Source organism: Cariama cristata, unplaced genomic scaffold, assembly GCF_000690535.1.
Source record: "Cariama cristata isolate BGI_N322 unplaced genomic scaffold, ASM69053v1 scaffold29165, whole genome shotgun sequence".
NCBI classification, from domain to species: domain Eukaryota; kingdom Metazoa; phylum Chordata; class Aves; order Cariamiformes; family Cariamidae; genus Cariama; species Cariama cristata.
In genome coordinates this window covers 1-52,193 of record NW_009619685.1, presented here as the reverse complement: position 1 = coordinate 52,193, position 52,193 = coordinate 1, and the positions used below count along the sequence as shown (strand labels likewise).

Here is a 52,193-nt window from a genome sequence, read left to right as displayed (position 1 = left end):
ACTGAAAGCAGAAATAGCTCTGTTTCAGCTAAACCAGGACAGATTTTTTAATGGTGGTGGTGCTGTAACTGTGATGGCACAAGGACGTAAGTGAGGCAAGATGATCTAGCTGGCAAAAGCAGACGCTTGTTTGTGCCCATTGTCCTCTTCTTCAGTCTGGAAAGAGAAGCAAATCTGAAAGTCTTGTGTGCTTAAAAGCTTGTCTTCTTTTTCTCCAGCTATATCATTTGGTTTGAAAAAAAGTTAAGCCTTCCTTACAAATCTTGCCTTGCCATGTCAGTCATATAAAAGGAGTTACAAGATAATTTGGCCGACAGAAGAATTCTGGGATGGCTGCGTGGCACGGTGGTGCACAGATGTGCAACCGTGCTGTGATCCCTGCCTCACTTACCTATAACTGCAGGTAGCAGAGGAACATAGTAAATAGTAGAGATATTATAGTGGAATTGGGGCCCTTACTTCCAAGAAATGAAAATATGCAGACTGTTCCTTGCCTCCTGTTCTTGCTTCTCTTCCTGTTTTCTGTACAGTTGCTCTTCCGTCACAAAATAGTGATGAATAGGCATGTAAGGACTGTTTCACATCCTCAGACGTCCTCTTTGGAAGCACTTTGAGCAAAGTTATTCTAGAAATATATTGGAAAAGTAAGCTTTTGATATTTTTCTTGGCTGATACTCAAATGCAGGAAAAATAAGTTTGATTGTTAACTCCATTAACATGTATGAAATCAGCAAAGGATTCAGGTTAGTTATATTTGGCCCTGGACCTGTTCTGCAGTTGTAATTTTCCTCTTACTTTTTCTTGGTGTCCTTTAATGAAAATTGCACAACTTAATGATATACTTCAGTGCAACACAAATTATGGGCTTGAAACAGAAATGTCTGAGGCCTGGATTTAAGCATCAGGTCTTGTCATCTCAAAATAATTGATATAGAATAATAAAGACTTGTTGCAAGCCAAATTTTCAGCCTTTGTTCTGCCATCCCTCAAAACAATTTTCACATGTGACAAAGCCCAAGCTACCAAGTTCCTGCCCTGCACTGGCGGACTTCTGCTCACATCTTGGTTCTTTCACAGGGGCAGCCAAATTCTGTGCTGCAGTCACTGGCAGCTTCCCCTTTTCTAATGCATGCCTCACCACATCCTTGAAAATAATATTTTTACATGCTGAAACTTATTAATATAATTTCACAATTTCTGAGTCTGCATGACCGTTTATAGATATGTGTCGCTACACACTAAAGATGTTAACGTATCGGTAATGAAGCTACTCTTTATTACAGCGTGAGGCGTGTTTATGATGTTATTTTGGTGTGAGCTAGAAGCAGGGGCTGCTTTAAAAAAAACTAAGCATAATTTTGAAAAGATTGTATGAACAAATCTTTAAAGAACCTGAAAAGGAAGTACCTAAGAGTCAGACCCAGCCAATTTTATTATGTGGCTTTTATGGTTGAAGAAGTTAAAGGTAATAATTGAGGATTTCACAAGTTTCCAAGGTGTTTTTTCCCCTTCTGTACGTGGAAGCAGTGTTATGCCATTCACAGAGAGGCTGCTCTTCCTTCTCCCAGTGCACAGTAAGTGATTCTGGCATGTTATCTTCCAGGAGTCCCATGCCAAATGCTAAATATCCCAGATAACGAAGATCATATGTGTAATCTAGTAATACATTCCACTTGGCACTAGTCAAATACAGAGTGTTCCCAAAGTCTTGGACTTTGTGTTTTCAGGGTTTTAGTCAGAAGATATGTGGATGATACAAGGTATGTGACTAGACGAAGACAAAAATAGAGACTTTTAATAAATGTAAATTGCCAGTAGGACTTAACTGTCTCTTTTTCACAGGGAAGATGAGTATTTGGTGTTTTGGGCAAATCCGATTGCAGAGAGGAAGGGAATAAAACTTCATTGCAAATAACTAACTTGTTAAGGAGGTATTTTGTTTGTAATCATTTTGCTCCTTCTTCACTCGTTTCCATGGTAGCAAATAATTTCGCCTAGCAAAACAATCTCCATGAGGCACGTTTGGTTGGTGAGACTCAGTACCTTGGTACAGTAGGGGGGCATCAAGAGGGAGCATCTGCCACCCTGTCATGCCCCACAGCCATTTTATTTCCCATCTGTTGCAGGACGAGGCCTTTATGGGCAGGTACGGCCCAAGCAGCTGCTGTCCCCTCGGCCATCATGGCGGAGGTGGGTGTTGCTCTCACGCAGCCCCCTGGGCACCGTGACAGCATTTGTTGGAGTGTGGAGCAGGGACAGCACCCACCTAGCTGAGGCTGCCCCGCTGCTGGGGCGCCTGTCCCCATCAGTCACCACAGCAAAACCTGTCAGGCAGAGGAGTGGGACCCTTGGCCAGGGCTGCCATAGCCTGGCCAATCGATGGTGCCATTGCTGGTGGCATGTGGGGCATAGCCTAGGGCCACCCCGCTGCAGGGCACAGCCCCGGGATGGTGTGAGACAGAGGACGCCTCGCGGCTAAATCTGAGGGGCTTTGAGAGACAAAGACTGCCCTATTGTGTGTGTGCCCATTTCTGCATGTGCCTTACATGTATGATCAGTGTGGGGTTTTGCCTCCAAAGCAGTGACACACCGCCAGCGGTGGTGGTGTGAGGAGAGACGGGGTCAAAACCAGGACGTGAGGTGGCATGGCCAGATACTGTCCCAGCCTCCTTCCATTTTGAAGGCAGGTGTCGTGGTTTGAGTGGGAGGGGGGTCCGTAGAAGGCTGCAGGAGGGAGGTGAGGGGGGAGGATAATGGGGTAACGAGTCACGTACTTTGAAACTAGCGCCGTGGGCAGTAGGGGAAGATTTAGAGTGTTTGAGGCAGAAGTGGCTGTCAGGCAAGCCAAGTCCCTGCCTGGGCGTTGCTCCCTGGTGTGGCCCTCACCCGCTGCCCCATGGCTTGTGACAGGGCAACTCAGTGCCGGGGGCCAGGTAGCTAACGCTAGGCATGCACGTGCACAACTGAAACAGCATCTCGAAAGCCTCCCCCCGTGACCTCAGCCACCCAAATGGCGTGGTCACAATAGAGGAGGGCTCTTAAACGCCTTTGTTCACCCTTAGGAAGAGGCCTGCCGTGGAAGGGAGCCCTTGCAAGGCAGTCTTTCTGAAGCCGCAAGTCTCGTGGTGTTTTGGGAAGCACAAGGCTGTCACTATTGTGAGAGTGGTTCCTCCAGGTGAAAATCAAAGTGACAGCACCCCAAGGGCAGCCCTATGTCCTCCACCCTCCATCTTACAGTCCTTTGAGAGACTCCAATACACTCAAAAATACAGAAGAGCCATTTTATGAAAGCAAGGAAAAAAAAGGGCAAAATCCCACAAAATAGAGTTTCCCAATGTGAGAGATTAAGTACAGGTACTGCTCATTTTATCTTGACTTGTGATATTTCATAGCTTTTTCCATAAAGCTCCAGCTCCAGGACTCATGTGGTTATAAAAAGCACAGTTTCATTAGAAATCAAGTTTCCAGTCATCAAGATGGAGGAAAAATCCTGTTCCTAAAGACTCAGTCAACAAAGCAAATTAAAAGTTCTTTGCTTCTGGGTTTAATTTTTAGATTTAATTCAGCCTTGAAACTTCTGATCAGGATCTTTTCTGAGATTTTCCATTTCATGAAAAGTTTTGATGTTTTAGCATTTTATGCTGAATCTGAATGGGCAGAAGTCCCTGTATGAGAGCTTCCCCAGATTTCTCCCCTCAGTATGTCATGTTTCCCCATGTAAGGCAAGGATACATGAATATGTAGAAAAATAGTGATTATATTAAAAAAACCCCCACATTATTTTGTGTCAAATTGCTCTTCCTTTTTAATGGAATTGCACATAATTAAAATAACTTGTGATGATATTGTACAAATTGTCATTTTTATAGTACTTCTAATTCATGCTTGATTTAAGCTAATTATGACACTGGAGTATTGTTTCCTTAAACCATGTGGTTGAATGCAGAAGTTATTTTTACATAGTAGTAACTGGGGATAAAATTTTATTAACTGTTAACAAGGAACAAAGTGAACTTTCTGAGGCCTCAAATGGCCTTTTAACTCATAGATTGGCATTCCTGTCCCCCGCTGTGTTTTTTCTGTTTTGTTTTGTGTGTGAGCATGTGTGTGTATGTGTGCATATGTTTGTTTTTGATAAAACCCGTCAATTCTCCATTTACGATGACATACAAATTGGCTTATAGCAATGTTTGTACATCTGGAGATCAAGATGAGCCCCAACTCTCAGAGATATGCTGCCTTTTTATTAAAAGAAAAGAACTAGAGGTAACAAGAAGGAAGGCTTGGAAGCAGGGTTTTGGAGGGATTGGAGTTTAAATGATGGATTAATTTTACAATAAATGACTAATAGTTTTACACTCGCGCCTTAAGCTGATTCCCCTTTGGATAGAGTTGTGACAGTTTTGAGATGAAGAGAGTCATGGGGATGAGTGCAGAGCTCTGCTTGTCCAGATGTCTCACTGTCCACATGTGCTTATGTCTGCAGCCCGTTTTGGGGGCTTTTTGGATTAGGGATTGAGGTCTGGCAGAATGCAGCTGTTGTCCAGCCATTGTGTATCCCTGATTTTAGAGAATAAAGTCTCTGCCAAATGACAGTCTGGCCAAGCAGTTCAGGCAGTGGTGTACCTGAGGAAATCACAGACTGACTGGCTCAGACTGCTTTGCGATCGTTTATCTTGTGTAAACAACCAAAAAGCCTCTAATGATGTGCAGGCTGATGTGCAGCCTCTGGTGCTCTCACCTCTGACAGGGGCCAGCATTAAATACACATTGAACTCTCCTCCTAGCTGAGACAGCATTGCTTCTCCTGGTCCAGTTGCTTCCTCGTCGTGCACAAAACTGCTGGTGAGGAGTTTTTAATTACATCACAGGAGTAACAATCTGACTTTAGATTTCTTCTGTGCCCGTGTCTTAAGTGTTTGAGTACCGGGGGCTAAATCCAATAAAGGATAATAAGCCTCAAGGGCAAGACATGGGAATAATTTCGGTACCTGAATCTAAAACCATGACTTAAAAACCTCATCTCAGTGGCTTCCTGACGTCCCAAGTGCCTCTGTTCTTTAGGTACTCCCCTACTGACCAGAGAGCTCCCCAAACATCTAGAGCTGTGCTTTTGCACATCCCAGTACAGCACTGGACAGGTCTATGTCAAAGAACTACATGCTGCTCCGTGACAGGCTCCAGAGAAGCTCCCTCCACTAGCCCACAGGCCCTATTTAACCTACCTGGGCAAGAACAAGGCCCTCACAAAACCCGTTGCAAATGTAGCTCTCTTTTAAACCGCTGGCTGAGTCCACTTTTCTGGAGTGTTTTTTTAATAATTGTTTAGGGCAGTCGTTTCCAAACTGCAGTATCAGGGCTGAAGCGGGAAGGAGTCTGGCTCGCTGGGTATTTTGGCAGGGAGAGGCCACAGTCTGTGTTGCATCCAAGGTTTGTGCCATCTAGCAAGCTCAGGGTAAGCTACAGTGGGTATTTCTACGCTGTTCCTTAGGCAGGTCTCCACAGACCTCTTTGCAAAACTGCCGGCCTCGAGATCAGTGTGCTTTCAATGGAAATTAATCACCCAGGTTCAGCTCTCTGCCTCCTTAGGCAATTCATCTTCTGCTTCCCAGCAGAGCGATGTAACTACTGAAGCAGAGGGTGTTTGGAGTGAGCGGAGACTTTCCTTCTCCCTCCTGCAGCTGAAGCTGGGCTGCTGTGCAGAAGGACACGCGATGTTCCTGGGACCAAAACCCTTATGTTCACAGGAGCGAGCTTGGCTCCATAGATGAATGGTAAAAGCACTTACCTGGGAGGGGAAAGGCCTACGTCTGTTTGGAGGATTATTTTTGCGTGTCACCCACTGACACATCCGTGTTCAGCCTCTCCCATCCCCTAGCTGAAAGTGGTTGTGAGCACTGAGACGAGTGTGCTGGTTTGGATCCTTGTGCGCTCTCTAGGGAGCCTACGCACTGAGCACTTACTGCATTCAGTGGGAGCAGGTATCTCAGTACACCTAGGTGTGTCCTAGGTCTTGAAGGCAGGATTGTTCAGAAAATGCAGAAAAGAATGGTAAAGACCTTCACCAGAATGAATAAGCAGAACTGAGGTGTTTTCTTCCACCTTTCTTCCATCTCTTCCATCTGCATCTTCTGGTAGTAAAACAGTATCCGGTATTTTGCAAGGCATCTCATTTTGTCAGAGCTCCTCTGGAAACACGTTTGGTTGCTGAGCCCCTCGGACTAAGCAACCTCATGCTCTTCCCCTCAGTTTTGCTGCACAAGGGCAGGCCAGGTTTCCCAGGGGGTGGTGTGTCAAGCGTGACATGCCTCTCTACAAGGAGGTCACTAATCGGACGTGAGCAAGCTCTTCTGGTATGTCAAAGGCTGAAACAAACACGGGGAAAAATGTCACCGTGTGAAAGGCTCTTGTGCTCCCCCCTCCTCCAGGCTGCCCTTCTTTGCAGGTGCCTGGCCTGTGCCTGCTTCTCCCTTACGTAAAGCAATTACCGTCAAGTGCAGGGATGGGGGAATCCTCTAACAGCTTTGTTTCCCCAGCTCAGATTGCTGGTGGAATAGAAACCTCTGACTAACCTGCCTGAGTAACTAGGTGAAAAACTCCTTGCATATGTAGGCAGTTAGTTATAGGAGAGCAAACAGGTGTGTGTGGCTGCAACTAATGTGTCTGGTGGCTGTTCGTAAGGAATCTGGGTCATTACAGTTGCGATAGCTGGCAGCAGCAGGCATATCAAGTAATCTCTTCACTGTAATAGGATCATTCCTGTGCTGTAGTAGTAGTATCAAAGTATGGTTTAAAGCCCTTGAGGCAAACCGCAGCCAGATTTGTTCCTGTTACAGCCAGGACAGGTGCAGTGAAGTGACAATCCCATCTCCCATATTGGTCGTCCCTCACAGGAGGACGATCCTTAAAAACTGCAGTGGGTACAAGGGCTGGGCAGGGCCTCCCACCACAGCTGCGCCGGAGCGTTGTGGAGTTCACCCCACGGTGTCCCACAATTGTGGGGATACAGGCAAGGCCAGGCAGCAGTCGCTTCAATGACAGCTGCTGCTTGCTGCAGAACAAAGCGTGGTGAAGGGGCTTATCTTTTAAAGGCAGTACTTGCAGCTATTTATAGGTCACTTTGTATGTGATTGTTTTGTTTATCATCAGCAAGTTTTCTCCTGAAAAAGGGCAAACAGGGAACAGCAGCTGATGGATTCCGGGTTTGCTTTACCTGGCCACATATTTGAAGTCTTGCACTGTTTTGAATGCATTTGTTTTTCTTAAAACTCGTTGTTGCTTAACGGCAGACTACTCAGGTCGCACGAGCCGAGAAGGGGAAGAGCCTAGCTGAATTACTTCTTGAAGAATGGGAAAATTGGAGGCTAAAGGGGAATGACTGTTGAGCAATGAGACTTTGAGAGACTGTGAGCAGCCCTGTGGTATTACCGGATAATTGGGTGAGGTGACTGACAGGCAATAAACCTAGGCAGTCACCTAGAAAATGCCGTTTCCCTGTTAAAACGACATGGTCACATGTGTGCCTTATTCTTGCCTGTCTACAGCCTGTGTAACGTGTAGCTGCAGACTATAGGGTAGGCAGATACATGCGGGCTCACTAACAGCCATACATGATGGTCCCAAAGGGATTTCTAAAGATGCCCACACCAATCTTTTCACCTCATGTGCACCTTGACTTGAAATGAGCTGTTTCTGCAGAGATCTGCAGCATGTCCTGACTATTTTTGGTAGCCAAGAATTCCTGGCTATTATATGACCTGCACTGAAGTCTTGCAATACAGTTTGCAAGAAGATATTTGAAAACCCCTTTTGAAGGAAAGGTTAGTTTCGCCCATGAGGTAACTCAAAATCAATGGAGTTGAGCTAGGCTTTTAAATGTCCCAGTTGTGATTAAGTGGGATTAAATGTCCCAATTGTGATTGCTGCTTCCCCAAAAAATTAAGGTAGGACAGAAACCTTATCCCTTCAGGCGACTAAAATAATACTGCATCTTCCTAGGGGGACATGGGTGAAACTGAGATCCCAGAGTGCTCCCCTGTACACCTCCTGCGAATGGGTAGGAAGGACCTGGGGGGGAAGTGGCAAAGGTACCCAGTGCCTCCGGACTTCTTGTAGGCCATGAGAAGTGCCAAAAAGTCTAGACAACCGTGGTGCAGAACAGCAGTGCTGGGGTGGTAAGCTCTGGCCTTTTCTTTGCCCTCTGTTCATCCTACTTGTCCCCCATACCCCCTGTCACTTTTTTCTGGCTTTTTTTTTCATCGGAACAACAAAATCTTTGTTTGGGTAGTCAGTGTCTGGAATGGCATTTCCCTGGTGCAAACTGAAATGGGAGAGTAACTCAAGGTGGTGCTGCTATGTCACTTAGTAAAAACGAGTGGGGACTGCAGTGGGGAACAGAGGATCTTCCAAAGGCCAAAAAAGGTTTTATTGACTTCTACAGGTGAATACGTCCTCCCCCAAATCTCTCCCCTGCTCAGGGGGACTTGGACCAAAACCCCTTGAACTTGTTGATTGCTAGCAGAGCCGTATAGCAGGACTGGGGGACACCCACACTGCAAGAGCTTTTCAATAGGAATTAAGTAACTTGCACTAAATTATTTTCTGGTGGAAATAAGCAAAATAGGACCAAAACATGTGGTGTTAATTTATACCAATAGAGAATTTTGCCCCTGTGCTAAATTTTCAGAGTAAACACCTTGCAGCTGTTTGTTAAAATAAAACAAAACCCCTTGGAAGCACACCAAACCACAAGCATGTTTCCCGTCTCCAGCCACCACACTGTAGTACATATTTGCTCTGCAGAGAATATTGTCCTTTTGGCTATGTAGAAATTACTTAAGTGCAGCTTGTTTTCAGTTAAGCTGCCAAGCTTCCATCCTGAAATGTGTGAGGATTTTTTTTTAATGACGCATTTTACCCTACAGCTATGTGATATATTACTGCAAGTCTTAATAGTTTGCTGATTTTTGGAAGACTAAAGAAAAATAATACAGTTATGTGCCTCGGCACCTGGAACATTTAGTGTGAACCACATTATTCATCATAATAATTTTTATTGCTTTTAATAAGATTTTGACATTGTGCAAAGATGATTTCAGATACTTACGAAACAATTTTCTGAGTCCTAGAATAATTTAATTTGGAATATTTTCTCAATGTATTTAAGAAATACATACATAAAAAGAAATTTCATTTATGTAATTAAAACGTATACACTGAGTTTTAGAAGCAGAGGAGTGGTACTTGATTTCCTAAATATAAGTGGTAGCCCTGATTTCTGCCCTAAAATGTAAATTTATTTGTTTACCTGAGCAAAGCTTGCTCCCAATCTCTATTAATACTCATCTTCCTTCCATTGTCCAGGCTTGTGCTTGCCCTGCCTGTGCTGGAGAGGTGATAGCAGTGCATTTCGGTCCGAAGGCTCTGTGACCCTGTTGGGACTCACCGTTCTGTCTCGGGTGCAGGGTCTTCTGCTGCAGCTTGCTGAGGTCCAACCACTGGCACGGGCGGAGTGAGGACAGCCCTGTGCTAGAGGCTGTGGGCTGGGGCAGAGGGCTTTCCGTGAGATCCACAGGCGCAGTCCACAGGCGAGTACGCACGGGTGAGAGGTGACTGCCTCGGATTCGTTCAAATATGTGACTCATAAAAAAGAGGTTGCGACCACACTTAGAAAGTAGGAGCACACCTTTTAATACTTAGTTACTAATGATCTTTGAAAAATCGAGCAGATCTCACTTGTTTCATTGTACGAAAGCTACTGTATGTGATAGCGATGGCCTAGGGGACTTTGACGGAGCGCTGCAGAAAATAGACTTGCTATTTCTGGAATGCTGCACTGTTTTCACAAAGTGCTACTTCAACTTTGTAAGATTTACCATAGATAACAGCAAGCAAACCTGCCCAGCATCCTCAGAAAGAAGCTCCCTTAGCACAGCAGGGATCAAGTTGACAGCAGATTTTCAGAAATGGGTTGGCAGCCCATGTGATTAAGAGAGTTTTATGCTTGTCTATCCAAGTCCCTTCTATAAATAGTCAGTGTAAGATTACAACAGCATACTAACTGTGTCAGCCTGGATCTTAACCTATCACCTTCCCGGAAAACACTCCTACCCTCCAGGCTGGTGCTTTTTGCGCTTACTTTCACCCTCCAGGTGTAATTGTTATTTAGTAGACTAAAGTGCCATATAAATATGCATATTCTGAATCATGAGGAGTTGGAAGTGGGAAGATTCTGAGCACATGGGTGACACGCCAAGGGCACTGGTTGTGGCTGGAAGGCAGTGACAATAGTGAGTAGTTAGCACCTTTAAAAATGCAGAGGATTCTTCTTTTGTATTATCTGCCTGTCTCAATAGGGCTCTGAGCTGCAGATTGCTCCGAGTGGGTAAGCCTTCTCTGCATGGAGCCTTGTTCATGGCGAAAGGAGCTGCAAGTGCTCGGCCCTGAAGACGGCGGGTGTTTGCGTGGCCATGCCGAACAGGTAGTGGGGATGGGGCAGGCTGGGCTGAGCAAGTCCTGGGAACTGGGCATGGCTGTTGGCATCCCTGTTTTCAGCTCCTTTGTCTGTAAACGATTTGTGAGTTTGTGCCAAGCCAGAAGCCATGTCACAAGGACAGCTCCAGCTAGATAGCGTTAATGTGCAGAACCATGTAGTATCTCCCAGTTTCTGCCCATTTCCATCTACAGCTGATTTGAGCAAATGATCGAGTACCTATGCTGGGCTTTGCTTGTTCTACAACTGTTCTTGAAAGACAAAGTCCCTTGCTGATAAATTTCAGAAGTAGATCTGCTGTGTGTAAAGCAGTTGTAACCTCCTTGCTCTCCCCAGCCTTTCTAGAAGGGGGAGTGAGTCTTCAAGCCGTGTGCTTTGGTGAGCTGTCAGCATGATAGAGGCTAAATTCATCAGGAGCATGAACAGGATGATCTCCGTTGTCTTGTGCTCAGTCCCAAGCATGGGCATTTGGTTTCAGTGTACAAGAAAACCTCTTCTTTCACTTTGTTTTTCACTCTTCTCTTTTTGCATACAGAACGTGATGACCTATTATCATGATTTTGTCAAGTTGGCTAGGATACTGTACAGGTCATGTCCAAACTATCATTTATGATGAAATTAAATATGTGTTGAAGTCCTAAAACGTTAATATTGCACTTGAGTGCACTATAAGCAGCCCAACAAGGCAGATCAGTACTCACTGCTGTGTTACAAGTTTGGTGGGTTTTTTTCCTATGAGTTTGGGGTTGTTTTTATCTCAGGGGAGACAAGGAGCTCTTGCACACCAAAATGGAGCACTTTTTGTTGGTTAAACAATTGTTCTCAATACCTTACTAAATTAGTTATCTTGAATGCAAAATACCCTCTAGCCGCATGATATGGTAAATGCGTCTTATGTGTTAAAGGATTTCCAGCAGTAAACCATCTTGGCTTCCAAGCTCCAGTTAGCAGGGTCTGCCTCATTAGCAAAAAAATGAAACAAACATCTATTAAGCTGCTATTGAAGTTCCTTCTCACAGGAATTTTTAGGAGCTTAAGGGTCTGAGTAGGAGGCACAGAAAAAAAAGTGCAAATATTGTTACCTGATTTCCAGTATAAGCTCTATTAAGAAAATGAAGGAACTTGACTTCTAGATCAGGCTTGCTTTTCGGGGTGCCTCTGCTGGTCACAAATCACATGTTGTCCCTGACTGATAAATCCATTTTGACAAAAATCTGTAATGTGGGCTGGGCTGTAGACATTTCTTAATGTGCAGATAGCTGCTGTTTTCACTAGCCTTGAAAGGATGTGAATAGCTCCTGCTTCTCACAGTGGGTTGCTCTAGCCCAATGCTGTGACTCAGTGATGGTAAAGTAAATGCTTTACTGAGAGATGCTGAAGTTCAAAATTCATTGGCTTGATTTTTCCTAAAAGGTAAATGACTGGTTCCTTGGAGCCGTCCAAAACTGGCCTTTGAGATACAGAAAATAAGTCTGTTGTCTCTGAACACCAATGAGGAGGGTTGGCAGGTGCTCCTCTTGGTGTCCTCTCTAACCTGTAGCCAAAACAAGGTTAGGTTTATGCCACAAACTGCAGGCTCTGGGTGTGTAGGCACGAAACTGGAAAGAGCTTCTGGTCGTTACCTGGGTTTCGGAACTGGCACAAGCATGCAGTATTTTTGCTTGTGGTACCTATGTGTGCAATGAGTATAGGCCAAGTTGCTCAGCGTGAGGGGAATTTGAAAAGGTATTATGTAGGTGTGTTTGACAGACCAAGCGCAGCCTCTCACATAGCTGGGCTGACTCCGATTTCAACCTTTTGAATAGCTGCCATTTTACTGCTCTGCTAATGAAAAGGCGCATTTCTCACCTACCTCTTGTGAAGGACTTCAGAGTTTAAAGAGGAAAGTGATATTTTAATTTGATAGGTATCAGTCGTGCGGAGAGCATTGGTGCTGCATCGTAAGGGGAAATCGACTTCTGTGGCTGCAGAGATATTCATGGAGAGAAGCTCTGGTAGAGAACAATAACCAAAACAACAGAGTGAGATTTAGGGTGGAGCATGAGCAGTCTGTGAGAGGGATGTCACATAGCTGAGATACCTGCAATAGCTCATTCTGGCTTAGGTACCTTGGAACAGATTGTTCCCCTGAAGGATCTTACAGCTTAATCTAAATCGTAGATAGGCTGAAGTCATAGAATCTTCATAGAATCACAGAATGGTTTGGTTGGAAGGGCCCTCAAAGCTCACCCAGTTCCAACCCCCCTGCCATGGGCAGGGACACCTTCCACCAGACCAGGTTGCTCAAAGCCCCATCCAACCTGGCCTTGAACACTTCCAGGGAGGGGGAATCCACAGCTTCCCAGGGCAACCTGTGCCACTGCCTCACCACCCTCACCGGGAAGAATTTCTTCCTAATATCTCATCTAAATCTATCTTCTTCCAGTTTAAAGTCATTGCCCCTTGTCCTATCACTCCATGCCCTTGTAAAAAGTCCTCTTATCATCGACTGAAATCAAGGAAAATCTTCCCATTGGCATAAATGACATTTGGATCATAGATTTAGTAATCACTTAACAGGGACTGTTAAACTCTCCTTTGGAAAGTATAATTTCTTTCGTTGTTTTCACTACAAATAGAGAATAAAGCTGACATCTCCATTACACCAAGAATAAACATTTTGGGGGTCATGCCATTCAGGTATCAGTTTTACTGAGAAACCCCAAGGAAGCTCTGCAGGGGGAAGAAGATGTACTTTTTGTGCTTTTGTGGTTTCTGGTAAATACAGGATTGATGAAGTGAGCAGTGATGTGTTTGCTTTCACACTGGATGGAATGGGGATGTATTTTTCAGTGTTTGGCTAACCACTTTGGATTTCAACTTCATATATTACACCTACAAAATTGAAGAGTTCTTTTAAATCATTGTATCCTTCAAATAAGCACAAAATGCCTGTTTTGATTAATTTGAAAAATAATAGGTGTAAAAATTTATGTTCTGTAAATGCCAGGAGAAAAATCTTCAGTTGTCTTTCTACTAATTTCAGCCAGTACAGTGATTTTAGTCTTTTCCTGAATAACTCAAGAATATATCTGTAGATATCCTCAAATGACAGAATTTACTCCTTGCTTAAAACCACACATGGAAATTTCAGACCCCCAAAACAGTCTTTTAGGAAGGAATGTCCATTTGAGACTAGACAATGTCATCTAAACATCAGTATCAGCCTTGCTCCTACACAAAGTGGAACATGACTGATTGCTGACCCGGCGGAATATCCCCATCTTTTGGGAATCAGTTCCCAGTTCTTTCTTAACAAACACAGATGATGGCGCTTTTTTCTGCCAAACTGGAAAGATGTTACTTTGTGGGGTTTTTACATGTGTTAATCATAGAGTGAATTTTCAGGGAACACAGAGAAGGCAGAGAAGGCCCTACATCACTGACTTTTTAAATTATATCAGAAATCACTTTGACCTAAGTACTGAGTTTTGCATAATTCTATTAAAAGAAATTTTCAATGAATCAGTATTTGAGTGCTTAGCACTTTTTCAAAAGTAGACCCATTTAATGGCCAGAAAAAACACTGAACCATTAAAAACTGAACTCCAAAAATACCTCTCTTACATAAATCCCTACACCTGAGGGTATCACTGATCTGCATTTTCTTCAGTGTAACAAACCTTGGGTTTCATTCATGTCTTATAACAATGGAACATTAATTGAGAGGCTCAAAAACATGCTTTCCAAAAGATATTTTTGTCACTGCTGGTGAATTTCCTCCATGTTCCTTTGTCCCGGGGCTTTAGAAGGTTCTGGATGAATTAATGGCTTTGATTTTTTTTCCACTTTGTTTCAAAGGAAGAAAATATTTTCACTTTTTTTTTATAAGGCTTATCAGGTAAACTCTATTAAAGTATGTGAGAGTGCTTATTAGAGTTCAGATGATATATATGCTTGAAAGGCACTGGGTCAAAAGGCAGATTTCATTAAAATAACTGATGTCATTGCATTTTCTTGTTCTAAAACCAAGTTCAATTTGCTTGACCCCGCTGGCATTAATAAACCTACTACACCTTCATTTGCTTACCTACGTGACAAAGATTTTGCTTAGTTTGGTTTGGGAGGTTCCTGTGCTTACAAATCAGGATGTAGAAAATGTACAAACAGGAATAATCAAGTAGAGTTGCCTATACGGAGACATGAGAGCCTGACCCTACAGGAACATCAGTAGGGGCAAGAACATCAGTAGGGGGAGGCACTTCAGTATGATTTTATGAATGTTTCTGCTGATTTGGTTACAGCAGTGTAACATGAAAGGGTTTTTTCTAACTATTATTGTTACTGGGTTCAAATATAGGTGAGTATTTCCCTGACTTAACCTTTGAGGTAAAGGCCATGCATGGCTTTCACACAGGTGGACTTGTCGTCATTCCTGATTTCTGCTTAAGTTTATGTGATGAGTGGTCCTAGGGAGTTTATGAAATTGAGTCCCAGTAACCTCTCAGTCCCTGATGAACTGGTGAATTGGTGAAGTCTCAGTCCCACAGAAGTGACAGGGTAGGAGAGATGCTTACTGTTCCCCTGACTCCTGTTGCTGGCCACACAGCATGTATCACTGTTGTATTGGACCAGAACTCCTCTCTGTGCTTTAACCTCCACACTCCTGGACACCCCTTCTGATTAGGAATGATCAAATAACTTAGGTTTGCATTATTCATTCTGAAAGTCATTCCTCTTTCTATCTTCCCTGAAGAAGTGAGTAATGAAATACAAGATTAAGACATGGTTTAAGACAAATTAAGTTGAGGAATTCTTTCAAAAATTTAGGCTCCCAGCCAGAAAGGGGATCCAAGGCCAAACAAGGCTCTCCCCAGCAGGTAGAGATCCTCACCAGCTCCTTACAGATCAGTGAAAGTGTGTCCTGCTAATGTAGGCCAATCTCAGAGCTTATCCTTTCTCTCCCAGCTGTCAGGATTTCCTAAATAATTTCCTGAGTAATCCAGCCGCAGGCATCAAGGAGAGGAGGGTTGGGAATCATCCAGGTGCTAAGAGAGGTAGAAGAAGGTTTATGACCTTCTTTGAAGGTTTTCTCTGCTCACTCTTATTTTCTTTCATCTCTCGCCCATTTGTTTTGTGACTTTCACTGTATAATGTCCATTTCTCCTCCCAGCAAAGTAGTTAGGTGTTTGTCATCCGTTCCAGCGGGACCAGGAATAAACTATAATCACAAAGCTGCTCACTTCAGCGTTTCCTTGCCAAGTTGATCCTGCCAAGTGTTAGCTTAATTTTTCTTTTTTTCTTAACAAGAAAAAAAAAATACATTTGAATCAAAATTGAACTGATTCATTCAACCAAAGGGAAATGGTTAATTTGGAGGCACCTCTAGGGAAAGCAAATAATTGAAAAGTTGCATTTAAAAATTTTGAGTAAAGATGCTGATGGGTCCTGGTTTTAATCCAGGAATTCATTATTTAAGGTACCTCAGGGTGTAGGAGTCCCAGGTTCAGTTCTCTCACCTGTCTAGGAGAATTTGAAGCCATGTCTTTGACTTTCCAAGAGAGAGTCTGACCTGCAACCAGCTTCTAGAGGACCCTCAAGGAGGAGTGCCCTCCCCTCAGACCCTCACATTCATTCAGTTCGGCTCCGTATAAATAGACATTTGTTAGGGCAAGGCTCAGAAACTAGGGATATCTTGTCTTGGTGAGTGGGCTGACCATTGTGCTAGAGAAACTCTTATTTCTGCTTCAATAACTACTCAGCTACTTTATGTAGAACAGTTAGATCAGGAGGGGTTGAGGGAATCATGTCTCCACCATCAGTAACCTTGGACTGCAACCCACTTGACACCTCCTTGGAAAAGATCAGTGTCTTCCAGGAGGGAGCCTGATCCTTGCCCCATAGACCTGGGTTTGGATTACCCAGCAGCCCCTACCCAGCACAGACACAGACAAGGGTAGCTGTGCTCCAGTCACATAACCAAACCCTGCAATAGGAGCTTACTTCAATGCCTGTGGGTTGTGTGCTGGGAGAGAGGCTGAGCAGCCTCTTCTCGTGTTGGATCTAGTACATGGTCTGTCTCTAGCAAGGTTCACTTGCACCTTATGTTTGTCCTTGGTTCTGAATAATTTCTATAAATTGCTTTTAACCCCGAATATGAGTCCTCTTCTGACCAAGGCAGGTGTGCAGTTATCCATTCGTCATGCATATGTCTCCTCTTTCTTTATGGAGAGCCTACAGAAGGTGCTGTATCGTCTCAAAGACTTCAATACAAAGGGAGACAAATACAAATAGGCAAAATGGAGAGGGCTGTATTTAAATTATTGTCCTTTGCTAAATGCTATCCATGTGCTTGGGCTGTGAAAGACTCAGCAAGGACAGTTCCTAACAGATTTTGTGTCAGAATCAGACTGCTGAGTTATTTTCATTGTCCCTCTCACCTTTCACTGAAATGTGGTCAAATAAATGGCCTTTTGGCAGCAGGTATGGGGAGTCACTGCCTGATTCTCACTCACAGGCAATCAGGTGATTTGCTGTCCTTTATTCCCTTTCTTTCCTTTTGCAGGGAAGGCTGTTTCTCCCCCATCAGCCCAGAGGCATGTCCCCTTGTGCAGTCTTTCATGTGCCACAACCGAACGTTCATCCTGGACGGCCACGTGCAGCTGAAGACAGGTCTGCAAACCCAGGAGCGACACCTTTTCCTCTTCACAGACCTTCTGGTTGTTGCCAAGTACAAGTGAGTATGGCACCTCAGGCCCTCCTCCTGCAGAGCAGCCCTTTTTCTTGGTGGAGCATAGCATGGATTTCCATAATGCTTTTTTAGTAGCAAATCTTCCCTAAATCATATGGAAGCTTTTTATTTGGTCAATGGAAGTTAGATGCCTGACCTCTCCAGGCACCTTTGAAAACTCCATAGCCATAGAGGAACTCCAGGACACAATATTTTAAAGAAATATCAGATACTGCTTTGGGAACGCGGTGTCATAGAAAAGACTCTACGGTGCTTGACTGCATCTGTTGCACTGCCTTGAACCGGCTGTTGTGTTTTAGACAGGACATCTTCAGTCCTATGGGGTGTGCGTAACACCAGTGGCTGTGTTGCAGAGGGGTTAGAGGTCTTAACGCTTACCTGGATGCTGCTTTGATACACACCAGTGATGAGCAGCTGCATAAAAATAAAGCTTGCAGGCGGCATCACAGTGTCTGTCTCTGTAGGTTGTGCTGTGCCAGGAGGAGCGTGGGGAAGGGGAAGGGGAAGGGAAGCAATGCTGAGCAGTCTGGGTGGTGTTCATGTGTAATCAGGCTTGCTGCTGAGCTCTGATTATTCACTCTACCATTCACAATTAAATCAGATTTACAAGCTGTGTCTAGCATGCCAGCTTCATGCAGCATTTGTGGTTTAAGACAATAAATGTAACCCCCCAAGCTGAGCTCCCTCACTTGATGTGGTGTGACAACACAGAGGATATTTTACCCAAAACATGTTCCACTACGGGTGGGTGGTGAGCATAAGGATATTTAGGGGAAATCTTGCTGTTCTACCAGCAGTAGCAGTAATAGCATTGTTGCTGTATTTATTTATGTTTCTGTCTTGTTTAGCGTGGAATTCACCTCACCTAATTTAAGCTTTGAAATGTTAAATATTTGCAACTTACCTAAGCTTCTAGGTTCCTCTTATAGTCACTGAGGGAAAACCAGCACCTTCCTCCAGCGAACTCACCTGGGCCTGAAAAAGGGTCAGTGGTGGGTGAGGGGAGTTATGCTCTTGGGGGTCTCTCACTCCGTCCACTGGCTGTTAAGCAGGCAGAGTCCACCAGCTTAGCTCCTAAATTGTAGAAGACTAAAGTGAGGAGAGATGAATCCTTCCCTCCCTGGTCAGCGTGCTGAGCAGAAGCAGTGTTACAAGCCCCGGCTGAGCTGCATGTTACTGCAGGTTTGGCTGGGTCCCAGTGGGACTGTTTGCAGAGGAAAGCAATACTCGATGTAACCACTCCAAAATCTGGTCCCCAGGGAGTAATAACGGCTCTTACAGCATTTGATTTAATGGGGTGAAGAGTCTGCAATGTTTGAAGAAGGTGGAAGAGAACAAATTGTGCTTCTGCATGTGAAAAAGAGGGAGGGGGGGCAAGCCTTTGCTAGAAATGGTAAGGGTAGTATTTTGAGTGATATTACTTCATGTATTTTAAAGAACTAATTGGGATGTTCTCTCTACAGCTGCACTGTTCAGCAAGTAAAGCCTCAGAGCTCTCACTAATGAATACTACTTAAAAATCAGCATTTTTAAAACTACCTCACACTAAAATACTGTTGCTGATTCCTAGAGGGAAAACCTGAGTGGTGTGTGTTGCTGTGTGGCCATGACTGTTGATTGTTACTGACTTTTTAATAGCTGATGCAGAGCCAAGGCAGCAGGTCACCAGGACAGAATTAATGATACAACTGAATCTGACTTAACTTCAGAATTATCCCTTGTGAAGGTGCTCAAATTTTGTAATACTCTTGTGTTAAGTAGTTTTTTCAGCTTGGGGCATATGAACACCTGAGATATCTTAGGTACAGCTCAGCGCTGTACTGGTGTCAGCTCGGCTGCACGTAGCCAGTCGCTGTACAAAGGGAGCTCATGTATAATTAGACACTGTATGACCAGCAGATGGGTACAAGTTTTTCCTAAAGAGAGCAAGAAGTATCTTGTATCCTCTGAGCTTGCTGAATAAACTCCTGTACAACACTGACCTCCTGCTTAAAGGCAGCAAATTGGCATTGCTCCCATGGAAATTTGTGGGGGATAAGTCCTTTCTGCAACTGGTCTATGTATGACTTTGGACAAGGTGCCTTTAGGTTCACTTTTTTTTCTGCTACTTTCTAATAATTTTTGAAATGTAGACTATTATCTTTTCAGATCGTGCATTAGGCCAACTTATAAAAAATAAGAAGAATATTCACATGCTGTCCTTCTCTCTCTGCTGCCCTGAGCTTTACTGCCTTCATGTGAGGATTAAGTCAGAAATTCATTGATTGAAAGAGTTTTTCTCACTAAACCAATGTTAAGTATGTGAAATGTTATACTATATGTTATACTATACGTTATACTATGTATATATTATATAGATTTCTTACAGAGAATGTGTGTTTTTATTTGGCGGAGTCAATATTTCAAGGATCTGTCAGTTCAATGATTAACACTTTTTGTGTGGGAGGCACAGAGAAATTACTCTTTCTCCTTTGTAATACATACATGCATATATACACATGACTTCTAAGGTTATTTTCCCAATGTGGCTGGACTTAGAAATTAATGGTTGAGTGCATACATGCAATTACGGTAGCAATCTCACAGTAGATCCATTAATGCTTTTGTCAAAGTGTCCTATTAAGGAGATTAGCAAATCTAGTGAGAAATTAATCTTCCATCTGTTAACACCCGCAAAGTATCCAATTGCCATTTACAGAAAGCAAAATGAACTGAGTTTACTCTGCAGAGGTGGCACAATTTGGGGTGCGTCAATACCTACACCATTGACGTTCATGATTTTTCAGTTGATTTCAGTGGACTCTGGATCTGCCTGATAATTGTGTAACACTTGCAAGGGGACTTACTTCCTTAAAAAAAAAAAAAATTAAAATCTTAGTTAGATTGTTACTCTTCCCATTTTTCAAATGTTCAGTCCTGCTGCTTCCTTAGTCAGCAATGATATATTCATTTCTAGATGTAATGCTTTGGCACTTAAATAGAAGACCTGCATTTCACAAATGCTGAGAACCCATGAACTGCATGAAGGACATGGCAGATAGAGATAAAATTATACTTCAGGCTCTTTAGATGTTAATGGAGGCTACTGTTTCAGCACCTCTGGAAACCAGGCCACTTGAATACTGATAATAGCTGAGAGCTGTGACTAGGTATGGCAAACAGGGTAAGAATATACATCAAGCATGATTGGAGAACATCTTTGTGCTTCTGCCAACACCCTGCTGACACCCACTACTGGCACTGTAGGGATCTGGCTTTATGAACTGTAAATGTTCAAAAAATGAAACAGCATGTAGAGGGTTCAATGTACTGGGTAATAGGAAAAAGAAATTGAGGAGAAAAGGAGGGTCAACAGATTGATTCGGTGGAGTCAGACCAGGCATCCATTTATTAACATCTACTTTAGAATTCACTGCTGTATTTTTTTGTAAATCTACATTTTCACAGTTCATTCTGTGGCCAGTTACAGTTATTTCTGTATTCTTGACAGATCTTACTTGTTGCATCACAAACTGATTTGTTGACGAGCACGTTGAGATGTTCTCCTGTACTTTAAGTTTCTCTTTGATGGGGTAACAGAATGTAATAGAGTAAAGAGAGGTGAAATGTACAGCTGACCAGAAAACACTATGGTCAGCTTTGTTTAGCTGACCATGGTGTTTAGCTTTTGGTTTAAAAAATGCATGAACTTGAGATGGTATTTTGCAGTATTTTATGGTGATCTAATTGAAGTAAGTGCACCTTTTTGCCAGGTGTGATATGCACTGATGGTCCTTTCTTGCCCTCCACTGCAAATGCTGCTGGGTTTTTGGTTAGCACAGGGTCAGCTGGAAACCTCAGGCCAGTCAGGGTACTCCAAGTTCATCTCTGTCCTCTTTAAAGCTGCAAGGTTCAAGTACTTTCATGTTTCAGACTGTATTAGTTCAGTCTGTCCTAAATCAAATACCTTGTAAATGAGACTAATCTCGGAGAAGGTAGTCCATGTGTATCAAAGCTCTAAGAAACTGCTTACCTGGAATATTTATTTATAGAGCACTAATCACCATGGTGCCACGCGCTGTCCGCATCCACATTTGCAACACAGTGATGAGCTGACATGCTTTTGCTTCCAGTCCTTGGATTAGAAGGGCAAAGCGTTTTCAGGGAGGGGACAGTTTTCCGCCAGCCTTTCCCTGCTGATCCAGGAGAGCCAGAGCTCCAGTAATTTGGTCTGCAAGGCCTCTAGTGCAAACCTGCCTTGAAGCGTGTGACTGTTGCGTTGCTACAGAGCTGGACTGACTTTGTGAGGTTTTCCCTGCAAGGTAAAAAGCCACTGCAAGGAGAGTCCAACACAAGTGATAATCTTTGCCTCATGGCTAGGTTTGGAGGGGAGCTCTAGACGTGGGCAGAAGTTTTCCCCCAAGAAGGGGGATGTCCAGGGATGCCACAAGCAACCTATTTATCCCATGTATAAGAATCTGTTGAGCCCATTTAGATGAGAAATTGATATATTTTTATATGCAACTCAAATACAACATTGTTTTCTTTAGCTAAAGCAGAAGTGCTTCTTCCATCAGCTCCAATGCAAGCTTCACATGTGCCTGAAGGAAGAAGAAACTCTGAGTTGTTTAACCTGCCTTGCTATGTTTTCATGTGTGTGACGTACCCGTGAATTTCTGCCGGCAGGTCGCACTCTCATTTCAAACTAAAGTGCCAAGCACGTCTCTGTGAGATGTGGACAGCGTTTTGTACAGAAGAAGTCTGTGAAGGGAGCACAGACCCAGAGAGGTCCTTTGTTTTGGGCTGGCCCACCACAAACTGTGTGGCAAATTTCAGGTAAGAATTGAGGTACGTTTTATTTACCAAGTTACTTAAATGTTTTTAGGCTCACAGGTACCGAGACTATCACAGATGCATTTCAGCACCAGTGAATGTGGGAAGCAAGAACGTACCAATTCTTGAACCAATTCTTTGTACTGCTGTGAGCAAGTCACTTAACCTCCAGGCCTCATCTTCTGTCTCTCTGCAAACGAGGCAGTGATCTTCACTTACCACTTAAATGTTTGAGAAAATACGTGATTTGGCAAAGCACTGTCTGTGCTGCATACTTACTTGGTGGAAATTCTCTTTTTTTTTGGTATAACTTCACAAACACCTTGGCTAATTAATGAGATGAACTGCAAATAGTAAACAGCCAAGCTAATGAAAGGATCAAAGACACTCTCGTATGACACTTTTAAACAGAAGAGCTTGTATTGAAAGTAGCAGGAAATATACAGTGAAATACTGACCTTGTCCTATTTCTCTTTCTAATTTAATTGTACCAAAGAAAACGTCAAAATTCCTCCTAAAGCAGAATCTGTGAATTTTAATAGAGAGAAAGATTTTTGGTCTGTCTTTGCAGCATTGACTGTAGGACACATAAGGGCTGTAGAGGCAATTTCAGTGATTAGGCTAATTTTAGTCTCAGCGGGAGGGCTCTGTCGTCACTTTGGATAAGGGAGGGCACCGTCCCCCTGAAATCCCAGCTGCTTAGCCACAGTAATTTGACTGGGTCTTGGAAAATGTATTTTCCTTGTTACCAACAAAGAGCAAAAGCTGACACATGCAGCTTAATTTGTATGTTACATTGTCCATATCCAAAGGGAATGCTGTACACAAACTGCTCTCTATTGAGCTGGTTGTGCTGTTTATGTTTTTTTCACTTAATAGTTCTGAAACAAAGCTGAAATTTTCTATTAATTTTCAATTGAACTCTTGCCAATAAACATGACATTTGATCTAGAGGCAGTACGTGATCCTTAATAACTACCAGAAAGTAGGTGGGTAGGAAAGCAATAGCATCAAGCAAAACAGAGTCAGTGATTTTACAGAAGTGGAATTATTTTATGTCTGGAGGTACACAGAAAAATCTAAAATGCCATGCATGAGTCTGTAGATGCATATCCGACAGAATTGAAGCAGCCAAAGCAGAATCACATTTTTCATGTTTATAAAGTGTATTCACCCACAGCATCATTCAGTAGGTTTGTAGTTCCCTAAATGCCTGCTCTGAAAATCTGAAGAACTTGATTTGCAGAAGCAGCAGTGGGAATAGCAGTTACTCTGTCTGGAGCAGGATTTAAATCAAGAAAGTTGAAGCAAAATTAAGTTAGATTCCTTGCACTGTCCTATTATTAGGTACAATTAACTGGACAGTTTAGTATCCTTGAAAGTGTATAAATGAGGTAAAGATAAATGAGATAAGCCTTAAAATGTCCAAAATTAAACCCTACTAAATACAATGGGACCTTTTTTCATTGTAGCTTGCATGTACTTTGTCATGTGGTGATAAACCAAGTAATGAATAAGAAGAGAATTAGAATAGTGAAAGTGGAAAGAAGTCTATATACCTGAGGAAATGCGTTTAAACTTTCGAATTAAGCTCTTATCTTAAAGTGCCCTCCTCTTCTATTTGGACATTAGTTTAAGAACTCAACCCATTTCCTACTGAATTCACTGGTAAAGTTTAACTTCTGTGACAAAAACTGGTAACTGGGGCTTTTGATCTCTGTGAATCAATTTTCAGTTGACTTTGCAGGGAAATAGATTTTTCATTCAAATCTGGAAAAACTTTTTAGTTTCTGTAGGTATTTATGGAAATTGCAACCAAGAAGCAGGCCATTCCACTATGGTTTGTACAAGGGCTATTTTGGTCTTAGAATGATGACTGATTAGTCCCTCTCTTTGTGTAATTCTTGCAGGTCTGCAGAACAAAAGGAAACATGGCTGTCTTTTTTGCAAAGGTACTTTATTATACAGTCTTTGAAGACACTGAAAAGAGTCCCAGTCATCTAGAACAGTGATTCCCAAGCTGTGGTGCCTATGCCATCATGAGAGATAAGCTCTTTCAAAGTGATATTAAGAAAAAAAAGGTCTCATGTCTTCTCCCTGCAGAAGATGGTATGTGCTGTTCATGCAACGATCACTACGCAAGGAGGGAAATGCTTCCCTGTGCCTAAACGTGGCTCAGCACAAAACTGGAGCAATTCCTATCACGCATGGTCCCTTCCCTATGCAGTTGTAGGAGCCTCTGCCACCATTGCTGTAGTTGAGTCTGGGTCTCTTTCCATGGTGATGGCATCTAAGCAAGCCCAGCTCAGGAACCTCTGCTCTAACCTATCCACTGCTCATGGCTGGCTGTATTTGGGTCTTACAAAATGTACCCCAAGCTGGAGGGTATGCTGGGAGTGTTTGTGTAAATACAACTGTCTTACTTCAGTCAGTGTTTGGACAGAAAACTACTACAAGTGGTTTTGTTTTCTGGTCACCTAGTTCTGCTGGTTGAGGTTTGTGTCTTTATCTGATTCTTCAGAGTTCCTGGGGTTGTTTAAATCATCCATGCTGGGAGTGATTTCTAATTCAGTCTTCTCTTCAGTCCTTTGAACTGGTCTGTACAATAGGATGCAGCTGATGCCAGTAGGAGCCTGTGCTGCAGACTGAGGCATCACAATGATGGGTAGTTTTAGCTTGATCTTTTAAATCCAGTTTCTCTGCTGCTTACTCTGATTTCTACAATGAACTTTGATACAACAAGGCATTATTGGGGGCCACAGTCAGCATCCCTTCCAGATACTGCTGGATGCTTTCTTGTCCTGAGAGATCTTTCTACTGCAGTACATCTGCAAACAGTCTGCTTCTTATCCAGTTACTGCTTGATTGCTATTTAAATCTCTGTCTTGCTATTTATGCTTACAATATTAAAAATTCACTTGTTTTGTACTTGTTCTGTCAGTCGAATAAGAGAAGAGAAGGAAAAAGACTATCCTAAAAGCATTCCTCTGAAGATAATTGCAAAGGACTTGGGAACTTGTGCATATGTAAGTGCTCTTGAGCTAAACAGGGGTCTAAATACGTATCATCACCTATGAGTGCTAGTCACCTGTAAATCCTTTGGATATTGGGAGGGTTCCTTTGGTTTGCAACCTCCTTTAAAGATCCGGCCCCTTTAAAAGACTTGGCATGTGCAGGCCTGAAATGTTTGTTTCCTGTGTTTGATACATGAGTTCAGTTTTGAAGACAGTGTGCTTTGTAAGAAATACTGGTTCTGGCACACACACTAAAGACTGTACAGTGTGAAGTCCCAAGGAACACCTCAAGTGGAACTTATGCATAAGCATCTTCAGAAATGCCAGTACAATGTACCCTTTTTTTTGCTTGTAAAATGATCTAAACCCACAGCTGCCTTCATTCAATTCTGCAAAGCTGCAATGTGTTTTATTGTTTATAATGATCCTAAGTCAGTAAAGCTGTGTATATGAACACCCTGAAATTGCCTTAAGCATACTTTTCATCAGCTAAGTAATGCTGGTAACTTTATAGGCACAAGGTAAATTGGTGAAGAAAGGTCATCCACAGGGTGATTTGCACCTTTTTTACTAAGTCATGTTTAATCAATTTAAACTAAATGCTTGTATGTAGCCAGTTCCCTAGGAATACCCTAGCATTCAGTGATAATCCATCCATTCTCCCTCTGCTTCTTATACATTTGTCTTTTCATTCTAACTCGGCTTGTAAGATTTGTATTTCATGCTCAGAAGCCTAAAGAGCATTTGCAAGGATAGGAGAAATTTTCACAGAAGTTAGATTTCATTGGAGGTCTTTGCCCAACAGTGAATCTCCACTTAGAATTCTGTATTTGCGCAGGCATAAAGTAGTCTGCCTTTTTTTCAGAAAATCGTTATTAAGATAAACGATAATAGTTAGAATTGCCAGATTGCTAAGACAAATGTTAATAATCAGTAACAATAATTGTGATAGTTCAAATGCAGGACTTCAGATCAGGTATAAATGTCTATGAATTATATATGCACTCAGGTGTTGCACTCTTGTACCAGGGTTTGCTGGTTTTTGGTTTTTTTTAAATGTCTTTTCTCCTTAGCTATAGTTAGCTCATGTGCCAAATATGATTTCTTGATCCTAAGTCCTAGAAGTGACACACTGTGGTCTAGCTATTATCAGTAATAAAACAGAGGAGGAGCAGATGGAAACTTTGTGATGCAAATAGTTCTTATGGCACTGTGGTCCCTGTGCTACAGCAGCTGGAGATGCCCAAGAATTATTTCATTTTTAGAGGGTAGGGAAGGCTGAACACAAGGCACAAACCACTTTATTATATGCTAGCTGAGAGCAAAATTTATGCAAATGTGCTGACCTACTCCTGAGAGCCAGATGTCATTGCTTCAGGCAAATGTTAAATTTTTTATGGTATGAGCATTCAGATATGTCCTGAAGCAAGATATACAGTATTCTCACTACTTTCCTTTGATTGCCATGGCAGCTTGTTACTGTCAGAGACTTAAACAAATGTACAGCTCAGATCTTTTCTAAATGCAAAATGTCAGGGGGTTGTTCCACCTGAACATCCTATGGCCAGTATAAAATTGATAATGCCACACAGGGCCATAGGGTATAGCAAACTGTCTTGGGACGGGCAGTGAACATTTACATGCCGGCTCTGCCACCCTCCCTTCTTTGGGCCATTGGATATGCCTGGGCGGTTTGTTGGAGAGGGCATGCATTTGTTCTGCCAGGGTTTTAGGCTGGCCATGAACCAGCTGCAATCCAAAAGCTGTGTAGTCTTGTTAGCAGAGCCAAACCAGCATGCCTCTAAAGAGGACTTAGTAACTTGTGTGTGGGAGCTGCCTGTCGGCTTGGAAGTGAGGCCAGGGTGGGTGTGATGGTGCAAGCAGAAACCACTCTGGACACGCTCCCCACTTGTTTTTGCCTCTGCAGGATGATGGCAGTGGTGCTGCTGCAGGATGCCATCATTAATCCTGGTGCGTTTGACATGCGCTGCCCTGCATAAGAGCAACCCATGGTGCCGAGGTACAGAGCATTGCCTGGCTGTAGGTAAATCATACTGGTGCCAGGCAGCAGGTGCTGAAATCTCACGCTGGAAAGGGCTGCCTTGTGGAAGGCGGCACTTCCTCCGACACAAAGCTTGGCACTTCATGCTGGTTGCCGTAGTGATCTTTGAGGTCTCTTCGAACCATAATGATTTTATGATTCTATGATTCTATTTAGGAAGCGTTGTTTCTGCTGATCCATGCTTTTCCATACTGCAGGTCAGCAGATTCTTGAGGATGCTGGAGAGGTAGCGTTTTAACTGGATGAAAGATTACCAAGAGGAAGTGCTTCTGGTTCTAAGCCAAATCTAGCTTTGAGAAATCTATATAGAATGTGGCAAAGGATAGAGAGATGAACAGCTTGTGTACAGTCTTTTCTTACCAGGGAGATCTTCAGTAGGAAAGGAAAGGAAAGAAATGATTTATAATTGATACGAGAACCTCTTATTTCACGAAAAAACTCACTGAAATGTTTCATTTTTTTCAAAGGAAACTTGCATGCTTTTAAATTAATCAAACCATCACATTTCCCTTAGGCAGTGTCTGAAGTGCAGGTAGTGGCTGTGCCTTTTTGCATATTTTAATGTGGAGGTCCTGTCCCCAGTAATCATGGCACTCTCCCTTCTGATGGAGCTGGTAGGGAAGCAGGGAGCAAATAAGGGAAGTATGTGACAAAGCAGAGGAATCAAACCTCGGTCTCAGACAGCTGGATCTTTATCTATGCAGTATAACTTATTTATAGAGTAAAATTTTAACAGGATACTTTCCAATTTTCCAACAATGAATTATGCAGAGCTATTGCACTTCAGATACTCTTTGCAAATCCAAATTTTAATGCCACTTTCCCCTTCTTTTTTCTGTTCACAGTCAAAAACCGTAAGTGTAACCAATGTTGATACAGCAAATGATGTAATTATGATGGCCCTGCAACAGCTGGGAATTAATGTAAGTCCTTGCACCACTTTTAATGAGTCTTTTTGTAGTCACTTTTAAGAATCAAATCTTCTCTTGCACTTTTTCCAAGTTTTAGGATATGAACGTAAATCCTTTATCATAGCAATTCAGCATTGTTGAAATGAAGCAAAAGTGCCTTGTTAATATGCAGACCTCCAGAGATCATCAAGTGCCTTGAAAGTTTTGAATAAGTCTCTCATCCCTGTAAGGGATCTGTTTGAAGTTGCTTTTAAATCTGTTTTGCTGATGCTTAAGAGGAGATACCTTGACACAAGAAGTGAGAGTTTGATACAGCTCCTTTTGTATCCTTCAGTGTGAACAGGAAACCCAGTGACCTGCTCGTTAATTGGATTCAAAATGTGCAAACACACGTGATCAGCTGTGTCCCCAGATTACAAGTGCAAGAACTGCTCTCAAGTGTCCAAACCAAATATCCATGGACCTTTAGTGTTATGTGAGATAGGAATGTGACTGAGTGGTTGCACAGACTCTGAATAGACCCAATTTAAGCAATGTCCAGAACCTGTTTTGGCAAAAGGCTTTTACAGGACTTATGATAATGCAGAGTAGAACAGCAAGTAGATGCAGCCATCCCTAGTAGATCAAGTACTGCCTCAACTGGCTCCCTTTGCTCTAAACCAGACAAGGCAGTGCCTCAGGTGTAGTAATGAATCTGTGCCAGGGACAGGGATTCTGGCTCCCTTACTCTGTTTCATTGTTTCACAACGTCACTCCAGCCAACACTGATGGTCATAGAAGCTCCTGGATGACAGCTTTTTAACTGCCCTGTCAGTCAGCTGTTTGGGTAACAAGATTTTTTTTAATGTCTTATTATTGATGCATATGTTGATCTCGTGGCGTGGAATCTGACAAGTCTTTCCTTACCAGAGCCCTGAGTGTGAGGAGTCAAATATGACCCAAATGCCACTCTTGTGCTTCCCTGGGACTTCTGGAGACCCCCAGCAAAAGCTGGAGTAACCTCAGAATTTGCCTTCCCTAGCATTAATTATCCCTAATTTATACAGGCTTTTAATGCATCCAGGGGCCTATTCTGCTAGCTTGATGTTTCCCAGGGACAGCAATTTCTGTCTAGCCATCTTGTTAACCCATTTACACCAGGGCTAGAGCTCTGGCGCGAGCTCAGGACCCAGCAGTCTGTCCAATTAACGTCGCTCTGGAATTGGTGGAGGGACTGCAAGGTGAAAAGGGTAAGATGTGAATTAAAATGAGGATTTTAATTGCAGATTGTCTCCCCCAGTCTGTACCAAAAATCAAGAGCCTATGCTATATTGCAACTGCAAGTCTTTATTACGGTGTGCTTCATTTTTACCCATTTTATGGGTGTCATTTGCACTTCCTCCTTTTGTGTACGGAAAAAACAGGAAAATGGTAGTATTGGAAGAGAACACTTTGCCTGAGATGAGCAGGAGGAGGAGCTGGTTAGGTTTCAGTTTTGTGTTCTTTTGTGTGTATCACAATCAACCCTTTCCTCCTCTTTACATTTTTATTTCAAGTGGAAAAAGAATGAAAGCCATCCGAAAGATGTAAAATATTGCCTGCAGAATTATTGGCCCAAGTAATATACTCCATTTTTTCACTGCATCTTCATAGCATGAAGCCTTTTTCATTAGAGGCCTATCATAAGATTAGCAACAAAATCAAACAAACTAAATAAATTAAGCTGTAGCCTGTGTATCAGTCAAACACCCAGCCCCCTCGTAGGATTGTTCTGACTGCGAGGAAGCTTTTCCTTATGCGCCGTCTCGAGGTTTTTTTAATTTATGTCCAGAGAGAACCACTTGAAAGGAGCTCTACGACTTTTCAGTGGCAATTATAAAAACTACATTTCACATGTTGTGTGATTAATGGGGCTATTACTTTGGCTGAGTTCACTCTAGTTTAACACATCAGGCTTTTTCCCTCTGTGGTTTCTCTGGTAAAATGACATTGATCATCTGTTCCAAATTATCAAGTGGGGCAGAAAGAAGGGCCTTGGGTTTCCCAGCTCTGTAAGTACACTTGCTGATTTTTCTGGGACAGTCACATTTATACTGGCAAATGGCCTTGTAAAGCCCATAAAGGACATTTGCAATCGAGAGATGAGGAGTCTGCCTCCTGAAATTGCGCTTACTAGCTCTTCCCCTTCTCCTGCTTCCCCTTCACAGCAACGAACCCTTTCATATATATATTTAAAAGGAAAAGTAAATACCCTTTCTTGTGCTCCTTGGCTGTATTTATTTGATCCTGGCTGCTTTCCCTGAGGCATCAGAAATGTCTCCAAAGCCTATTTATTTTCCTTCTGCCCCCTGCTAGCTAACTTAACAGTAGTGCTAATATGGGCCAGAAAGCTCTGTCAGTCAGAGAGCAAACTGCAAAGGCTTTATTTGGTGTAGTGGCATTACACTGGGTGTGTGCAGGGAGTAGAAAGAGGCTCAAGACCTTTGGGGACCCTGGGTGAAGGTCTAGGCAATGCAGGATAGTAGACAACTCCGTGTAAAAGGAGGTAGGATTTAATTTTAGAGCTAAATAAGTACTGTCATGAGGTCTTTATCACCTTTTGTAGCCAGAAAACTTTTAGATTTTAATTATCCTGATTTCGCAGTGTCACTGAAAAGGGATTTAAGGTATAATAGATCACTTGCTATTACCTTTTGTCCTGAGAGAGGTTTATATTAAATGTCACTCTTTTTATTTCTATTGTCTCACCATCGTATCTGAAATAATGTGCTATTCTTCTTCAATTAAACTGCAACATTGACTTGTATATTTATGCTAAGGCATTATTTGGAATTTGCTTTCAAATCAGCGATTTTACACAGCTTTTCCCAAGGATGTTCACATTCTCCAGTCGTCTGGAATTTGTCTCCTTTGATGTAAATTCATCCTCTCCACCATAAATTTTAAAAGAGAGCTCAGCAGGCTTAAAGCGCTCCCATCCAGTGCTGCCAAGCCCTTCCATGCAAAAGGGCTGCACAAAAAGTCTGATGGCAGCCCTGCGAGGAGATTTTGGGGCAGCGTTGAGTGCCAGGAGCCCCTTGAGTGCCATCCTCCCTTTGGCACCATCAGTGCAGGCTCAGGTCTCAGGTGAAGGTGCTCCTGCCCTGCTCTCCAGAGCAGGGCATGGGATGCTCTTGGCTGGTGAGGCTCAGCTCCTCCCGCTTGTACATGTAGAGGAGCTGAGGAGATGGTGGAGCAGTCTCAGGTGTGAGGCTGGGGCTGTCTGCATGCCAGAGCGTGCCCTGGAGGAAGCAATTATCCTGGTACTCAGGTCGGAGCTGAAGGGTCACCTTCGCTCACACGAACTGCCTGCTGTCTGCCACATGCTCTGCAGCGGGCCTCCGCTTTGTGCTGCTTATCTGTAATCCCTCCCGGGGATCAGACCTCTCTCTCCTCAGGGCTGGGTGCTGCTTGGCACCGGTGGGGAGAAGTGGGGCACAGAGGTGCTGGGGGCCAGGAGCAGCACCTGAGGCCAGAGGTCCCCTCCACACTGGGGGCTGCTTCATTTCAAGCCTCCTGGGAGTGGGGACCAACTCAGCCACCCGGCAGGGGGGTCTGGCATGGCAAACACCTTGGTCTGGCCTCAAAAGCGATCCGGAGTCCAGGCAGGCTGTGACCTCCATCCCTCTGCTTCCAGGAACAGTGAAAGAACTGGGGCAAATCTCCCCCTTTTCCTTCAGAAATAACAGGCTCCAGCACCTCTCACTGCTCAGAACTGGACCCCGGTCACATAAATGACATTGCACCTGACAGACACAATTCTGAAGCTTTGCTGGGCACTGCAAAAGTAAAGGGGGTTGCTTTGACCCTGCTGGCAAAGTGCAGATTATCCTTACATTGTGAGAAACCTAACGTGAACCTATTCTTAATGGCTGGCAAACTTATTCTTAATTCTGATTTTAAAGGGCTCTGAAAAAGACTACAAGCTGTGGGTGATTTCAGGAAGAGAAGATGCTCCTTACCCTCTTATTGGTAAGTTCTTGACATGGGTTTGTTTTTCAACATTCACTCCGTTTTTCGTGCTGAAGGAAGCAAGAAATACAGAGAAAACTGAAATGCAGTTTCCTCTTTTGTTTTGTTTTTCCCATTTTTTCTCTTACTTCCCTGTCACGCAACTTTGCCTATTTGGGGAGCTTGTCAGATGCTGAGCCTTTGTTTTGAAGAGCAATGGCGTCTGTTTGTGTCACCAAGAGGTTGAAAAAGTTGTTTCTGCCCCAATTTTGCTGCATGAGGCGCGGTCTTTCTCCAGAATCAGCCTCTTCCCTCACTCACCTCCTCTCCTGGAGCTAGTCCAACTTTACTGTATTTCTTCCTACACTTCCATAGTCTCACTTTCTCCCCTCCTCAGTAAAAATCAGCAGAGTTTTGAAAGATGTTCTATTCTTCCACAACTCAAGTTAACTGATTCAAGAGGTCCTTTCCATTCCTGTATTTCTCTTACTGGCTGACAGCTCTCCTCTGATTAGGAGCAAATTATTGCTTATTCACTTTCCAAAATGCTTTTCGAAACATTTCCTCCCCAGGAATCAACCCAAAGCTCAGAAGTGACTGGATGGACTGATTTGATTTTGGCCCACAATTCACTGAGAACAAATCCCTTCCTATTATTAGGAATCTTTCCCTGTAGAAGCCTGGCATTACTTGTGCTGTATGAGTTCACAGATGATTAGAACAAGAAAAATTTGTGGATTTTCTGTTTTCCTCCTGCAAATTTAACCCCAGTAAATCTTAGCATTCCTTCTTAAAGCAGCCTTAGCTACAAATGCTTTGCTGGAGTCAGAGAACGTTAATATTTATAAAATGTCTAACTTGTGCACCTTATAGACAGTGCAAACTGTTTTCTCTTTGAAACATTCCAGACTTTGTCTTTCTGACTATTATGTGTAGCTTCTTTAGATAAAATCACTGACATGGTTTAAACCAAGAACCAGAGAATTCAGAAATGGGAAAGGCCTTTCTAATTGACTGACTCCCTCTCACTGCAAATTCGAGTTACAACCCTTGGAAAAGAAGAATCTAATACAAAACTGATGCTGTTCTTGATATGTATGCAAAGGTTTATTAGGTAAGGCCAGCTTTTATCATAGGCAGACATCAGCAGCAGAGTTTGACTGTGCCTCAGCTTCGCACCACCTATGATCTCTAATAACATCTCTTCCACTACCAGTGTTCAAGTCTAAGTGCGAGTTAACTAAAACATCTTAACATTGTGCCCATATTTAATACATTTCAGCTGCCAGGTCTTTAGCCAAGTCCAAAAAATATCTTTCTGGTGGCATTTTTGAAAACTCCTCCAGAAATGAATTACCTCTGTGTAGTCCCCAAAGATGTTGGTTAATGCCGAGGGTAGCTCATTTGCATCAGCCCTGTGATTAATGTTTCCTTCCTGTTTCAGCCTCAGACAGGAACTGGATTTGTGTCTCCTTTGACTGAGCTGATGGCTGTTGCACTTAGCATGCAGCAGGAGGGAAAATCACTTTCACACTGGATTTTTTAGTTTTGCATGCTCAGCAAAAATTTGACAGATGTCTGCTCCAAAATCTCATTTCTCGCCAGAACGATATGAGCAGCCGGTACGTAAATGTTCAGTGTCACAAGTAAAGCAGTAGAAAGATAAACACTGAATTCAGAAACAATCATTTGTATTTTTTCTGATGGGCTTTTATATGATACAGCTGTAATAGGTCTCATTTTACTTTTACATCTGTTTGACTACACAAACACAGTACCTCCGTATCTGCAGTGTATGATTTATGCCCATGTAAATATGCAGAAAAGCATCAGTTCGGAGATTACTGAGAAAGTGCTGCAGGCCAGCATGCAAAATCTGCTTTTCCTCCAAGACGAATGGAGTTTTGTGTGTCTCTAGTCAATCCAACACGAGATTATGATGATTTCTCTTTGAATAGGCCACGAATATCCCTTCGGAATTAAAATGAGCCACATTCGCGACGCTATGCCGCATGGATCAAAGCACTGTGCCTGTCCCAGGCAGCTTCAGGGCCCCTTCTTGGCGGAGCAGCTGCCCCAGGAGCTGCAGTGCCAGTTTGTGCTGAAGCCCAGCCGCCTGGCCCTCTGCCAGCCGCTGAACGGTACGTCCTCCTGCTCGCCCGGCATCGGTCACCCCCAGCCCAGCTACCTCCCTGGCTCTGCTGGAGAAAGCAGGGGTGCCGGGACTGGGGTGGGGTGGTGGTGGAAAGCGGAGAAGGCAGAGGTACCTTCCAGCTGCGCGGGGGGATTTTCCAATGTAGCTCTCCCTGATTTGAGTGTGCTGTTGTGTATGTGTCATCTTTGTACGTTACATTTTGACAAGCTGCCTGTCAAATGGGTGTTCTAAAACCAGCAGAAGACAGACAAGATCTCTCCCCTGCAATTTTTTGTAAATCTGTGAGCTGAGCTTCTCTCTGCAGCCCTGGCGGTGCTCTGTAGCAAGGCAGAGTGGGTTTACAGTTCAGGAGTCAGAGCTTGCCTGCAGCACAGAATTCCCATGCAACATTTGGCAGCGTCCGCGTCCTTTATCTGAACAAGGTAATTCAGACTACAGGCTTGCTTCACTGGGACCCTCACGCAGCAAAGCCTAGGCATGTACTTGAGTACCTAGATGAAGTGAGTGAATACAACTTCTTTATTTCCATTCCTTTTCAGTAAAATGAAGACAGTAAAAATTTCTTCTGCCTTGGGCCTGGATGCTGCAAAAATATGAGCACTTGCTCTCTGTTTTGCACTCTGCTGTTAATGACCACTCACTGATCATGACTAAAACAAATCAGGAGGTATTTACAGAGTTGGGGCATTAGACTAAAAACTCTGTAGGGCAAGGACGCATCCCATGGTGTGTTTTTATTGTGCTTAACACACACTGGCATACTCAGCTCAGTTACGAACTCTGCCCTACTTCACCATTAATGACTGTATAATAATAAAAATAACATGCTCACTGTTGTCCTGTGCACTCCCCAATAGCTAGGATCTCCCACAATACATGAACAGAATCCAGTTGTAATGTTTTTAGAAATTAGTGAGGCTATACTAGTGTCTGTTACAAATTATTCCGGAAATGGATTGCATTTTATATAAATTAATTTCCTTTCCACACGCCTTCATCCCCCCCTTCCCAGTAATTTGTATCATGTATTACTTCATGGCGTATTTTAAGAATGAGGCAATCTAGCAAAGGAGTGTAATTAGGTTTACAGGCCCCACTTGGCAGCTGACGTTGACTGGCAAGAGAAAATAGAAATGCAAATCAGGCCTATAAAGTTCTAATGCAGATGTGTTGTCAGCGGTGCCGTGCACGCCGCAGGAGGGGAGGCGAGGCTGGCTTTGGGGCAGCAGGAGCCTGGGGCAGCCTGCAAGTAATGCACAGAGACTGTGCTAAGTGGGAGAAAGAGGCTTTTAGTCCATTCACCTTTTGTACTTTCATCAGACAAAGCCTTTTAAAGTGAGGTAGAGGTCTGGCTGCTCGCAAACCAGATTATCTTGCATACAGTGCTGTTCTTTGTGCTCTTCCTAACTCCTCACCTATTTCAGTTTTGGAAAATGGTGAAGGGTACCTGTGTGCTATGATCTGGGTTTGGGCTCATCTTCAGATTAGCAAGCCAAAATCTGTGGTGGTGTTAGGTAAGCAGTAGGCGCACCCCAACATACAGGGCAAATTTACAGGGAGCAGAGGCTGTAACCCCACATTTCAGTGCCACACATGCTGTGCTAGCCTCCCTCCCATCACTTCCCTGCACCGGTACTGCTGTCCTGGACACGCTGTCCCTTCTGGAGGCAGCAAGGGGTTGTTGCCCCATTGTACCAGCACACACCATGGTTAGACAGCGTTGTAGGTGTTGACCAGTAGACATGACTGACAACTGGCCATCATGTCAAATAAGCAGCTGTGTGGACACCAACTGTGGTGATTGTAGTTGCATCAGCTGTCCTGGCAGGGTAGTTAAAAGAAGTACGCAAGAACCTACTGTGTGGAAGAACTGGAGTGTTTCTGTTGCCTCTCCTGCAGCCTTTCAGCATGTAACAGGAATGGTCACCTACCAGTTAAACACAGCCACTAAGTAATGCTCATGAGCACATGTCTAAAAAGTATCATAAATACTGATTTACTTAAAGTTTAGCTTGAAAGAACCAACTGCTGGCAGTGGCTGGTCTGTAATTCAAATTATTATTTAATTGTCTGTTGAAAGAGAAAGCAAAATTTCAACAAGTTGGTCTCAATACAGAAAGGAGGTCTTTGAAAATTATTTGACAGTTAGGTGTTTGGTCAGAAAGGGTGCTATGTTGTTAAATAGATCTGAGGTTTTATTTAGACATTTCTGATTAGTTTGCAAGAGGAAATTCCACTTGCATGGCTGGGACACTGCCTAGCAATAGAAATTCTCTGTGTGTAAAGTATGAGCAGAATAGATGGCTGCTGTGAGCTCTGAGCAAGATCTGCAACCAAAGAAGTATTGCTTTTTTTTCTGATTCTGGCCTAGAATAATCCACTAAAGCAAGGCCCTCATTTTTGTATGGAAGTACTTCTGCAGAGCAATATTGGCATCTGTCTTGGCTGAGAGGAGGCTGTGCTGCTTCTAGTGCTGTAAGTTTGCACATGTTCAAGAAAGGAAAATGTACATTCTCCACTTCTCATCTGCTCTTTACCTTAAGACTTCTCAACCCCCTTAGAAAAGGGGATAGGAAAAGAACGAGTTTTCCTGTTGTTCAGTAAATGATAGTTTTGTAAGTGGCATGGAATTTCGTTGCCATACATCAGTTGTTGGTTTCTGCCCTGGTATGTTGAACAACGCTGATTAAGATTTCCTTCCTCTCCCAGGAGAGAGGTGCAGTTCATCACCATTACCCCTTCCTCACATTGTCAGTTTGAGCCACGGCTTTCAAGAGTGGAGCAAACAGCGAGAGACTAAGTTCCTAATTTTAAGACCTTTTTTTTTTTTTTTTTTCCCACTTCTGCTATTCCTTGTTCTCCAAAATAGCATCTCTTCTTAATTTTTACTTCCCCTGATATCGACAGGGTTTCCAGAAAAAAACACTAATATGTATTTGCTGTTGTGTGAATAGAACTCCAAGTGAAGCAGACCATATTCATGTGCTAATATCCAGCTCATCTGAAAGAAAACAAAGTCATTTTGAAAGTTACATGTTAGTTACGTTCTCTGAAAACACGGCGTGTCAAGTAAAGCCTTATATACTGCCAAGCTTGTATTTCATGTAGCTTTGGACTGCTTAAAATGTATATCGCCCTTATTATTTTTTATGAGAAGAATTTTTCATCAGGCTTTCGCATTCATATGTTCACATTTTGAGTTCAACTGTAACTTTTCATCCTGTAAGCCTCTAATGAAAAGATTTCCACCCATTCCCGAAGGGAGCATGATCTCCTAGAACAGAATAATGCGTAACAAAAATCACTATTTGGGCAAAAAACAAGTGTAGTAAAGTATAGGAGAGAAAAATATGGTATTATACCACAATCCTTATTTTGCAAGCCTTGCTTCTACCCTCTGCCCTCCACAACAGCAGAAAGCAAAATGTTTGATCAGATGGAAGAACCAACTAATAGAAAAGTGCATAGGGTAGGCAAGCAGCTAAATCAAAGCTGACTGGCTTTGAAAACATCTAGAAAAGGAAAAATATATAAGAAGAAGTTTTTCTCAGTTAGCACTTTCATCATAAACAGTCTCAACCCACCCTTAGCGGTAGCCCATGCTGTTAAGAAGACTTTGCACTGGCTGATGTTGAGAAAGGGCACATGAAAAAAAACCCTTTCTGTATCCCATTATCAGTATTTCCTTCTCTATGCACTGCAAATAAGAGCTTCAATTAGTGGTGCTCTTTAGATACCTCATGAAACCATAGCAACCACTGCAAAACAAATACTGGAATTAGAATTGAAACACGTTTCTTCTAATAAACACCTTTCTCTTTTGCCAGACTTAAGCCAAAAGTCATTTAAAAGGAAAAGATCTATCATAAATTGGGCTTTTTGGCGTGGCCCAGGCACTCACTTGGACAATGCACCCCTCTCCTCAACATCTGCTGCTCCTGGGAAGCTCTTTGGCCTCTTGCTAACAGCCATCTGTGAGGACGACAACCTGCCCAAACCCCTCCTGGTGAGTCCCAGGCTCAGGGCTGTCTCTTGCAGTGGTGAAATTTCTTTGTGTAGTGAATGAATGAGAACATGGGGACATTTTGTAAACGGGACACTGAAATTACCCAAGCAGAGAAACCAGAAGGAAACCTCATTTGTGGTTCTCAGCAAGAACTTTGGGTTTTAACATATGCTGTGGTCAGGCTTGGTTAATAACAAACAGATTGAGAAATGTATGTGATCAGTCTGCTGCTCTGGGGTTATTTCTTCTTTATAGCCCATGCTATAAGGCTAGTTCCCTAATCCTCACTTACACAGTGTAAATAAATGCCACATTCACACATATTTTTTTAAACCACTCCCAAGATTCTCTGTAAAATCCCCAGCTCCATAAATGTAGCACATGCTGTCCCATACAGACAGCCCATGTATGCGTACAAATCCTACCTGCCCTGAAGTAGAAAGTTTCAGAGCCTTTCTTGAAGACATCCTGGGGCAGGCAAGCACTCTGGGTCCTCATTTTTGATCTGATAGCACCATTGCAAAAATAGGTGGGAAGGCAGAGGTTGCAGGAGCATCTTTTCATCCTGTCTCGAGGGAGCGCTAGTGTTGGGGGTGCTCTCAAAACTAGTCCAGGAACATGGAAAATGTTGTCCTACAGCCCATTCCTAGGCATAATTAGGGCAGATGTGTGGCATTTTTGGTCAGGACTGAGGAATGCCCTGTTGTCAATGCAGCAGTTAAAACATTTACAGAGTGGGTATGAGCCCTTCAGGATTGGGCTCCTCATCCTAACAGCCTGACTTTCGGCTGGGACAGTTTGCCAGAACTCCACTGAAATCAGTTTGCAGGAAGAGATGGTTTGTCTCCTAAGCTTGTGCTTGATGTGCTGCCTGAATAGTGAATCATACCAGGACTTTTCAGGTCTTTTAATAGTGTGGGTTTGGGTTTTTTTCTTTTGAAGGAGTGCTGTGCATTTTTATTGTTTAGGTTATTTAAATAAGCCCTCCAGAGATGGACTCTCTAAGAACCTGGTCCCTCATTCTCTCGGTTTGAGAGATGAACCAATGCTGCATTTCAGAAATTTCTCCAAAACCTTAATATTAGTAAATTTTTATCGGAAAACAAATGAAGTTACTAAGCATAGAATCACAGCTTGGTAAACTTTGTGCTTTGAATCTTAAACACTGTGTTTATGCCACAAAATATAACTTACTTTCAGTTTCATGCAGCGTCTCTGGAGAATGGAATACTGCATTGGAGGGACTGTGTGGGATTTAACTGCAAGAGAAGGAAAATATCAGGGATGAATGCTGCAGGCATGTTTGAGATCTCTGCTTCAGAGCTTCAAACTTGCTTTCACAGCTGAAGGACTCTCTTTTAGCCATTGCCACACTGAATTGCCTTACACCATTAGCTTCATTCATGTAATTTTGTCTGGGTTTACTACTTTAAGAGGGGCTTCCCAGTTTTATCTTGTGGATATTTTGTTCAAAATATATTTTCAAAGCGTTTGTTCATGCACTGAGATCCTGTGCCGTGGGACTGAGTCTGTTTCAACAGCAGAGCTCTAAATCCCTGCAAAGAAAATGGAAATGCTGACGTGAGTCCTGCCGCCATGAAGGTGCTCCTCCAAAGTGTCTGCACTTACGCGAATGCTTGACTTTCAACTTCTGCAAGAGCGAGAAAGAAATGTTAAAGAGGAAAAGTAAAAATTATTATTTCCATTAGACTTACTTGCAGTGCTGTGTATTAGGAAGACCTACCTTACGGCCCAGACTAGGAAAGTCACCAAACCCCACTGCTTAGCCATTACAGTTACAGGAACTCAGTTTAGTGATGAGACTCTCCCCCAGTGTCCCTTTTCTTGCCATCTCCTTTGATAACTTGGTCCTCAGAGCACCGTGAGCATGCACGTAATTCCAGAGACTGTCTGCACGCGTTTCCCCCTTGGAAGAGACAAACATGACAAATTCCACGTTGCTTGGAGCAGGCCTGGGGAGAGATGACCAGCATGTCTGAGAGATGACCCAAAGGAGACCGCAGAGAATTAAGCAGCTGGAAAATATCATGTACATATTACCTCAGGAGAGGTCTCTGATTTCAGCATTTCCTTTTCTGCTGTTCGCCTCTCGGATTTAGCAGAATGAATCAGGCTCTCCTGTTATTTTAAAAGCTAGGCAGGAATCTGCTTGTTTTCGCTTTCCTTTTGAGTATCTAATGTGGTGAGCTGCCTAGCTGTTTACTCCTTTGCAGCCTCATTGGCTTCAGAGGAGCCACAAGCCAAGCTTTAGCCTGCTCTGGGTGACCTCCCAGGCGGGAGCACCATGCCCCAGCGCTGGTCTCGCTAACAGCCCTGAGCTGCTTCCAGAGAACGACTGCACTGACAAGAGGCAAGAAGGGTAAAAATCTAACCCTGATCTGATGTAGAAGTGCAGATAGATATTAACAAACAAAGCATTTCCAGCTTAGATAAGATCTCATTTTTTCCAGACATCAGGCATGGAACAGAAATCTTTGTCTTTGGTTGGTGATAACATTGAACGTACTGACGAGCAGTGAGGGTCTCACATCTTCCTGCAGAGTGGGGTCTGGCTGAGGGCACTGTCAGATGCAGAGCTTTGGATTAGGTAGACGACTCTCCTTTTCCCGTACCACAGTGTTTATATATTTAAATGACTTTTAGCTAACGCTTGCCCAGATCCTGGAAGATCATGCAGGAGGTTAGTGCTCAGCAATGACAGCACAGTATTTGTGAGGGGATGTTTTCCAAAATCAGTGTCCCAGACCACAGCTTTGCTGTGCAGTTTGGCATGGTTTGGAGGGTGAGCCTTGACTTGTGTTTGATTTGTGAGCCTTTTTAGGACTTAGAGTTTTTCATCTGTGGCAAAAGTGGCAAATCTACATTTTAATGGCACTAGACAATAAAATATATTTCTGAGAAAGCCTCTCTTCCTTTTAATTTTGTTTAGGACATGCTTTCCCTCCTTTACCAAGAGGGCCCTTCCACTGAGGGTATTTTCAGACGCTCTGGAAGTGCAAAAACCTGCAAAGAGCTCAAGGAGAAGCTTGATTCAGGCGCTGAAGTGGACCTAGCCTGTGAATCCATATTTGTGACAGCATCTTTGTTTAAGGTATATGAAGAATATTCCTTTCCCCCTTTTTGGGTTAGAGCAGTGCAGATCCTGGGCACAAACAAGTAGGACTTTTCCCCAGGGACAGGCCCAAAGAAGACTTGGTGGGCTGAGTTAAGAATGGGCTGGCTCATGGGGATCTCCAAAGGAGCCTACCACTGAATTAGGACGGGGAAGAGGACTAGCCAGCTTGTTCTGCTGCCAGCTTTCCTGAGGTCTCAGCTACAACCTGGTCCTGTTACTCTCCCTATCTCTGCGTAAAGTCAATGAAACACTAGAAAGGCAGGTTTGCAAACCTGTTTCCTTATTCATCAGTAATACCCTACACTGCAGATGCTAGCGAGTGTATAGTGTTTCCCAAAATGTTTGGATTGATTTTGCCATGCATTATCTTTTCTTATAGAATCATAGAATTGTTTAGGTTGGAAAAGACCTTTAAGATCATTGAGTCCCACTGTTTCATCAAGTCCAACCGTGTCCAACTCTTACAGACTTGTACGTTAAAAACAATGTTCCTTGTGCAAAAAGCATTCCAAGCCTTCTGTAAAATTTCAGCTACAGGTGGATTGGCCTATTTCTTTTCAGATTTTAGTACTGTGCATCTGTTTATGCATAGTTTTTGCTTAAATCTCCGTTCTCAAGCAAGCACTGCTTCAGTGTAGTATTTTTATTGCAGAAAGCCATTCCTCTTGCTACCATGTGAGAGGTTTTCATGGGTAAGATTTACACGTGGATTTAGGACATGCATTTAGGGCAGGTCAGCTGCGCCATGCCAAGTGCTGGTGTGCAATATTCATCCCATGGTAACCGTTTCACTGAGGGGTGATTGCTTACCATTTATAACAGTGAAGAGTTACCACATAAAAGCAAATGTGTTATTCATGTGCATCATAGCTTGCCTTACCCTAGCTTGTTTGAGAAGCTAGGATTTGGGCTTCTTCCCAAGTTGCAACAGTTTGCCTGCCAGTGGTTGTGATATTAGGAAACAGGAGCAGCAAGACTATCCATGACTGGTGTAAGTACTCCATCACCAAAAGGGATTGATCAGGGGAAGGAAGGTGGGGGTGCCCTGGAGTGTTTATGGTCTGGAGGTATTGGAACTTGTCAGCTAAGGAGAAGAAACGGGGACTACAGATGAAGTTAAGTGATAAGTAAAGACAGACATTATGCAGCATCAAAATAACTGGTCCCACTGCAGATCTTTTAGTTCAGCAATAGCAGATGAAGCATCCAAATACCTCTATTTTGGCAGGAAAGGGTGAGGAAAGGGCAGGAATATATTCACTTTAACCACAATCTGAATTACTTCTTTATCTTATGTGATTTTCTGCTGGGTTTGGTTGCTGTGTGGAACAAGATGCTTGTCAGCTAGTGCTGTTCCACTGATACATCCTCTTGTATCTGCATATCTTATTCCTGCTCCCTCCCACGCTCCAGGACAGCTGTTCACATGTTTCGTTCTTCTTTTCTCTTGATAAGGATTTTCTTCGCAACATCCCAGGCAGCATTTTGTCATCCCAGCTCTGTGATAAGTGGGTTTCTGTGATGGATCAAGGAAATAATGAAGAGAAGATAAAAAGCATCCAAAGGTAGAGTTACTTATATTCTCTGTATTCTTTTCTTATAAATTTATATCCCAGAATGCAGAATCCCAAATATTCAATTTACAACCTACAATTAATTTTTTTTAAAGAGATGCTAAAAATACCTTTGTATATGACAGAGCATTCAAACTTACATATAAACTTAAGAGATTGCGTGTATGGGACAATTTTCTGACTGTCTTTTGTCCTATTTTTCTGCCTTTTGTGGATACCAGTAATTAAGTAGAATATCCTTTCGTGAAAAAAAAATTATAGTATTTATAAATACGCTGAGACCTGGATTTCTGCCTGATACCAAATCCAAAATCATCCTCAGGGAACTTCGGGGTCCTGGATGAAAGGGTAGCTGAAATCAGTTCTGCATATATTCCCCCTCATTCATCTCAAATTTTAGTGACCATTTTGAAGCCAAGATGGAATTGTGAATGAAATACTAGAGCATAATGACAAGGGAAGCCTCCACCTTGCAGGTGATATAAAACAGAAAGTGCATAAAGTTTATGTCATGGGAGGCTGAGCTTTGGTCACTAGCTGACCTCACGTGCACTTACATGTGCACTTATGGCAACCAGATGGCATGGAAAGACAACTGGACTGTTTGGTTAAGTGACTAGTGAATTATCAGGCAACTTAGGTGAAACACAGTTTCATGTCACACATTGTACTTGGTTCATTACTTTGACAGAGTGTAATTTTAATTATGTGTTAGGGTGTTTTCTGTTCTCCCAGAAAACTGTTCAGAGATGTGGCACAGTGAGGGAAAGCAGCCAAGCAAGAACACTTCTTTAACACACTCCCTGGTTTAATTAGTGGATCATGTTACCCTGTTTCTGTATTTTCATTATCTTGATTTGTGTGTATCTGTGGAAAATTGTTTTCTATTGTCCAGTCACTAATCTAAAGAATTACGTTTGTATATGTTTTCAGGTTAATAGAGCAGCTCCCGAGAGCTAATGTTGTTCTCTTACGTTACATCTTTGGAGTACTGCATGGTATAGAAATGCGATCTGAAGAGAATCAGATGAATGCATTTAATCTGGCTATCTGCATTGCACCTAGCCTGCTCTGGCCTCCTGTTGCCTCCACTCCTGATACGGAAAGTGAATTTACAAAAAAGGTAAGAGTCACTGCAGTGCAGTAAAAAAACCAAACCACCCTTCATCCTGTTCAACCAGGCTGTTGCGTTTTCAACAGTACCTCTTCAGATCAGGACTGGTCCTCTTAGTAGGGCTCCAGAAACATTCATCAATCCGTTCTCATAATCTCTCTGGAAGAAGGGGAGGGAGATCATAAAGCAGTGTATTAGCAAAGAGCTTCTCTCATCAAAAAGATCTCTGGTTATGGTGACCTTGGAACAGGACAGAGTAGAAATGGAGAAGATGCATACAAGGATATATACTGGGACATTTTAGCTGGGCCTGGCTGTTTTCCTCAGGCCCAGGAGAGCAGGAGGGGAGTTCCTGGTTGTCAGGGGGACACATCATGGATGGGCAGTTTGCTCCTGTTCCTCATCTGTATGGCGAGCTTGCCCTCAGTGGAATAATGGAAGATCTGACAAGACATCTCTCTCCCATTGCTTTGTCGCAGATTTCTAATCTGGTACAGTTCCTCACTGAGAATTGCTGCAGGATTTTTGGAGAGGAAATTAACTCCCTCTTTGGAGAAGTACTGATGACATGTAAGAGAGAGAACAGCTCAGGTAATACAGATGATGTTTTGATCCTGTGAGACAGCTAAACTCAGCCAGCCAGAAGATGGGTATATTCCATGTGAGAATGCTGTTCCCTCTTCATGTGGTGTTCCCAGATACTGCTGTTCTCTTTCCTTTGTCCAAACTATTGATGATAATCACTGATTCAACTTATCATAGACCTGGACCGTATCACAAAATGCTTTCCCAAAGAATCCCTTGCTCCTATTCCAGTCATCTGAACGACTATGTTAAAAAAAAAGGAGGGAAGGGAAACAAAGAAAAAGAAAGAAAAAAATCTGGAGAAGGTTTCCTCTCAAGTCTAGACTTTTTACCCCATCCTATGTTTTCCCAGAATATCGGGAATTCAGTGATCAACAGGGGTTGTAATACAGCTGTCACACCATTATATTAGGGTTGAAAGCATCTATTCTTCATTATCAAAAGAGAGAGATCTCCAGAGTTTCAATGGGGCATCCAGATTTTGCTGCTAGCACAGGAAAATTGTGGAACTGGTGACTGAAAATGTCTGACAGACTACTTGGCAGAGCATTCCAGAATATCATTAAATGCTCTTTTTCTCTCCAGCTCTGGGATAGTATCAATTTTGACTGGAGTTTTGGGCCTCTCCTTAAAAATATTTCTAAAGCAGCAGCTCTGTAAAACAAATTCTGGCACAGCTGGCCTGTACTAAGTGTTAATGGCACTTGCTCCGGTATGCCAGACTGACTCAGTGTCGCTGAACCAAACTCCTCATGCTCTGCCTCCAGTGAAATTCGGTGAAATCCAGTGAAATTTGGCCCGCTCCCTCCCCAAGAGTGGAAGCACATGGGATCTGCTGTGCTGGGATGTGCTGGGACTGAGGGCTCAGACCCACGGTAGGCTGTGGCAGCTGAACAAGTTTTCAGGCGCGCAGTGAGGCATGGTGACTGCCCGTGCGTGAGCTCTGCCTGCTGCAAATGTGAGATAAGTCAGCTTAGCTTAGCCCAGAGCAAAAGAGATTTAATGTAATTCCAATTAGCACATGTATGGAACAGGGCCCAGGTGTGCACTGCTCAGTGGAAATGAGGTGACTGTTTAAACTGAGACTAGAGCTTTCTTCATAGTGTTATTCTTAAAAATATTGTGTTTTCTGGAAGACCATAAAAGTATGAGGTATGTCTAAAAGACATTTGTCTAAAAGAAGGAAAGAAAGGTTAAATGTTGCTTTCAATATTCAATAACAAAAAAAAATTAAATAAATTACTGATTCGATATACTGTATGTAAATTACTGTTTACAGCTGGATTACCTACTACTAAAGTTCCCCACTTAAAAAAAAAAAAAACAAAACAACCAGAAAAACCCTTTGTTTGACCTTTGTTTGTGCCATTGTCCTTTTTCTTGACTGAACTGCAACTTAGCACTCACTTCAGTTTTTCCATTTCAAAATTAGACAGTAATTTTTTCTGAAATTATTGGCATTTCTGCTTGAAGAATCTTTAAAAGGCAAATGCTCCTGAAAGTAAAGGATACTTGCCAAAAAAAAAAAAAAAAGGCAGCTGCTTCTCAGCAGGGTGGTTCAGTCACTGATGTGTTAACACTTGGTTTGTCCTTGCAGATGCTACTTCTCTCCATCTGAATGACTCTTCCTACGACAGCCTGGAAAACGAGGCGAACGATGAAGCTGACTCTTCTTCTAGTGACTGGATTAAGAACCGCGATCAGGATAACAGGAGCAGGGAGTCTGTCTTCACTCTGAGCGACGGTGATTCAGAGCAGACAGAGGTAGATGATATCCAAAGGAAAACCAAATTGAAACAGTTGACAATTTCTGTTGACGTACACCATAAGTTTTCATCGCAAGAAAACTCAGAGAATGAGTCTCTCCGCTCCAGTGCACTGGGCTTGTCTTCAGCAGCTACCTCAGGGGCTCTCAAATCCTTGAGGAGACACAGGCGCTCCTCAGAGCCCGCCATCGGCCTCCTTGCCCCCAGCTTTGCCTGTATTGGCGATGGTCATGAGAAGGCAGCACGCAAAGCCAGCTGTGACGTTGTTTTGTCTCATGAAGATGAAGACTATGTCCGTCAGCTTCGGTCACTGCAGATGGAAGGGCAAAAGCTTATCAATCAGAGCTTGATTATAGGGATTAACATTGGTAAAAATGACAACACAAACCAAAACGTTGAAAAGAAAGACTTGTCCCATTGCCTCCTGCCTCCAATGCCAGAAGGGTTAAATATTTGCTCAGGATTTAGCTCTTCTAGCCTGTCTTCTCCTGGGACATCTCCGTCTGTCTCGTCAATGAGCTCTTTGGACAGTGCTTTCTCTCAGTTTTCAGACCAATCTGTGTTTACCCCAACTGAAACCTCCTCCCCTTTTGATAGCACTTTTCAGTCGCTAAAGAAACACGAAGACACTGCCACTGAAGCGGCTGATGACTATTTGGTTACACCTACCAAGGTGCCACCATCTCCGCAACCTACTGATGCTTTGGCTGAGGGGGCCTTGGTGGAGTCCAACAGCAGGCCAGCGCCCCAGAAACCTACTGACAGAGTTGACGGCTATTTGATTAAGCCTGACATTCAGCCATTACCTCTGAAAGTCACAGGAAGAGACAGACTTCATGATCCAAGATCAAAGAGGAGGTCTAGAAGAGCATTACAGCAATCCAAAGTTTGAAGAGACTGACCAAAGCTTTTTTGCAGAGGAATCTTAACGCTTAAAATAAACACCATAAAGAAAATGCCTTCGGTGTTAATGTGTGTTCATTTTAAGTTTAATATACAGGTTGTTCAAATTTAATTGAGCAGTCCCTAGATTCACAGGTTTTCTATTTTTAGGAAACTGAGTAATGTTCCCACATAAAGCTTTGCAAGAACATTGTAAGAATAATAAAAATTGCTAAAAAAGCAAGCAAACAGAAATCTCCCGAAAATCTGGAAGGGTCCCAGGAGGTAACTAAGAGCAGTGCCCTGTTCTCTGAGCCTGCCAGGGCAGTGGGGTTCCTGCTGGGCCTCTCCCCTCGACCACCCGTGTGTTGAGCCTTGTGGATGTCAGTCCCAGTCCTTTGTGGTTTTGATGTAGCGTGCAAAGTCAGCATAGCTTCTATAACTGTGGTATTATACTACTGTTCTGAAACTTGATAGGTATTACCTTCATTGTCCTCCAAGGAATAAGTGTATTGTTTTCTGTATGTTTATAAGGTATGTTCAGTAGGTGTAGCTATTTCTTTCACACTGCAAAAGAAAGAAAAAAATAAGCCTAAAAGTATGTAAAGAGAAACGCTGAAGCTTGTAGTTAACACCTTGCAACTCTGTGTGTTTCATTTATTGTGCTTCGTTGGCTGTTCTGTTCGTGTTTAAGTTGTGAATAGTTTCTTAACATTGCTGTAAATGGCATTATGTATTATTGCAAGCAGAACACATGTAATTTTATTATGCAGCATCTAAAACATCGTATAATATATTAAAAATAATGCGTTATCTAAATGCTTTGAGTTTGTATAATATATCCTGATAAATTTTGCTATTATATATGTTCTGAAAAAAATGTGTATTTTTGTACTTGCAAAAAACTGCTGCTAATTTTACGAGTTCTGTTTTGTTGTTACAGCACTGGTATTGATATGTATGCATTCAATGCTATATATTAAATATTATTTGTTATGTCATAAATTCAATTTATATTCTGTGTAATTTTTTTTAGGTATCAGTTCTACAAGCTATTGCTGAAGCAAAAGTCCCAGTTATGCCACTGCAAATCTTGTGTGAGGAAGGACTGCAGCATTTTTCCTCTGCTTTGTCATCCTGTTGACTTTTGTAAATTTTACTAATATTCGAAGACAAGTTCCTACCCTTTTACTCTTCCTCTGGAGAAACAAGGGTGTTTTTAGCTAATGGGATGCAGTTAACAATATGGGGGTGCGGAGGGACCTTTTTGGGTAGTAATATTAGGGTTGGGAGCAGAGAAAGGAGGAGAACAAGACACTGAATGAGAGCAAGATTTCTTCTTTAATATTAGCAGGGTTACAGAGAAAGCAAGTAGGAACAGCAGGGCTACGCTAAACACATCTGGGCATGTGTGCATGCATACCATGCTTCTGAAATTGCGTTGATTCATTCATTAGCTTTCCGTTTTCGAAAGCCCTCCCCCACTGCAGGTAATACTGGCCAGTATTGGAGTTTCAGATCCTATTCTGCTTACCTACACTCTTGTAAAGGTGCTTATGCTCCTAAGTCACGATGCATTTCTGAAAAATGTAAACACTGTCTAGTGCACTAAGCCGTTTCCAAGTATTACCAGCATAAAAGGTTTTTAGCTCTGTATCAGAACGGAAACTCTCCAGCAGATTTGGAGGACGGAGGGGATGTCTGTTAACAGTTAGAAATATCCTTACTTGAAAATATAGAATAGGAGGGTTGTTATTTTGGGCTCTAATCCTGGGAATGTTGTATTTGTCAGCAGAGCTGCATTTGTGGAGACCCACATAAAGCAATAAACCATCATGGACTTAGAACTATGCCAGCATGTATAATTGTGTGCAGGCTCAAAGACTTCACTGCAATTTGTTCTTTTTCATCTTTTTCATTTTCAACTATTTTAATAAAAATGGCAATATGCGGAATCTGATCTGTAATAGTCACCTTCCGAAGGTCCTTTGTATGTAATTTGAGACCTGCCATCTCACAGCCCTACATACGCACTTCCTTTAAAACAACAAAAAAAGACGCTATTTTGAAATAAAACAGCTACTCTGCATTTCTTTTCAAAACAGTAAAAGGCGTATTGCCGTGCTGCCAAAATTACATCAAGTAGCAAATGCTGATTCATTGCAACAATAATAAAGCTTTAGAAAAATCTCTAGTCTCTGCAATATAAATGTTGTGTCCTACAAATGGCATCTTCCAGCAAGTCATTTATCTCTGCTAGTCTGAAGTAAAGGTATATCCAAGAGTGCTTTGATGTGAAACAAATTATGTGTCTGCTTTCGAGCTGTAGCTCATGCTAGAGTGCTTCCAGCTTTTAGCATATGGTGAACAAGCTGGATGTAGACCAAGTACAATTTAAAATGCACTTCTGTCTTATAAGACATACACCCCGCTGCTGCACGAGGCATGTTCTGTGACAAGCACAAGAAAGGGTGCTAATGGAGAAGATCATCGTCTGCACCTCGTCACTGAAGGAATTAAATGCTGTTATGGGTGATGCTGAACCTTTTCAGAGTGTCAGATGCGACTCGGAAGACTGCAGTAAGCATCTTTAGGTATGTTATTGTTGGGAAGCCAATATTTAATGTACGGGTGTCCCTGCTGCTCTCTTCCCCTGGGCACCCCGGCAGGCTGGGAGGGGATCTGGGGTCCAGGGAATATTAAAAAGAAAGTTTTGTAACTTTTTTTATGGCTCTGCTGATGGCTTGGGAGAAGGCGTTGGGGTAAGGGTGGCCGTGAGGGCTGAGCCTCCCCCTTCTGCCCTGGCTCCAGCTGGGTGCCCCAAGTGTTGGTGTCCCTGGTGAGGTCCTGCACACCGCAGGACACCACGTCTTCCCCAGCCTCCTTCACCTGGGGGCTCCGTTGGAGGACATCCCCAAGCATTAGTGACAAATGGTAAATGAGATCTTTCCAAATTATTTTTTTTTTCCTGGTGTAGCAAAATGTCACAGAAAAATCATAGAATAAAAAAATGACTGACTTGGGGAAGAAACAGTGGTAAAGACTCCTCATTTACTCCTATCAAGTGCACAAGATGAAGCAAACTGACAAATCACCTCTCTCACTTGGACTTTCTGTCCCACAGGGGACCATGAGCTCATCGCTAATGAGCAGCCTGCCTCTCTTTCACAAGTACTAACCATCATTCCTTTCAGGTAATTTCAGAGGTTAATATAATGTAGATTTAAAGCAATTTGTTCTCAACCTGCATTGAAAGTTTTTGCCTTTCTTTTAGCCCTGGTAAAGGGCTTATGTGCCTGAAATGTCATCGTTTGGGTTTTTTGTGGACTTTTCCATTTTTCTCCATCGGTCTCATAAATGCTATTGCTTCGTCCCTGCAAGCTTTGTGTCTCCAGCACAGCCCAATTCAGGAAGCAAGAAGACATGTCCCATCTATTGTCTGCTTAAACTAGTTTGTAGAGTTCAAGTAAAATAGATTATAGGTCCTAGGGCTAAAGCATGACCTTTAAACTGAAGGTGACCCTCTATCCATGCCTCCAAATCACCAGATTCGTGTTAATACCTGCTGGTCCAGCTCCTTTCTTGCTCCAGGGACATAGGTGGCTCCAGGACATGGTGGCTGACATCTCATTTCCAGTTCTGCTCCTGATCTGCTGTATGACATTTGGCAAACTTGTTTGCCTCCTCCGCTCCCTGTTTCACACCCCTAGTCTTTTCCTCTAAATATCCTGGTTTGCTGGTACAGGCTGGTGGTTGCTGCCGTTGCACAGCGCCCAGCACAGGGTGGGGTGCTGCATGGGTGGGATCCAGACAATGGTGCTGCTGCATACACCCAATCTTCAGGTTATTCCAATAACCTTCTGCATTAGGAGCAGAGACTATGATACATGTTTTCCCTCAGTAATTAACATCTCCCCATATCCTGAGTCCAAAATACCTGAATACGCATAAGGAGATAGTCGCAGTGATACCCTTAGACAACCTCATGCACTTGCAGTGTTTTGAGGAATCATCCAGAGGAGGACCCAAGGCACCGGCCACACTGTGGGCTTTTCCCTCACCAAGGGCTGATGCGGCAAGAGGCCGAGCAAGTGGCCGCACTGAGCTTTGTCTTTGGCATCTGTGCAAGGCCACTTCCCTTTGGAACAGTCCTTCGCTCCTGCCAAGTGCAAGAGGCGGTGGAGCATGATGTCTGCCGGCTAAGCAGAGCCCTACATAAACATCAAGGGAAGCGAGCCAGCTCTCTCATTCACGGAAGTGCTTGCATGAGTTCACTTACTCTCAAGATTAGTTACCAACATCTCTGTATTGAGGCCACTGTCAAGCTAAACTAATTGAATTGCTGCTGTCCAAAGGGGAAGACTCTTTGGTTAAAGGTGTTGAGTATTTCTGTTAGGACATGGTTGCCACAGAGGGTCTAAAGGTTTTGGGCATCACTTGTGTTTTACAAATATGTAATGATTTTTCCTTGATACTAGGTTTGCTCCAGGCCTTATTTTGACTGGTTTTTCGCAGTGACTTCATTGCAAATGTCAGCAGTTCCTTGAGGACAAGTACTCTGGTAGTTGCTGCCAGTTGCATTTAGTTAAATATTTCAGAATTTAGCCATTCTGTGACCCTACATGGGAGAGGTGTTTTCAATGTAGAAATTATTTCTCTGCACTTGATTCTCTTGTCACAAACGATTTCTGTCAACCTGCAACAAATCTGCTCTCAGATGCAGCTGTAATTCTGATGTGACCATTGACGGCAAGGCTCTCCTCCTCCTCCTCCTCCTGGGTATGGAGACCTTCTGCAGGGTTTCCCACTGCCCCGGAGGGCTGGGACGGGCAGTGGGTGGTGGGGTCAGCACCTGCAGGGACGTGGGACTGAAGGGGGAAAAACATTTGGGGACATTGTACACCCTCGTATGGGGTCTTTTAAGGGGACTGTGGGAATGTGCAAGAGTTGTTATGGGATGTTGTCCTGGTTTGGCTGAAACAGAA

General features: G+C 43.0%; 1 protein-coding gene across 1 annotated transcript; it reads left to right on the top strand.

The window, feature by feature from the left end:
• Nucleotides 1–10,469: 10,469 nt before the first annotated feature.
• Nucleotides 10,470–47,262, top strand: LOC104156092 (rho GTPase-activating protein 20-like). The gene is given in 16 exon segments (XM_009701346.1): nt 10,470–10,480; nt 17,037–17,207; nt 21,888–22,037; nt 23,945–23,986; nt 24,976–25,060; nt 27,956–28,033; nt 31,945–32,011; nt 33,949–34,131; nt 37,973–38,151; nt 41,102–41,263; nt 42,743–42,852; nt 43,795–43,984; nt 44,455–44,566; nt 46,158–47,170; nt 47,172–47,234; nt 47,236–47,262. Coding segments are annotated over 16 exon segments (2,643 nt in total).
• The last annotated feature ends 4,931 nt before the right edge of the window (nt 47,263–52,193 follow it).